Below are 60,948 nucleotides of genomic sequence, written 5' to 3'. Positions count from 1 at the left end.
AAACAAAGGTATATCTTGAGCAAATTTATTTTAAACTCACCCTCTCAGTAGTAACCTAATTTATTCTGAAGGAACATGAGGCTACTCCCAAATTCAGAAAGTGAACTAAGATAAAAAGATTCTGGCACAGGAATGTTCACAGCACTTCCTCTTCCACAGACATTAGAAATTTGACATTAGAAAGCAGTGATACAAATTAAAAAGTGACGTATATTACTATCATCTGTAATGATAAGGAGACACAAAAAACATCACTGAATAACCATGTGTAACTTTGTGTTCCATAGATCTCAAAGTATCGCAGAAATGAATTCAGTAGCATCTCAGAAAATTGGTGACAGGGACACAAAAAAAATGATGCAATTGGGCAAGGTTAGCTGTAGAACTGAGGAGAAGAACAAATTGCCAATAAATTAGGACAAACCTTAGCCCAAAGTAGAATATAGAATCATCCCCCAAAACCAGACTGAATACCCTATGAACTTCATCAATAAAGTCCTGAACTAAGTTGGAAACACAGTCACATTAGAAATTTTATTATTAGCTTGGTCCAGTGAGAGTATGAAAGTCTACCTGTGACCCCTCTGTCTACAGATCAGTTGTTAACTAACAATCTGATTGCTAAACAAACCACCAGCTGCTTCAGGAGGAAGTATGTTCCAAATTGCCATTCAAGATATGCACAAGAGGAAGGTGAAACTACAATTCTGAAAATCTAATAACAAATAAAAAAAAAAACCTCACCTGTCTTTAATCCAAATGTTTTTCACTTTTTGCAAGAACAACATAGCGTGAGCTGAAACTACCATAACACATACTTAAACACAGAGTCCATCAACAGCCCTTCTTCACTCTAGTCAGGAGCATCTATTACTTTCTTGCTTTGTATTTCTTTTGTGTTTTATAAGATCTTCTCTGAGATGTCCTATAATAAGGAAATGGGTCAATGGAAATAAATTTGGAGGAAAAATTTATAGGTAATAAATTTACAGGTAAACATTTACAGGTAAAAATTGCAAACAAACTAGAAAGAAGTATGACCTTCAGAAACAAAATACTGGTAAAATACTTGCCATCATAAGCAGAATTGATTTGGTCATTGGTTAAACCACCATAATCTGACTTATACAATAAAATTTATCTTTGAGCAAAACTAATTTCCTAATTAAGTTCTCCCTCTAATGATAGTGAAGCCTAAGTCTAGATCTCCCATTACTGTCTCACTAGAGTTCAGATTTTCTTTACTATGCTTCTCCTATTTATTATTCATTAATTATTATTAATTTTTCTTCCCATGTTCACCTAGGAACTGTTAGAGCACTGAGAAGCAAAAGCAAGCCACTAGTACTTTAACTGCAATACTACTTCCTATGTTGCTGAAGATGCAGCAAAACAAACATCCACGTTGCTGTTAAATCTTATCTACCTCACTCTATTGTCTTACAGAATGACCCTGACAAAATCTGTCTTCTGGAAATTCATAATTATTTCTCCATACTTATTGTTCTTCCTTTAATCTCCCTCTCTGATAACATTTGAAGCAATCCTCACACCCCTGACTGAGAAAACAGCTTGCTTTAGCTAAGATCTAGTTTTGTGCTCTGTAGGAATTCACAAAATCCTTTCTTCTCTTGGAATCCACACTTACACAGGCAGTCACCACAGCCATTTTTGTACTGGGATTTAGTCACTCAATTTTATTTTTCCTCCAGATTCTTTTTATTTATTGCAAAGTTTCTTTCCAAATATAAACATTAATTGCAGCTCAAGGTCAAAATTATCTTTTGCTTTCTCTCCACTATGGACAGCTGGAAGCCACCGAGACTTTTCTGAAAGAAATTGGAAAAAACAAACCCCAACAAACCAGTGAACCAATCCATTACAGCTGGAAGAACCAAACAGGTGGCAGCAAGCATGCTGATGCTCTAGCCAGTGAAAGAGTTTTGCATTGGATATGAAAAAAATATCTTAGTACAACATGCAACATACTTTTCATCCATGTTGCTTTTTTGGTAGTTGGTTAACTCGGGCCAAACAAAAGGCTAATCAAGAACTTCAGTGGTATTTAAGCATTTGCACATTTTTCCACAATGGAAAGAATTGAATGCTTTAAGTTTTGCACATTTAAATTCATTTCAGAATGTCCATCTCCTTTTCAAATACTTCCTTACAAAGCAAGGCAACACGAATCAACAGATATTAGAGTACATTGGGAGTATTACTGTTAGGCATCACTCTGAAGAGTAGCCAATCATCTTTCTCCTCCTAGATCTCCACTGTAACTCTTCATACTCTTTTTCTTCCCTCTTTTTAAACAAGTCAGTAAAATTGTCTTGAATTTACAAACTACCATTTCTGATGACACTCACATTGATTGGAATTTTACCAATTACAAAGTAGCAGACATCTTCAGCATTCAAATTATTTCTCCTTCATTTCAAACTTTTCTTTGCACGTGTATTTATTACACATGCAAAGAAGCGAATCAGAGCTTCTTAAGTTATGTATTTTCTTTCAGTTAACATCTAAAGTAATTCCAAGGATGCAAGTGCTAATGTAGCAACGTACAAGTGCTGAAATACAAGAGAAGTCTGATGGAGGAGTATGAAGGAAACATTAACAAATTCATTCCACAAATAAACCTTACATCAGTGTAATGTTGTTTTGTTTTTTAAATTGAAAAAGATTGCAGTAAATATCCTAATGCACACTTAATTGGAACTGAAACCAGTATATCTTATTTGCTTCAGAAAGGAGTGCAGGGCTAAAAAGAGCTGGAGATTGAGAAGCTTCGGTCCAGAGAGAAAAAGACTGCAGAGCTGGAGGTAGGAACAACCAACAGATTTTTTAGGGTTGAAGTTTAGTTTGCCCCACAATTATCTGAGAACTTTTAAACACTGAAGATTGAGTAAGACAGAAAAAAAGAGAAAACCAGAGGAGGGACATACATTTACATCCTTCAAGATAATGACCTCAGCAGACAATTACCATGCTGTTCAAATAAGAGCAATGGTCTTGTTCTCTTGGTTTCAGAACAGTTTCTTACCAAACTGCAGTACACAGAAGACATTTTAACAGAGATACAGGACAAAAGAAAAATTGTAATAATCACAATACCTGGAGGTGTCTGTGAAGCAAGTCTGTGAAATCCTTTCATGCAAAGAAAAAAAAATCTTGTCTATAGAAGACATTCCAGGTTTGGAGGGGGAGATGGATGGAAGGATTCTAATTTATCCTCGATAACTGAGGCTTTCAGTGCTCATCACTTCTCCCACTTCTGACTGAGAGCATTATATTTCTAGTTTTAAATACCTTCTAAATACCTATTCCAGGCCAAAGACACGCACAGATACAAAGTGTAATTAGATAAACATAAAAATAAGCAGCACTAGTATTTTTTTAGAAAACAGTGCAATCCTTAAGGTTTGCTTTCATGAGCTATGCAATAATATTTTAATACTCAAGTCAATGTATTACTAGCACAGAGTACTAAATGGATTTGGTATTTACAGATACCTACTATCTACCAAGCAATAAATACATCTATAGACACCTACTGTCTATTTAATATAATGATAAGATACAGCAACAAACAGAAAAATATACTGATGAGCATGAGCTGCTAAGTTTTTGCTGATGTCTTCTAATGTTATTTTGAAAATGTCATTCCTTGCAGTACTGGTCTTTGCAACCACACTCAGATTAGACCCTACAATTGAAAGCCCTGTGAATTTGCAACAGTACTATAAAAACAATTATAGAACACTGCAAGAATATATTAATGTCTGTTTTTAAACAAAGCTTCCCAATGATCACTCATTCATTCACAAGTTTTTAAATAAAAGTTTATTAGAGAAATTATCTTGAACAAAAAAGGCAACAGTATCGTTGTAACTTTTTAAAAAAGAAGTAACATTGTGTTCTTCATGCCCCACATGGTGAACTGAAGAAATGCTACAGGTATTACTTCCACTGTTTTCCTGTGATGCTTTCTTAGTACGGATTAACTCACATCTGCATCACAAGATGCAAGCAATGCAAGTACAAACACAGTCCCTTTCCATGCTTCTCTCCAGAAAGTGCTGCGTATTAACAGAAAATATTGCAGGCAAACCACAGTTCTATTCATTCTGCAGCATTGGAACCAGTGTCTAGGAAAGAGAAAAGGCAATGTAACACACAGCACTCCACAGACTTAAGTTAAAGAGAACAAACACTATTCTTTAATACCCTCCCCAAATTCAAAAACTCCCCCCCAAGCCTTTTAATATAGCACATACTCTGTACCTACCCAATTCCTTCACTGCTATAATGTGAGGCATGGACTGCTTGTGTTGTTTCATTTCATTCAGTGATACTGAGAAGAGCCACTGCAAACTTCAATGCTGTGCATACATATCATTTGCTAACAAGGTACCAAAAATAGAAGAGGCTTTGCTCTAACTCAGTGTTATGCACTTTCCTGCAGTCAGTCACAAGCATACTTGCTAAACCACATGACCTGCCAGAGAGAAAAGTTAACACATCCCATAGCAAAAGCTCCTATGGAATCTGTGCTACTGTAGTATACGTATCATGCATTTTTAAATACCTGTGAGAACAAGCATGACCTTCATAAAATAACTGAGAGCAACACTCTGATCTGAACTTTTGTCTGAAGTGCAATTTCTGCTATTACTATTGTCACTGCTTTTTTATTCTTAGCTCTGTGGACAAAATACTGATCTTTGGATAAAGTAGAAGACACATCAGTGTTTACTACAAGTTTTTTAAGCAAGTTTTTTGTGGAAAAAAGCTGAAATTTTAGTTACAACTTTAAATCACCCATTTCTTTAGACCTTATCTGCATACATGTGAGTGAATATGTCTAATAAGCTGAAAGTAAGGTTTCCTCTCCTAGCTCTACAAGCACACAAAAACAGATTATGTGCTTAGCTAACAGCAGAGGCTGAACAAACAAATTCTGACAACTACTTAGAACTACAAGTTGACATAACCCCTATAATCATGCCAGAATCCAAGAAGCCATGAAGAACTTGTATCGTGGGTCTAGGTTATACATAACTAAAGCCTCTTCCATTCTCAGTTCTTCCTTTTAGCATCACTCTTAAGAATAAAACAACAGGCACCTTTTCACACATCAGTGACATTCTGTCACATCAATAGTTGGAAAAGTTGTAAAGCAGCTTGCCACAGTAGTCACTAAATGATTTTTTTTCCAGTGAAGAACTTCAAGCAACACTGACAGAAGTAATCCAGTCAAGCAGATGGGGGATAAACTCCTATAAGCAGTTACATACAATGGGCCCATTAAGCAAGACTTTAGTTGCATCATGTGATCTGCCATGCCATCAAAAGCTTTTCATGTGCATGGCTCCCATGCTATCAAATCCAGCAACCAGTTGCTCCAACAGTTATAATTGCTTGCTCAGACTGATGAAACAGTATTTGATTTCAGTAAGATATGGTGCTGTTCTAGCAAACTGGTTAATACTGCAAAAATCGCTATGCAGAAACTCAAACCAGATTAATTCTGACTTTGGGTCACTGTAGTGATAGCATTTGCACAACAGGTGTCCACAATCTCTCACATGTTCCTATTTCAGTGCTTATGAGTTAGCTGGTTTCTGTTTTACATATGAGAAGTGAAACAGAGTTCAGAGCCCTACTTTCACCTGAAAATACAATCAATCTAGCTTTAATCAGAGGATCAATCAAAGCTTTCTATAAATGAAAAAGTCTAGTGCCTGTGCTTATTTATATTGTATTTCATACTTACTTTTTCCATCACATGCTACAATTTTCACTTTATCCACTTTCACAAGCTCAGTGACTTCCCTAAACTCAACATCATTCAGTACAAATGTCCATACGTTGTCACAGAACCTGTATGTATTCAGAGATCCCTTTAAAAAAAAAAAAAACAAAAGATATTTTCTATTGATGGCATCCCCAAAGTATCAGAAAATATAACATTTGCTCTTTACAGAACTATATACTTTCTAGAACTACAAATCAGCTTGCCATAAAACCAACTATGAACCTGAATGTATGCAAACACAAAGCAAGCAACTAGAGAAAACTCATTTAAATGCCCCCCAGTGGCTGAAGTTTTCAAGGCCTTTCCATGTACCTTTTCAATGCAGGGATGTTACACTCTATGCAAATGGAAGTTTCACAGGTATGCTAAAAAGGTTTACACATTTTCTAACGTGCATTAAGGAACTATGTAACTTATGTTAATACCAGAAAAGATTTCTTAAAATCTGAGGAATGTAAGCAGTGATCACAGAAGATGTGAATTCTGCAATTGTTTAAATGAGAAAAAACTAATCAATGTGACATAAAAGCGTACTCCTACATGTGGTGCATTCCAAAGGTATTGATATGCACACCTTTTGGCCTTTACCTTCCCATATTTTAAACTGATTCCTTTGGAACTTAAGCTCCAAGTAAAATTTTTTTGTTCTGCATCTCCTGAACAGTTTTCTACGCTACATATTAAAAGCAATCATGTAAGGGGAAAAAAACACTAAAATAAAAAAAAAATCTAAAATCCTACAAGCACGCTTTATTTCTGCATTCTGCATAGACTGCAGAGAAATATTTAGGACAACTTTTCCCTCAATGCTACAATCAAATTGACATTTAATAATTTGTTGGCTATTTGCCATTAACTAAAGTGGGTGGCTGTGAAAAAAACAAGTTTTTCTGTGAGACCTACAGCAAACAGATAGAATACAAAAGTAAACCTGCACCTCTCTAGTCTCTTTTCCTATCAGAGCTGTGGCTGAAAAACTGGCTTTATCTCACTTCTGCAGAATGCAATTCAGAGGAGCAAAATTCTTCCCATCTGCAGGACACTAACAACAGCAATGCTACACATTTAAGCTTTTCCTTTTTCCTCTGCTCTCATCCCACCAAATTCCTGTTTCCGATTTCTGCATTCCTTCAAAAATTCCCTAACAGAACAGGGAGATAGTAAGCTTCACAATTAAATACAGAACATACAAGTAGGCAGTCATTATTTCAGAATCATAAAGAACCATTTAAAATCTCTGCTCACAGCACACAGCTTTTAATGACATTCTGCATCAACACTCAAACCACGATCGCTTACCAAGAACACTGACGGGCAGTTATCTTACCCTGAAATTGACTCTGTTCCTGACTCGTTGTGCCAGTGCCGAATTTATAGCTTTATCAAACTGAAGTAGCACCTGAAGGGCCAGCTGAGGAGTGATTTGCTGTGACTGAAGTGGTGTAAAAACAAGTTTTGAGTTGCTTTCACTTTTACTCAAAAAAAAAAACAACAAAAAAAAACCACTAAAAACTAAGAATACCACAAGAAAGTTTATGGGAAGAGGTCTCTAAAAGAATAGCTTATAGAAGCATTGTAGAAGCATTATCATAGAATGGTTTGGCTTAGAAGGTACCTTTGAGATCTCCTGGTTGCACCCCCCTGCTATAGGCCGGGAAATCTCCCTCTAGCCCAGGTTGCTCACAGCCCCATTCAGTACTTCCAGGGAGAAAGCGCCCACAACCTCACTGGGCAACCTGTTCCAGTGTCTTACCACCCTCGTAGTAAAGAATTTCTTCCTAATATCTAATCTAAATCTACCTTCTTCCAGTTTCAAACCATTTCCCTCCTCCTGTTACTACCTGCCCTTATAAAAAGTCCCTCCCCAGCTTTCCTGTAGGCCCCTTTCTGGTATTGGAAGGCCACCAATGTAAAGTCTCCTTGGAGCTTTCTCTTCTCCAGGCTGAAGATTCCTAGCTCTCTCAACCTGTCCTCGTAGGGGAGGTGCTCCAGCCCTCTGATTAGCTTCGTGGCCCTTCTCTGGACCTGCTCCAACAGCTCCATATCCCCATATTTACCTTTGTTTTCCCACCTTAACCCCGGGAGAAGAAATAACACGCTAAGAGATTTTTTGTGCTACATGAAGATTTCTGCTAGTTAGTTAGAAACCAGCACAAGAAGAGGAAATTTACTGCAGTGTTCCAGAATAGTCTGGCTATAGCTTTACTGGACCGCATAACAGGGGAAAATGCCACATCAGAAAAGGCTTTCATCTACAACGTTCACCTAAAGGCTCCCATGTAACGCTAATCGCTTCTGATCTCAATAGGTAAACATTCTGAAAGCTGAGACGCTGCACGTCTATATCTGCTATAACCACCCCGCCGCCTCCGGCAGCCGCCCCGAGCCCGGCACACGCACCTGGATGAGCTCGTCCAGACTCTCCTGCAGGCTGTTGCCCAGCGTGGTGTTCCGGTACAGCTGATAGGCCATGGTTCCTGCGGGGCGCTGGCCGCCTTACTGACCATCCACGGCTCGGGACGCCTGCTGTATCCTTGCTCTCATTAATAAACTAGGGGAAAAAACCTACAAAACGCAACACGGCCCTTAGCTGCCCAGTACACGGCAGCAGCCGAGAGCCCGGGCGGCTCGATGCGGGCGGCAGGCCGGAGCCGCACCGGCACGGCCCGAACGCGACACGCGGGGCCGGCCTCGTCCGCCTCCGTTCGGCTCCCGGGCCGGCCGGCCTCGAGCCCCCGGCGCAGGACACCCGTCGCGGAACGCCGTCACGGGGCACTCCGGCAGGACCGGGAGCCGCAGCCCCGACCCCGACCCCGCGTTTCCCCGAGGCCGCCCGCCAGGCCCGGCCCCGGCTCACCGCCGCCCGCCGCCGCAACCTCACCCGCTTCGAGCGGCCGGAAGAAGCGCTGGCCGCGCTGCCCCCCGACCCGGAAGCGGAAGTGCCGGCGCCGACACCGCCCCCAGGGCTGCGCCCTGCCGCGGCCTGAGAGCGACCGGAGGCCGAGAGTAGCGGTGTGGACGTGAAGGTCCGCAAAAAGATGCAGCGCTTTCTGCATCCACGTCACATTTCAGGATTTCCAGGAGGGGGTAGGGCAAGATTCTTATAACTTAAGTCAGAATAAAGTCCTAAGAAGGAAAAGAAAACATTCAGACCTCTTTCAAAAATATTTATTGCATTCAGCATTTACTTTTTCCTAATTAGAAAGGTTCCGATAAGTGCTCACAGCTGGCACGGTCAGACATGTTCATCACATTACTGTGACATCTTGGAAAGCAAACAGAAAAGAAGTTAAAAAGAAGGAATAATAATACAAGAGGTAGGTGAAGAGCCTTGTACTTACACAGCTTTATACAAAAGGGACAAAGGAAAATACAATCATATCTGCAACGACTACTAAGAGTCAATTATTTAACCTGGTTATAGCATGATTCATAAACCATGGTTTGGCATGACTGCTACAGCTCCATTTAGTTAAAAACTGCAGGTTTGCCACACTGTACAGACCAGTCATCGCGTTCATAGACAATTTTTGAGCCCTTTGAAGGGCCCTTTCTATTTTTCTACACAGGCCTTGTTCGGATGCTGAGTAAGAAGGAATGCAGAACTACAAAGCCACTGGGAAATCGAACACTTATCTTCTGTGAACAAATTTTAATGTGGAACTTCATGTCACAACTAATAGTCAGCCCTGAGTAAGCCAGAGGAAGGACCATGGTAAGGTACAGATTTCCCTTTTTTTTTTTTTTTTTTTAAATTGAAAAAGCCAGTTGTTCTTCAGATCATTTAATTAAAAAAAAAAAAGAAAAAAAGATGTTTAAACAAATCATCTAGTTTTATCTGAATCACAAAACAAAAATGATCTGAAATAGTTTAGCAAAATTAAAGCTTATTAATTCATCTCAGTCATGCTTGAATGGAATGATGAAATCACAAACAGAACTGCACTCTCTTTTACATCACAACTGCCTTCATTCCTGTTAGCTGAATGTAAAGAACAAGAGGTGACAGGAGAAAGTGTAGTTCAACTTAAAATTCTGATGTTAGGAAAGCTGCAAAATGTCTTTCAAAATATATTTAAATATTCCTTATATATCCAAGTGCTACTTTGACTAAAATCAGCTATCCTTGAAAAGTATCATTAAAGCAGACTTAACAACCAGCATGAAAAAAATCCTCTTGAGAATGACCTGCATCCACAAGGACTGAATACATATTTTCTCCAAAATCCTTCTAAGACTTCTGTGGTTACCGAAAGCACACAAGCAATTATCCATTCCCCCTCCTTCCTCACACGAGGCTTCTAAGGGAGACTGGAATGACTTGAGAATTAATGTCACCTTCGGAGACAACAGCTTGGGTAAGAGATGCACTTAAGCCATCTTTCTACATAATAAATACAATATAAATCTGCAAGATACACAAATAAAAAAGTCTGACACTGAAATACACCTTTCTCCAAGAATCTTACTGCTCGTGACAGATTTAGTTTAAAACCATCTATTCATGTTTTAGTTCAATTATATTTTTCCCCCAGTTACTAGACTTTCCAGTATATGACACTGGTGAGGCTGTAACTAGGCAGTGATGCCCTCTTCTCCTTTTGACACACTGTGAGGTCATTTCGTAAGATCTCATTACCACCACCATTTCATCCGACTTTGAAGTCTGACACAAATTTCCCATTGAAACGTCCTCATCTGCCATTAGAGCATTACAGTGTGTGAAGCAAGAAACTTGCCAAGACATGTTAACCCAGCTATAAACTAGCTGTGTGCAATTTGGAATACAACTACTGTTTTCAATGCACAGTTCCTAACAGCAAGTACATACTCTTCTTCACTTGTTCTCTGGAAATGAAGAAATATGCTAAGCTACATAAAGTTACAAAGAAGGTTACATATTACTCTAACTAGTTCTAAGCTTTGTGGAACTGAAAATTCTAAACTGAACTGAGAATGTGCATTTTAAAATTCCAAAACTTCAAAAGATTTCTGTATGATTCAGCACTAAATTTCTCTGCGTCCCTCACTGTTACTTTCCAGTAGAACACAGCTTTGCCGCACTACATAAAACCATCACAAGTACTTATACAATCCAGAGTCTATCCACATCAGTTTTTAATGACACTTCCTCCAAATTATCTTTGTCACTTCTGAATGTTTCTCCCGTTGTAAAACTCGTTTTATACAACCTCACATCCACACATACAGAGATCACCATCTCAAACAACTCCATTTCAGTGTCACACAGTAATAACAAGGTATCCATTAGCACATGTATATATACACACACATACACACAACCTCCAAACTGAAGGTGAATTAGTGACTCCAACATCTATCAACAGAGCTCAAAACATATTCTATCAACACAGATTTTACCTCTAGGAAGAAGTGCATAAGATGAGCCCCCTGTAATACTGTTACTTTTCACAAAGCAATTCAGAAAGAAATAACTTTATTAAAGTATGAAATTCTAACTCTAACGTTTTTAAATATTAAAATATATTAAATTATTCTATATATTTAAAAATATAAGGTTGACAAGTTAATTCGAGTTCAGGATTACTTTGGGACCTCTGCTTTTTGTAAACATCCCCCTCATCATTAAATGATGAGCTGGAAAAGGTCAGAGGAGAATCATTCTTTAGTACACAAGATTCTCACGCTGTGTATATTTTCAGGACAGAACAACTGTTTTACAGTGTATTCATTCACAAAAACTAATACTAAAGAAATAAACCTTTAGGTAAGTATTTCCAAAAGAAATAGTACTGCTGCAACATGAAACTGCAGAACCGCTCAGCCGCCAGAAAAAAAACCAAAACAACCAATAATCTTATCATTTGAGAATTCACCCTATACAGAGGACTGTCTACTCTAAAGGACACTATATACATAGGAGGGAACAGGACAGATACTCACAGAAGTCCAATCATTCCATTATAAACACGACTTTACTGAGAAGAATACCTCTTTGAACTAGGAAGAATTTGAAACAAGATGAGTGGACTGGAATGCTTAGCATCTACCCTAGGACTCACACAGAATCAGTAAAGATCAGGATGGTTTTCAGGTTGTCTGTTCATATGCATTGCATTGTGGAAGCATTAAACAAATTGTGAAAATGCCCACTTTACTAACTTTAATCCTTGTCAACATCAAATTTGAAATAGGAAAAAAGGAAAAAAGCCTTAAAATGAAGTGTTCACATTTATGTTCTGCTTTCAAAGCAAGATCCAAACATGATGTAATAGATTCAAGGCAACTTGAAATCATTATCACCTCCTGAAAGAGAACATCCTACATATTAATCTCTTTGAAACCACAATACAGAAGCTAGCATAAATACCTAACCTTGACATGAAAGTCTCTGAATTGCAGACAAACTCCCAGAGACATGGGCAGTTCATCTTTATTTGACATGAATATCTGTTCCCAGACTATTATGTGTATCATTGGAGATTCTGTATGAAGTGGCCATTAATAAATGTTGACCATGGAACTAGCTAGACTGCTACTAATCCATGCCAGGCATTAATCTAGTTGAATTCATTTTTTAAGTTCAAGAGAACTGTATAACACTAAATGAAATTGACATTTTAAAGACAAAATTGCGAGCATATAAAAATATCTGAAGATTGAATATCTGCTAAAACATTTAATTGCTCAGCTCCTGAATGGATTAATTTGTGTGCATCTGTCCTTACAGGGAAATAGCAATGCTCAAGACACTTCATAAACTTTTACAGGCTATCAATCAGTGCCTAATTGTTGCCCTGAACGCTTTTTATATAGGCAACTTTACTACCCTTATGGGGTGAGGAGGAAACTGTTTATATTGGTTTCTTTTTGTGAAGTTAACACTACTATCAGGTGCCAAGCCAAGAGCTTTAGAAATGGATGCTGCATTTACAAGGATGACACAGTAACAGTAAGACTCCCCCAATCTCTGCACACAAGTGATATTGTGGGTAAGATATTTATGCCACTCTCAAGCTCTACTGAAAATAACCAGAATTTCTATTGGTGATAACTGATATTTATCCACATACACACACACACGCACAAAAAAAAAAAAAAAAAAAACAGAACAAACTTATTTCATCCTGGTAGCTGAACTAGCCTTCGTTTACTGAAGCAGAAATTTGCAGCTTAAATTTACACAGGTCTGATATCAGTCACACAGTTTAGTTTCCACTGTAGCTTAGGCTTAAACCCTTTGGCCAACAGACAGAAATTCAGAAACTCCAGATCTGTGTTCTGAGAAGTGGACTAAAAGACAAAGCTCAAGCTCACTCTAGTGAGGTAAATGAGTACTGCTTGTATTAGATGTGAACAGAAATAAGCATCTCCACACATATAGTAGACTATGTAGAGTATGTGATTGTTAATTTTCAAACAAATTAAGGTTTCTATGACAACCAAGAAATGCACTTGACCATTTAGAGCAAAAACAGATCATGCGCTTTATACAATAACAAGTAGTTTATGGCCTTGCCTACCTGCAAATGAATTTCCTCAGCAGGTACACAACATATTGCTTAAAGTCATAAAAATATATATTATCTTTCCTTTAGCATTTAGATATATAAATATTTTACTGAAGAACATGCATCATTTAGATAAACAGTTGTAAGAACATCCTCTAAACATGGGGTTCTTTGACATTTGGCTGTATAAAAAGATTACACAAAGGTAGCTACTCAAATCAAGACAAACCAGTACAGCAGTGAAGAGTCCATTGTGTGCCAGTCTAAAGTTAAGCACCTCTTGCGACAAGTTATGTAATATATACACACATGAATGCATCATAAATGGAGAAAATAGCATAAATCCATCTGTGTATTCTTCAGTCTTGTTTTGTTTCTCAACTTACTGTTCACTTTTCTGCTCTTGTTTTCCATTCAGCTCTTGGTCAACTCTGCTTAGTAAAGAAAACAGTGAAGTTAAAACTATATTAAAAACAAATTTAGTTCCCTTATATATTAAGCAAAACTATTAATATTAACAGAAAAAAGGTGAAAGCTCTTGCATGGAGCAAGTTTTAGCATGTAAATATTGAATAGTTAAGATTTTTATCAAATGCAGTTACAATAAGATGTTTAAAAAGTCCATTTTCTTACTTTCCCCTTGAAATTGATTAAAATGGTTAAGAAGCCATTAAAGTAAGTATAGCATTTGAAAAGCATAAGTGTAATTTGACTGCACAGCAAGAAAAAGAGCAGGTTCTGTACTCTTACTAATAAATAGAAGCAGGAATACAAGTTCTCAGTTAACAATACTACCAGGTGCTGCTACTTGATGAACTCATACACTGCAATATTAGCACAGAATTATCTTCAATTTTACAGTAATTAAGCCAAGAAGGGAACAGCAAAAACTTAATTAACAAGAGTTTAGTGGCTCCTTAACTGCAGTATTTTCTATTAAGTTATAAGTCTCCTCTGACTACCCAGGAAAATTTCATTTCTGAGGGGTTTCTGTATCTACCTTGGCCCCACTGAACAATGTGTTGCTTTGCAGAAACTAGGGGATGGCTCGCAGTGCTGCATGAAATGTACCTCTCATCTTTACAGTAAGAACCAACTACAGTCTTAGCTATATATTCTGAAAATAATGGAGATCACTTAACTTTAAAAATAATCATAGTTCCAAAGCAATGGAGGCTCAGGATAAGTTTGTCTTCTAACAACTGAACTGACTAACCTATCTGTTCAGTCTCTCCAACGATAGCCAGCCAGTTTCTTCAAAGCGATTAGAACAGTGACAACTCTTCCAGGTCATGAACCCATAAAAACAGGAGGCAGATGTTCTATTTTTTACAGTTTTATGAATTGCACCGAACACATGCGGATTCAGTAAATCTGGAGCAGTGGTGTTTAGAAACATTCCTAATTAAGGAACGGTTTATCTGCACAATATGCTGCTGCAACTCATCCCTGTCCTCACTGCAGTAGCTTAGGAAAGCATATTTTGACATGACTTGTAGAATTACAGGAAGCACGAGAAAGTATGGTAAGCTAACGCAAGTTGGCTATGCACTGACCTATAGCTGGCAATATAAATCCACAGAAACGTATCATACTCTAGCTTCCAAAATGACATATACATAGCCAAAGAACTCCTACTTCCATCCGCAACACTCTTAACAAACATCAACATGTCTCCTTTCCCATATTACAATAATGCCTACAGCTGCTTTCAACACGATTAATATCTCACAACCACTTAGTGCCTGTCTACTTCAGTAGTAAGTTGAAGGATGTCTAGGAAAACTTTTGTGAAAAGTAATGGTAGTACAAGTATCAACATTGACAGGGATGCTAAAGAGTGCCACTTTTCCTCCAGATTATCAAGTTCACACGTTATTTTGTGTCTCAGGTTTACAGCCTGAATACAATGGGCCTTGCAATGCAATTGAGTCAAACCATGCATGCTGGAAAAAAAGCAGGTAAAACTGTTGTTCAATATATACCAAATGGTTTTCTCAAGTTCAGCTTTCTTAGAAATTAAGATTACAACACCACAAGGTTCTCTTAATTGGAGTAATTCCTAGTGAGGTAGCTTCAAATGCAAGTTTTCAGAAAGAATTATTTTTTAATTTTCATTTCACTGTTTCTTTGGTCATTAGCCAAGTTAGACAATAAGCTTCCCTCAATAGTTACACACACGAAAGAGTAGCCAAATAAGGTGAAGTTAATAACAGAACATTCTAGTACATTTGTTAGTTATACAGTAAAAAGTAAAAGCAAAAAAAAAAGTTATCACAGCTATTAGGATAGCTTGAATAGTTAGCAAGAGACTGAAAGTTTGCAAAGTGAAAAAATCTAATGACTGTTACCAAGGAATATACGCACTGCAAATACAAACAGCACTAAAAACATTAAATCTGTGCAAATTAAAAAGGTAGTTAATATGAAATTGAATACAATATTAGAACTTCCTCCACAGTTGTGCCTCTGCTGCGTACTGCAGCTTAGCACCTAAGAACAGCTCTTTAGACATCACTTGTTAGAAACAGTGAAACAATTGAATCAGTTCATACAGAAGCATGCTTTTGCCTCTTGATGTAGTTAAGAATCCACACACCCCCCCTTAAAACTCAGAATCACATTTAATAGTAGAGACTATTTACAAATACGTGAGTTTTCAGATGTTACTTTCATGCATAAGAACTAGGTCACTAGTGCTTGTTTATATTTACAAATGCTTATTCCTTTACACAAGCCAATCATCTGGGAGTTAGTTGCAGTGCAAATAGTCTTATCTAGATGCAACCCTCATCAAAACATGAATATACCTTGTTTGTTTCTTTCTAAACTTTTCTTCTTCATACCTTGGTGGGGAAAAGTTTGATTTCAGTAAATATACAAAGGCCAAATTCAATAGAAGCTACAAATTGGTATTAATCAATATAATTTGTGGAAACATGCCAAGTTTTTAAATAAAAAAAGCAAAAAAAAAGGTTTTGCATCTTCAATATAATTAGTATTAAATTTTAATTACCAGAACAACTTCCTGTACAGTATTTATCCATCGCTAAAGTTTTCAGTCTATACTCTTAATAGTTTAAAGCCAGATATCAGACACATTAGTCTGATAATTAACTACTATGAAGGATGAGCTTGGCTGACCTCTGAAGACTGAAACAGGCTGCCCAGAAAAGCTGTGGATGCCCCATCCCTGGAGGCAAGGCTGATACAGTGGTGGCAACCAGCCCACAGCAGGGGGTTGGGAACTGGATGGGCTTTAATGTCCCTTCCAACCCAAGCAATTCTTTAGTACAGAAAATAGCTTTATAAGACTTGGAATGACAGCCTGAATTTCCCTAACATATCCTTCAAAAAATCCCATGAGAAAATTCTCAGAGTAGCACAAAATTGCTCCAACTTTGTCACATCTTTCACCCTCAACAAAAAACTGCATTTGCTTTAAGCTAAAAAAAATAATAATTCACGACTAACACCAGCTGAATGTTTACTGTGGTACCCAGCAGTCAGTTTATCCAACATGGATGTGAAGCTCTGCCCAAAGTGAAACTACACTATCTTCCTTTATAGAGTTCTCTATTAGCCATCACATCTGTGATCACCTATCGTGGTACATACTCCATGGACTCTGTGTGTTATGCCTTCCAATTAATCTACTGACAGAATTATTAATATTTATATTATTATATTTTATTATGTTATATTAATATATTTATATTAATTTATAAATAATATTTCCATCTAGCTTTTTCAAGACAAAAGTTTATGATTTCTCTTTGTTACTGCAGCCACAGATTCTGTTCAAGTGTCATTATCACACTTGAGAGCAGAGTTGTGCTGACATTAAATGGACATTATATGGCAAAGACTTGAAAGGAAGGAAGAGCAGAAGGAAAAAAGAAAATCAAGGACATTGGTACTGCCTTCCCCTCTCTGCCAAAGTAGTTTCAGAACTACTACGGGTAGGGATTCAAGCACTTCTTATCCACAGCTTTCCTCAAATGAAATCCCTACCCAACTGGTATTTCTCTCCTTTGTAGTGCAGTTTAGCATGAACAGTGAAAAATGCCATAAATAAGTTAACGTAAGTGCACAGAATTTCTTACTCAAGCCCATTTAGCATACAATAAGTAGAACAACTACAGCAAGGCCTAATCCACAGAAGACTAGACACATCATAAACTGCTAATTATGTGAGACACTATACAGGAAAGTTCTTGTACATTAGCATTCCTTCTGTTCTATGGAATATTAAAACTGTAGTTCAGCAATTCCTCCTAGACATAGCAGTTTTATTAAATATCAAGTATTACGTTCAAACCAACCACTGAATATATTATACACCACTTCCTAAGCATGGTCAACCTAGAACACATTTGAACTATAAGACGTACTGTTTTATGCATTCTGGGATGCCAACGTATTCCATGGGGATGAGTTCAGCTAGTTCTGCCAGAGTAAAGACATACCTAATTTTCTGGCTGAATTTTGAGCTGTGGAAGAACAAAGGCAGGGTACAGTTACATCTTCAGTAGTATTCATTAGGTCAATATTTAAACAGTTAAAGATTTAAACTTTTTAAAAGAATAATAGCATCCATATTATTACCTAATAAAAGGTTTTGTGATGGCCAGAAGCGTTCTGATGAACCAAGAAGGATGAACTATGATTAATGACTTCAGATTTTTCCTTAACCTGAAGGATTCAAACATTGAACATAATTATTAGAGCAAAATGGTAACGTGACAAAAACCTTTTTAATATATATATATATATACACATACATACATACACACACATACACACACATATATACAAAACATGTTTTTGCAATTACAACTTTGTTATTTAGATCTAGCATTCTGATATCCCATTACTTGAAATTACTGTCTGCCCAAAGAAAACACTAGGAAAATACCTAGTCAGAATTGAAAGGCTAGCATCATTTTAACAACCAAAGTTAGAGTATTTTTTGACACATTTGTAATGAAATTGTCAAGGGACCCACCTTATTATATCAGCATATGAATGTTTAACAAAATACTACACTGTAACAGTACCCCCCATTCTAATACTACGACTTCACTTATAAAAATGGAATTAAGGAAAAATAAAAATTAAAAAAAAAGAAATCAAGCATATCCATACCATTGTTCTACACTGACAAGATGTCAGAAGAGATTTTCAAACAATACGCTTCACAATTACATCTTAATGATTAACAGACACCTCATTAAGCAGCACTGAATACAAACATTGGGAAAAAACACTACAGAACTTCTTACCTTCTGTCAATTTGCTGGTAACACTTCCTAAGCCAGCCTATGCTTGGCATTTTTCTCCGTGTTGTTGCACCATTCAGGTACACTATCATATAATTCTCTGCTACTAGTAGCTCTAAAGTGCCAATTACATACCTGCAAACACGGGGAAAGAAAATGCTCAAGTGAAGATTTGTGGATATTGAATTAATTCCTAGTACTGCCCAAATATCAAAAGAAGAGAAGCTGACAACATTGTTAAGCAACAGCCAATCACTTTTTTCCCCCTGGAATTAGACGTAGTTGCTGTATTGTATTACCCTTCCTCTCATCTAAAAAAAAAAAAAAGCTTCACAAAAAAAAAGATACTATTAAAGTTTTACAATATGAAACCAAGATAGTGTTCAGAGGCAGATGATGACTTACTTAAATAGATTGTCCATTAGGTATCTGTAGTTAGGCTGGCTGCTTTCAGGCATAAAACAAACAGCAAACACAACAATGGCATTTAACCCATCACCATAATAACCTGCAAAGAAAAAAGTAGCAGTAGTGACTACACTGATTATATCTTGACCACTTTTACTCAAAGAAAATTCATGAATGTACAGTAAGTTTCTCCATTATTTCCCTAAAAGAGCTTTGCAAACACCAACGGTATATGAATGGATAAGCACACATACAATATACATCACCTATCACCAGACTGATCCTCTGGAACCACTTGTATGGAAGAGGTAAGAACATTTGTCAGTCTGTTTCCAAGAAGATTTTGCTTATAATTATTAAATATATATATATTTTTTTTAAAGTTCATCTACTTTTAAAGAGATAATGGAAACAGATGCAATTAAAGTGCTGTACCTGTACTCCACATCTCAGTATGTTTAATGTTTTTGTTGGTCAACTTTTCTTCCTACTTAAACTTCATAGACCATTAAGCTAGAGTCAGTAAATTGATTTTTGCCTGAGCAAACCTAAAGCTATTTCTTTCAACACTCTTAAAAAAAAAAATTTAGATCGTGACACTGAGACTGTATAACTACTAAGCACATTATGAATGGTCATGTTAGGAGCTGAACACAAATACGTTCTGGAACTTCAGTTTAACATGCAAGAAGTAACAAACTAAGCATATGCTTTACGCTACAACAAAGCACAGCATCACTGAGTCTTTCCATTTTTTCTGTACCACTGCATCTCAGCTTCTAGTAGTAGTTTCAACAGATCCCCTCAGCATATCACTAATTCTTACCACCATGACTGATAACTTTTTTATATGGTTCGATTGCCTTCATGTCCACCCTATGGTCCTGTTCGCCAATCCTAAACATACGCCAGCGCCGACCATCCTCTTTCTCCTCTGCTGCTGTATATTCAGTAAGTGATCCTTTTCTAATTACATCAGTAGTTTTTGGCTTTGGAAGATCATCTGCCAAAGTTAAAACATGTTCAATATCCATTATGAATACTGCATACAGTGACCGCCAATTATAACACAGGTTAACCATTTTGCTATCCAATTTAAGTCAGTCGATACATTTGGCTGAAGAATATCAGTTCCTTCAGACATTACAAAAGACCATCTCATCAACATCAAACTTTTATCAAACTACTGTTAGCTTTGTTTTCCATGAACTGCAGTTTTATATTTGAAAGCGCATGCAAGATTCTGATGACGTAAGCAGCCTACTTAACAGGAAGCATTCAGTACACTGACCTGAATGAATTTCACCAAAATAGACAAAGTGGTTAACTCTGTGATAATCATACAGGTTACTTGATCACAGATTTACATGGAAGCATAATTTAAAATATTAACACTATCTTGCAAGCAGACATGCAGGCATTCTATTAGAAATTAAATCTAATTTGTGTGTGCGCACAATCACTAAATGGAATTTATGCTGACAGCAATCTGTCAAAAAATTTGCTCCAATTAAATAAATGATTCTTGACTTCGTTGCATAGACCTTACCCAAAGCGAGAAAAACCTACTGCAAGTTAGTTGTCTGTTCCCAAGACAAAGCTGTTAACTGAAACTATCCTTCCAGGAAAATGAAGGCAGCAGCATTAAAGGAAGAAAAGACAGAAACCCTTTTCAGCCACTTTTGAAAAACAAGGCACAAATATCTGGAACATTTCCTTAGCAGCACTGCAAAGCTAACCCCAAACATCAACTCTTTGTCTCTAGAGTTCTCAAACAGATTTGTTTCTACAGGTAAGCCCACAGCCTCTGTTACAAAAACTTGACCTGCAATATCTCGGGTATCAAAAATGCTTGCTTTAAAGAACATTTTCCTTCCATTTATAAGCCACCCTGGAATGAATAACAAATTTTTTTCATATGTAACAATGAAAAGAACTTCCGGTTTTCTCAGGCTTTTTTTTTTTTTATTTGCAGCATAAAACAAGTAATAGTCAAGGTCACGTATCTATAATTTCAGATACATTCTTAAGTAGTATGTTTACAGAAGTTTAACTCCAACTGTTTGACCAAAGTAATAATCCTTAGCTTACATTAAAAGGGCCCTAATCATAATTAAACTCAAGTTTGAAACTTGTGCTCTAACTCCTACAGAGAACTTTGTTCATTCCAACAAAACTTACTAGATTCAACAGATTTTGCCTGTAAAAATATTATTAATAATCTACTCATTTCGTAAGGATCAGTTCTCTAACACTTCTACCATGGCTATAGGTAAGTTAACTTCAAACATATTTCAAATTGACAGAAAATAGAGGTTTTTCTACTATTTCCAGCAAATACAGAAAGTTTGCAAAGTCTGAAGGGTTCTGACCTTTTCTCAGTTTCATTTCTGTAAATGAGCTCAGGTGTTACTCATCTCTAAGAACATCATTCAGATCTCATTAAATACAAAGGCTTACAATTCACAAAGTCCTGATAAGCTAATCTACAACCTATAGGCCTACATGTTGCTTACCTCTATCCAGAATGGAATCATAACACATGTAAAGCGTATGTTTGTACCAAAGATTTGCATTCACTTTACTTCATTTGGAGTTAATAGCTATTATGTTTGTTGTTTATTAGTCAGTCAGCATATGACTTGCTTTTTAAAAATTGTCTCTATCTTATGATTTCCATTAAAAAAGAAATTATGAGTCACAGTTCTTTCCCCCTGAAGAATAAGAAAACATTCTGTGGCAACAAACAAGAGCTACAAAACCACTTACCTTCCCATTCAAACTCATTGCTATTCTCTGAAGGAGTATCTAAGTCATCCAAATCAATGTCTCCGCTCTCATCCAAGTCAGACAAAACAGACTCCTCGCTGCGATCTAAATTTAAGCTAATATCTGGAGCTGTAAGTTTCTTCCTCACTTTGGTTCCATTAACAGCTGCATTTAAAAAAGAAAATTTGTTTTCAAAGCTTAAGTGAGTTTAGACGAGCACAGTAACAAGACAGAACAGCACAGCACTTCCTCAGAATACACAGTAAGTTAATGTCCACCACTTAAACACTGAAATCATCCAAGATAAAGACAGACAAGATCCAAAACAGGGTTTTTTGTTTGGACTGCCAAAAATCTTAAAAGATCACACAAGCCTGGAATTTGGAGCTAGACTAAGGGAGGCCCTAACTGATGCACAGAAGTCGAATAACAAACCAAGATTTTAAGATCAGTCATGAAATGAGCGTAATCATTTATTTATGTTCAGTATTACCCAGATCCCTCTGCTGACATATGAATATGTCATTTAGAAGCTGATCCCTCAAGTTTCATCAAAAACAAAACCAAAAAAAATAACACAAAACAGAGCTTTAAGACAATCATTTATGTAGAAAACAATCAGCCTGATTGCACTGAAATGTTCTTACCAGTTTCACCTTCTGTTCCTGCTGCAGCCAATATATCTGAGTCAACAGGATCATCCTCTGGCAGGGGCCTGACACACAAAATAGTTTTTAATAGTAGTTTCCACTAAAAACATTGTGGGTTGTATTGATCCAAAAGCACGTGCAATCTAAATTCAAGCTGGCAGTAAAGCAACAACGTAGCAGAAATTTCCCTCATAGCATCCAAATTATGAAATGGCAAAGTACTAGCTGCTACTGGTATCACTTTTAGGAAAATTACTGTATTCTTGCTTGATAAAGTTTACTGTTAAATACATCACAGAAACAGTACTTTTTTTTTTTTTTTTTTTTTTAAACAGAACACCTCTGAAGTCAATTTTTTTTAAATTTCTTTGTAGGTCTGAGCATCACAGTACTCTTAATGCTAGAAGTTTCGCTCAGAAATATTGCTTATTGAAGTATTCAGGCACTCAGTCATTGGTGATAATAAGCAAACAGTCAGGAAAAGTTCATTTAACACCTGAAGAAAACAAAGCTGAACTTACACTTTCATTTTGGTAACATCAGAAATTTCAATATGGGCATTCTTATATTACTTACACACTAACATAAAGCTATCCTTTCCAGACCACAAAGAAACAAGGCACAAAAGCCTCTGAAGATCACTATGTTAGTGGAAATCACTGCAAGATTGAGTATTAGTTTATCAGGAAAATAGGGACAGATTGTTTTGGATGTTATGTATTTGATTTTTATTTACAAAAAGTTTAAAACCTTGGAAAATCTTCATCTTGCCATTCCTCCTTAAACTCAACACCTTCCATTCTCCAGCCAACTTCAACTGTTAATAGTTACTCCTGATCAGCCAGAACCTCTTGTCTTCTGGACAGCAGGCTAAACAGCAGCTACAGGAACATAAAAAGATATAGTTCAATATTACAGCAATCACTTACCCACCAAGTTGAGATATTGCATGGAAAAAATAGGGAACAGTTAACATCCCCTCCCACCACATCCCATCCTCACACTTTTTTTTTTTTCCCAAATGCAAAACTACTTGTAATAAACTGCTTATAACAACAAAACTGTTATAATAATTTAGGTTGGAAGCGATCTCTTGAAATCATCTAATCCAACACTCTGCTCAAGCAGAATCAATCTTTAAGTTATAACAAAAGCTCAGAGTAACCTGATCTTTCATTTGGGATTACACCAATTCACTCCACACTGCATGAAAAAACAAAACCTGACAACCCTCTAAATTATATGAGAGATACTGAATAAAGGTATACTCTGGGGAAAACAAACAAACAAAAACCAGATGGTCAGGTCTAAAATACAACTCAGCTCTTAAACAAACAAAAAACACTTCAATAAAAAGAGCACTCACCCTGAGATGTGCAAGTCGAGCTGTGGTTTTTCAGGCTCACCCATCACCAGCAACAAGGAATCCCCAATAACAGAAGATAATAAACCATTCTGCTATCATACAAATCCAATCCAGTTGAAAATCTTGGCTGTGTTGGCTCTGAAGATTAACAGGAACAGGTAAACTTATCAATGATAGGAAACGCATCAAAACAGGAAATTGAATTCTGTTTTTAAATGCAAAGAAGCAATTAAGGTAAAACCTAATAAGTACAGAGCTGAAATACAATCATGCTGTTAATCAAGCTAGAAAAACAGTTTATTCTCACATGAATAAAAAGAAACAAGTACGCTTACTATTTAGTAGAATCAACTATTATGAAAAATGTCAATTTCTCTTTTCTTGATCTGATAATAACCACAGACCAATTCTCAAAAGACCTACAAGGCTATACTAAAAAAGCTGCACAATATAAAAATTAAACTTGAATTTGTCATTAGTGCTTTTTTTTACTGACTTTTCCTTCCTCCCACACCCAGGAAATAAATATAAAACTTCTAGAAGGTAACAACCTAACTCCCCTTAGCAGAAGCCTTTCCTTCTTTGAGTTGTTCAGCCCCGACAGCTCAGCCATAGGCAGTACATGCCCATACTGAGGACCTGGAGACTTTAAGTGCCCTCCCAGCACTCCTCTTCCTATCTGTGCATTTTGACTAGTGAGCTGTCTGGAATGTTTTCTTGCTGCTTGAATCATACCACCTTCCTCACAAAATACGTCCTCTCTCATTACGATGTCAACACCCTTGGTATGAAGTTCTTCCTGCGTTCTAACCTGCTGAGTGTTTGCAATAAAGAATTTAAAGAATTTGCTTGGGGATGAAGTTCTATTTCCATCAGCAGGAACAATGAATTTGTACATAGCACTCTGTTACATTTGTTTTGGGACACTGAGATGTAGCACAAGAAGTGGCACAAGATATCCCACATGCTCAAATGAAGAGAACGTGGCAGTTACAGTCAGTTTGGAATGAATTATCTGATACAAAGACACAGCTCCCTAAAAACAGAATAAACCTAAAAGAAAACCTCAACTGGTAATCTCATTCTTGAGGGCAGATAAAGAAAGGAAGGCAGCAGAAGGAAAGACAGCAACCAACTCAGCCACTGCACGAGTGGCCGTAAGGCACTGCGATCACACTGCTGCTCCCCCAAGACTCCAAGGCCGAGTTCTGCCCTAACAGCTTTATCATCACTCATGACGAATGCTGAGCACCAAGTAACATCTGTTAATTTCAGATGTACCATGTTTCAGTGCAGAAACAATGCCTAGAGCATAGAGGACAGGTGTGGGATTTAGAAGTTATTTATGCTGCAACCAAGCTAAGATACTTTTAGAACACACTTCCCACATCAGCAGCTTCTCATTAAGGTAGATGTGAAAACCATCATCCATTAAATACTGTGCAGTATAATTGCAAACAATTTAAAGGGCAAGCTCCAAGTCCTACATCAGAAAAGCACAAGTTCAGGAAACTTCACTTCTGCATCCTACTTGAGATGCAGATTAATGAGTTGTTGTGGATGCTTTGACTTCAAGTCTCAGGAACAAAAGCACTGTCACTTGTCAATTAGAACAACATAAGAAATCCAGAAGGAAAGGTAATCTTCAGTTTCAGGAAAGTTAGAGAAGTGCAGACTTCCAGGATGGCTAATGACTGATTCTATATCATCATACCAGTGCTTAGAAAGCAAGAACAAAGCTCTGTTCATACAAGCTAAAGCAGAGTTTAGGATTGTTTTCCTATGGCTGCTGTGGTAGCAGTGGCTTTTCTTTTTTACTGCACCCAAGTCTTTTTAAATCAGCTGTAAATGAAACATGTAAATGTTAAACTTGAAAGTATAACACTAATAATGCAAGTCTTTACTAGTCACGTAGAAGAGAAGCAATTAATTTCTGACTGGTGCTAGCACTCCTCACAGCCAACTCATAATTTCTCAGAACAGCAGATATGTTTGCTGTTACTCTCCATGTAACATACAGAAATGGAATTAGAAGACTGGGAGATGTATCAGGTCAAAAATTTCAACACAGAGAACACCTGTCTGCAGGACTGCCATGTGGTTCTGCTTTCTTCGTGCAAACCCTGGACTTCAGCGACCAGCACTGCTGTTACACTTCTAAGCAAGTCAGAGCACTACAAACAGGAAGAAGTACCACAAGGCACCACATCACTGCAATCACTTCTCTGCTGCAGCTAATGAAAGGACCTCAGTGTAGACACTCAGGTTAAACCCATGTAAATACTTAGCTGAGGTGTGTTACTCTTGCACCAGAAGCCCAACATGGGTGTTCTCATCCCTTTCCTGGAAAGAAAGCTGGTTCTCAGCTCTCACCAACATGGAGCTGGCTTGGTTTGGATACATGTACGATACAAGCACAGCACGGTTGAGAAGACCATTGAACTGCCATTGTTTGATGTAGTTTACAGCTACAAATATACTCTAAGATATCCTGATACTTAAAGGAAAAAAGACAACAGGATGCCTAAAATTTACTTTTGAACAAGGCCTACTGCACATTTGAGAGGCTTTATTATTTTATTTTTTAAACATTTTCTTTCACCTTTGAATTCTCTGAAGAACACAAACAGGAGATAAGCATTTGTGTGGCCACATCTATACATCCAATACAAAAACCCATCATATTTGGTCCCTGATGAGGATACGAGGATTTGAAGTAGAATGACTACAGAGTTTACTCTGCGAAACTCCTGAAGTGAGGAGTTCACTGCTGAGCTCCACCTGACACACAGGGAGCAGCACACTGCTGCAGTCCCGGTGAGCTGAAAAATGTTACACTGCTATTTTCCTACACTTCACCTTCACCATTTCATGAGAAAGATCAAATGGAATTCCACATTCCAGGCATTAAAGTGGTGCCTCCAAGAGCAGTTTTTAATTTCAAAGCACGCCAGAAGAATACATATATATATGTAATTTTCCTGCGCACAGATTCATATTGCAAAGCTCTCTGTAATTTCTAAGTATTTCCATAACCCCACCGGCTTTGAGAAGGAAGCCACACGAAGCCTTGAAAACATTTCCCAGATACAAGGACAGACATCCAAGTCGTGTCACCTGCACGTCAGCACAAGGAGGTAAGGCACAGCCCTCTACTAATTGCAGTCTTTGCTGCCTTTCCTCAGCAGGCAGGCAGAAATCACTCGGCAAAGCAGGAGAGCTGCAGGGTCGTGCCGGGAGCACTCTGCGCGGTGTAGGAACGCACGCTGCTGAAGTCGCCGGGACTCACAGCTCAGTGCCGATCTGTCAGACAGACCGACAGCACTGGCACTCGACGAAGAGCAAACGCAATTACTTGCCGAGAACCGACTTAACCAAACTCGTCAGCTACAACGCAGCTACACGTTACACGGCTGACAGCTCAGAGCCCCAACTGCGACAGCTCTGGGCCGCTCACCGCTACGGCTGCTCGGCAAAGTCCTACTGCTGCCCATCCCTCCCGCACCGCTGGGTACTTGGGGGAGCAGCCCAGGCCCCGCAGCCACACGCGGCCACCCGGCCCGCACCGCTCCGGCCGCCCCTCGCTACAGGAAGCGGGGTCCGAACCCAAGCGGGGTCCGAACCCGCCGCGCACCGCCCCGCCCCACTCCCAGCTCCGCAGCTCGAGGAGCCGCGCCCCGCAATGCAGCGCTCCTGGCGAGGCCCCACCGAGCTAACCCCACGGGCGGCTCAGCCACGGCCCCACGGCTTGAGATCCCGACTCGCCACCGCCTCCCCAAAACCCCCTCAGCGGTACCTGACGGAAATCGGACGGGACAATCCGGGCCTGACCGCGGCGGACGCGGCCCAAACCGCCGCTCTGCCCTGCGCGCCGCCCCGCGCGGCCCCGGAAGCGCGCACACCGCGAGCCTCACGTGACCGCCGCGCCCCGCAATGATTGGAGCGCTCGCGCACATGCGCACATGCGCCAAAGCGCCGCCGCCACCGCCCTCCTATAGCTGGCGCACGCGCGCTTGCTTCTCGCACGCGGACGGCCGTTGAAAGCGCGAGGCGCGGGGCGGGGCGGAGCCTGTATGCGGGCTGTGGCGGGGCGGAGGTGCTGAGCAGTCCTTGTGAAACTAGGTGGTACTGCACTGTAAAACCAAGTGGTACTGCACACCCACAGCAGGAGCCCGGGGGGCTACACAGAGCTTGAGCTCACCGTCGTTTGGCAGTGGTAACGACAGAGGAGATGGAGATGCAGAATGCTGCCTGAGAAACAGCTCTATGATTCCCGCCCTGCTGGGACACGGTGGGTTGGGACCCAGCAGCAGGAAAGCAGCGTTTGTACACACAGACTTCATGAAACTGAGGAGCAAGTTTCATTTTTTAATCGGGAACTGATTTCTGCAACAGTACATCTGCTAGAACGTGAGCGTATGTATTGCTGTGCCAACAAACTCAGCTACACAGAACTGGCCCCGTGCAGTAACACTGCTGCAGTCAGACAGTGACCAAACTGAATTCCTGCTTCTCACAGCCAGAATGTTGTCCAGAAGGCAAAGATGCACCAATATCTGTTTGAGCCCAGGGTACAGCAGGAACCTGGTATAACGAGACACGTGTGCAGAAGAAGGGTGGGAAGAATAAAAAAGTGATTTAATGGTACATGACATGAATGGAGAAACCTACAGTGTAAGAATATACTGCTAAAGAAGAATAGAAAGCAGAGACGCTCACCCCCCTCCAGCAAAGATGAAATCTAAGGAAATAAAGCAATTAAGGTAAATTTGTTAGAATATTTATAAGGAGTTAGTATAATTCACAGCAAACAGCCTGAGGCCTGGAGCCATTATTGCAAAATAGGCTTATCAGGTAATAGTTACAAACACAGAGCAAGAGTTAGCTTAAATCTAAGGAAGTATGAAGCTACTGGCATGAGAAATACAATAAAACAGGAAGGGGAAACAGCAAAAGGAAAACAGTATTTTATTCTCCCAACTCTTTTGTCACCGTTTAATTTTTTGTTTGTGGAGGTAACAGCCACAGAAGGTGATAAAATAGCATTATTTGGTGTTTCAGGACATTACATTTTCCTGTCTGCTCCTGGCTGCACACCAAATTTACCATTACTAGTGTACATACTGGGAACAGCTCATGCCCCTAGCATCACGGTTTTTAATAGTGTAGATCTGGTTGCAGGAATTCTGTACACAGTTTGTAAGGCTCTTGGTCAGGTATTTAGGGCTGAGTGGATAGAGATCTCATTCTGCTGGTGAACAGCTGGAATTATTCCAGACGGAGCTGGGCTCCGCTGAGCTCTGAAAACTGAGGCTGTGTGACAACCTTCCTTATCCTTCATCCGACCTGTAATATAAAAAGGGCCTCTATTACTTATCATGTCAAAAGGTTTAAAGTTAATGTTTTAACATTTCAATGTTTCATACTACGTCGAGCTTTTCTTAATATAACTTGGTTGCTGATAAAACTGCCTTCAAATTGCACAAATTGCCATTTGCAGGACACCACCCAGGTCAGCAGAGCTGTGCAATTTCCCATTTCTTACACGGGGTGGCACAACACGGCTGGAAATCTTTCTGGTGCTCCTGGGTAACCTAGAAAACAAGCAAACAAGGGGTCAGAGAGAACTACTCGGAGATGTTGAATAATTCTGTTTTTAAACATCAGACAGCTGCAAATATAAGCAGATTCTCACACGAAAGCTTTACCAAAGAGAGCAGGCTTCTAAGAATAATGCTCTGTCATGTTAATTTTGTCCTCTATGTGGGAAAAAATCAACTGCTACACAACTTCAAGTCTGAAATAATTCACAATTAACCTGTATATAGAAAATAATAATCTAAAACTACTAAATACTGAAACATTCACATTTTCATGGTCATTTCATATTTTGCTCATTAGTAAAATGTCATCTATTAATTCTAAAATAAAAAAACAAACCCTATGTTACAAATGCTCTCTTTCAACTGATTCAAGCAACAGATCAGGAATGTTGGAATTTAAAAATATTTGTTTGAAAGTCTGTTTCTGTGAGTTTGGATTTGTATGTAACTCCTCCCAGCCATTTTCCCTGTAAAGTATAAAAATTTTTTTTCTCCAACCCTTTTTTTTTACTTTTGTCTTAGGCACCTGTGCTACACAATTACAAGAGCAACATATTATACAGTAATAATTCTCAGACGTGGACAGAAACAAAGTAGTGTACAATATGCTGATATTCCTTTGGTATTCCTGTAGGGTGCGTCATCATTGTATTTATAAAGCCATGTATACAATTGCAATCTGTTATCACACTGACGTAGCTAGCTAGTTGTGGTAGTTCTATCCTCTCTGTGTATCAAGGGAAAAAATACTGAGCAGAAAATGATCCTGTCCTCACCATGGTCCTCCAATACTGCAATACAGTTTATCCCAAACCTCCTTCAGCTACTTCAGATAGAACCCACTGTGCTCATTCTTCATAATCAGAATTGAACTTCCCATGTCTGCTGTTTTGCCCTTTCCTATGAACAAGTACCTTGTTGACTAGCAGCCAAGATAGAAACTGGATCTAGGTGAACATTCTGTGTTTGTAATTCAGCTAGGGAAGTACAACAATATAAAGAATGTGCACCTTTCATAACAGCCAAGCCAAACCCCAGACCATTTTGAAGATGTAACTATTATCTTTACTTAAATTGAATCTGTTCATCTGTGTGTGATTCAGGTTTTTTTAACATATTATTCATATCAAAGAGCATCATAGTTTGTTGGATACAAACATTAATACCACAGTGGGAGCGGATAATGGTTATGTTGTTCACAGAAGTCACTGATATTCTTTGTTAGTATTTAGATAAGCTTTCTGTATCTGCAAGTGGGCCATACCAGATACATTGCTATGCATACTGTATTTGCTAACTACCATGTCTTCAGAGAATAGTAATTCCAGGTTTCACCTCAGTAGAAAGTGACTTATAAACTACAGAAATAACGTGGAATAACGTGGAAGAATATAAGCAGTAAATCTCTTGCATCTGTCTTTTTGATAAAAATACCATTAAACAGTTCTAGTGCACCTCATAGTGTGCATGTGTGTGTGTATATATATATTATATATATGTATATATACACTTCAGTATATAGTTCAGTATAAGTGAAGGAAAATATGGCAGTCTCCTGTTAACTTACATTTTGCTATCTGTACTGGAACATCTCCCTATCTTAGGGGAAAAAAAAGGAACTACAAACAGATACAGAAAACTTCTGTTTTCTGAGTTTATTTTTTGCATATGTATTTTTGGCCTGGTATACATTTTTATCTTACTGTGCCTTATAAAAATGTACTCTCTGCCATTTGCAGTACCAGTCTAATGTCTACCATCATAGTGTGTTAATAACACATTTTCTGTCATACTGTTTTCAGAACCCAGTATCAAATGTGGATGAGCCACACTAGCAAAACATTTTTGTATAACCAGAAATGTGCAGCTTCCTTAATTTAAAACTGTTGAGTTTTTCCTTTGCTTATCTGATAGTCAGGCTGTTATTCATACTTGCATGCAGTGTGAATTCAGTGACATTCGGTTAAGATTGTTTAGAGTTTCTGAAAGGAATTTGAGGTACCCCGTTACATGGACAGAAGATATCTTTGCTGGTTGAGCTTGAGGGGAAAACTGGGTACAATTATATATTCTTTCAATTATTCATGACTTGGGTCTGAAGTGAATGTGTATACATTTTTCACTTATTCACTTTATAAAATTCAAAACTAAGCCCAGAAGCAGTTTTATTCTTGGCAGCATGACAAGTTTCCTTTCCTCAGCAAACCAGTCAAAGGAATTGTTCCTCAGAGAGTTTGTCATCCCCACATATCCCAGAGAGTCGAGAGGGTAGCTGGCATTCATTACACCCCCATCACACACAGGCTTGCGCGCTCTCTTTCCCTCTTCCCCCCACCTCCCTCTCTGACTTGTGACAACAAGCGCGTCTCGGAGGACTGGGTTTATATCCAGCATGTGGTTTCATTGGTGTATCTGATTTGCAGTTCATTAATCTAGAAAGCATTGCACAATTTTGGTAAGGCCAGTGTATCAATGCATGTTCTGCTTATTCTCCTTCCTATCCCCAGTGCAACACACAGCTTTAAGAGAGGGAATTGGCTCTGTTTTGGAGAACAACTAGAACAAGAGTGGCTCAGGAGCCAAAACTGATGTAAACATACATTAGGAAATTGTTTTGATCTGGCCTATCAGGCTGCTGGCAATGCACCGTGCTTTCTTGGGAGATATGCAAATCTGTGGGACACAACTTGACATGATTAAGGCAATGCATACAGAGGAGGTTATTGCCCTTCAGCAAAAGAATGATGTCAAGAAGCAATGATTCTTTATGTTCTTGGCAGTGCAAGTAGGATCATGAAATTAGGGTCCTCTTGCAGATTCATTATAATTTAGGTGCGGTGGTTTTTAGTTTTTTTTAGTTTTCACTCTTGCTTTTTTAATTTTTTTTCCCTTCAGAATGTTTTTCTCCAGCTCTTAAGATTGTAGTACTATTTGCTGTTTGTCTTGCAGGGGCACCAAAGGACACCAGTTAATTTGTAGTCTTTAAGTCTTTATCTGGACTTATTATGTTAGTGTGTTGAGTCTCAAGACAAAAAAAGAAAAAAAGTTAATTCTGCAGAAGGCATCGACTTCTCCTATTTACTCACAGCACTGGAGTTCTTCACTTTGAAATTTAGTTGACAGAGATGGTGATACTCCTTGTTGACAGACATGCTCAAAAGCCATCTACATGTCTGAGTGGAGTCAGATTCATTTTGTTCCGGGGTTAATGAGGAATTACTGATCACTGCCTGGGAATTTGTGGGTAAGACTGCTGAACTTAAGGTGAAAGACTCCATATCCTATTACTACTCCCCTGAGCTAGCCTAGCAAATAGCTAACTGTAATATCTTAATTAACCATGTGTTAGCATCGCCCTTATTCTCCCTTGCAAGCTGTACATATTGCTAATTGCATTAAGTTGGTACACAAGAGCACAGACGTTAGTGCTGCAGTGGGGCAGTTAGGAGTCAAGTTAGAGTCCAACTAGCACCCTTTAATTTAATGCAAACATAATAGGGAAAACAGCAGTGTCATCTGATGGAGAACAGAGCCCTTCCAACCTCTTGGACATAACAGACATAATAGATGAAGGAAACCATTTTCTTTTTTGCCTGTTGTGTGAAAAGACTAGCAGGAAGAGCACAGTGTGTGGCTCTGGAAGCTGTCATCTTTCATAGGCCTACTGTGGACAACTACATAGAGACACATGTTCTGTGGCTTTGAGTGCTCATGAGCCTTGCTGTGCTGGCTGCACGGTGAGAGGAAAGAGGCCGCATAGTTGGAGCGTGTTGCATTCTGGCTGCAGCTGGCATATGATTCATCAGGGACGTGTACCATCTGGTGCAGATAAGGGTCTATTCCGTTACAATGCCTTTACCAGAAACAGGGACCTGGAAGAATATCACAAAGCTATGATTAGTTTGCTAGTGCAAATTTCACACACACAGAGGCTGGCAAGACAAAATCACATGCTGCAGTCTGTCCAACATACACCAAATACACATGTACTTGATTTTCTGCAGGTGGTATAGACTTGAAAAAATATTCTAGGTTGTCGTTTTTTTTGTGTGTGCTTTGTTGCTGTTGTGCTGTTTTGTTTGCTTTTGTGTTGTTGTTAGTTGTTTTTTTAAGTTTAACGAAGTCTAGTCCCAAAGTCATTTTTAGAGCTAAAGGGCTCCCAGTGTGTTTTTTTGCCCACTCATCATCATCAGTAATTTCTCTGAAATTTACTACACCGGTACCAGTCATGTTTTCTCTAAATTCCCCTTTGGTTCTCTTTTGCTTTCTTTTTGCTTTTTTTTGGTGTTAGAGACAATTTTTTGATGTAATTCACATCTAAGCTTTCTGTGTCAGCCCATGGCCCATTCTTTCTAAGCTTTTATTCAGTGAGAATACTTAAGATTTTATCCTGTCCATTAACTTTAATATTCATATAGTTTTTGAAGATTATATCATTTTTGCAATTAGTGTCAAATTAATCTATAATGGAAGGTAGGTAATGGCAGAGATGGAGGACCTTAGATTTTGACAGATATCCTCACTGCATTTAATGCGTTGTATAATATCTCCTTGAATGACCAAAACCTTAGCTTGCTGACACCCCCCTTCTCCTCCCTGAACTCAGGCTTGTGCTCATGTAGAAACAGTATACTTGATCATAGGAAAAACTCTGAGAAAAAATTCAGAGAGAAAGCGTGTTGTTAGCCCTCATCATATTATAAACCTTTATTGCCAATTTCAGGCCTTAGCTCTGGCAGGTTGCTGGTGAACCTCTTTGGGTCATAACACAGAAAGTCTACCACAAATACATATATATGTATGTATGTATGGTTTCATAGAGAGATGAAAAAGAAGCCAAATTATTTGGTTAGGCAGTATGAATCAAGGAATAGTAATGTCAGACAGGCAGGCTAGTGGAAAGGAGGCTGAGGTGGGAAGAACAGTCATCTCAGGATCACTTCCAGATCAACAACAGCTGGGTTTAAGCATACCTCATTATCTGAGGACTTTGTCATTTAGACTGATGAAAATAAAAAGAAGCAGACACAATGTGACTTATATTATACTCATTTGTGTGTTTGGCTATAAGCACATCTGTCTCCAAAATACTTCAAGGTACAAAATTCTGTGTAGACCTGCAGCTCCAAACTACTGACTTTTTTGGATGCTTAATCTTGTTTATTCTTGGCTTCAGTGGATCCTGAGACATTTTTTTTACATGACAATTTTTGGTATGTCTATATATATATATGTATGTATGTATGTATATATTCTTTTTTAAATAAGCATGAGCAGGGCTATCATTCATTTATTCTGGCATTATGTGCCATCACTAACATTAACTGATTGGTAATCCAAAGCTTCTTAGTGCGCATGATCTGACCCTCCTGACTTCAGTGACAATTTTATTTAAGTATCAGTTCTAATGCTTTTTGCTGGGATGAAGTTATTTTCTTTTTCTTTTTTCTTTTTAATTAATTTATTTATTTCTCTATTTTCTGTATGAGTTTTCTTTGTGTGCTCTGCGAAGGTATCAAAATGATGAGAGAAGATTTTCAAAGCCATAGGTCACACATATCCTGTTAATCTAGGAAAATTCTCACGGAATGCTAATAGAGCTGGTGACAAAAAGCAAACAAATAAATAAATAGAAGCCTCAAATTCCTTCAAAAAGGTAATAACAACTAAACATGGAAACTGTGAGAGTCTAAAATTAAACATAAAGATATACATAGGTAAAATGAAAGAATAGAAGGCATTACAGTGGAGCAACGCAGGCGAAGAGGATTTTACCTTTTTGCATGTATAAAGGCATGTATTCATGGTGCATCGGGCTGTTGCTCCACTGACTGCTGAAGCTACCATGCCTAGCTGCACTTTTTTTGGCACAGCGCGCCATGCTCTGGTGCAGGCTACAGAACAAGCTGCCTGTTTGTTTTCTACTGCAATTTACAGCCTGTTTTACCAGCACAGTTTGAAAGCTGTGGCAATTTGAATTAAATGATTACATTATTAAGTTAATGAGTAAAAGCTCCTTTTGTTGGCTCCACTATGGAAGGCCTAACAGAACAAGTGGGCCTGATGACCACTTCTGAATTGGAGACAATGAATCAATGCCTTCAGCTTGTTTTTAAAATTAAGATTGAAATACAGAAAATCTGTGCAAGTTCTAGTTTGCTCTTTGCATCACTTTGGCCAAGGACAATCAGTATGGAAGATGTGATTTCTTGTTATCTCTGTTCATTTAGTAAACTTGTAGCCTGTAAGTTCTTCTGTGTAAGGATGATGTTAAGCTGCTGTTGTTTAGTAGAGTGTGATCAAGGCTTTATCTGGAGCTGCTTAATGTTACTATAACTGAAATCAGCAATACCAAATGATTGATTCAGGGCTCGTGTAAATTCAGTGTTCACATGTGATCAGCTGTAGGCCGCGTACGAACCTCACATAACAGAAATATTCTCAAGTCACTGAAACTTCCAAGAATTTGCCCTATAATATTTTAAGCCTTAACAGTTTATTTAATGGTGAGTGGAATGCATGAGCCCTTCAGTGATTAGCAAGATCTTTGAGAACTCCCTCAAGTCTCCCTCAAATACTACTCTCTTTTAATATTTACACGTAGATGCTTCCAGAAACTTAACTTGACATTTGTGATTATCAGCTTTGTTCTCTGTCATACTGTGGATCTCAAGTTCAGTAGAATTAGGAGAGTAAAGAAATGGAAATGCATGAACAGCATTTTGCAGCTAAGTGGTCACATATGAAATTAAATCAATTCTATTTATTGGCCAGAAGACTGGGAAATAGATCTGCCTGAAAACAGAAAATTAAAGTCACTTGCATCACTGTTATTCACCCGAGGTAAGTGAAAACCAGCACAGCTCTGGCTAGAGCTGGCATTTGTGAGATACATGCTCAAATAAAATACGAAGTGCACTTCAAGCATGGCAGTGTTGGGGCATGGTAGGCACCAGGAGAAAATCAAAGGCAGCGTGATGTTTCTTTTTGTGTCCCACAGTTGTTAAATAACACCCCACGCATACTAAAGAATTGATTAAATGAGAGTCTTCTGCAATGAAACAATCTAGCACACTGCCCTCAGTGTCCAGATTAACAAATCGTTGAAGTAGCTATTACTAAAAATGACTCATCAAGATTAAAAAAGGATAATGTATTCAGAGCTGTTGTCAAGTCCCTATTTAATGTTACTTTTTGTATTTGCTGTGATAAGCACTAAAATTTGCACACTCCTTGATAAATCGTTGTTCAGCAATGCTTTGAGGGTCCAGTAAATGGTTTGAAATTGCCACGGTGTAATAAATGGTTATTTGATAATGAATGAAATTGTTTGAAAATACTGTTAAAATGTCGAGTTTTAACATACAGAACATTACTCAAAAGGAGTGCAAACATGGAAACCACAGTGACACTATAAATATACTGCAACAAATGCATTTATTTGTACAGGGCAAATAGTAGGTGCTGTATGCAAACCAGCATAAATTGATATATGAACTTAATTTCAGTCTGTAAAAGTAATTGCATTGGTTTAACTTATTTAACTCTCCTTACAATACTATTTATAGCAGAGCAAGAAAGTAAAGAAATAAATGATGATAAATAGATAAAATACATAGGAAATGGGAATTGTTTTCCTGTTTAATTATGCTGTCACATAAAATTATCACAGAAATGCACTATGCCGACAGGAAGAATACATTAAAACTCCATTATGCAGTGCTAGAGTTGGCTAGCTTTTATTGCTATTTATTCCATGAATAGCTTTTCATCTTTTCAACTAGCATGAAAAGTTAAACTGTAAAAAAAGTAGTGGTGCAAAAAGGACAGCGTGGCTGTGCCAGTTGATGGTTAGCCTGTAGCACAAAGGCATGATACCTTGCTTTTCAAGCACAAATCTGACTGCATAATAAAATCAGAAGGAAAAAAAAAAAAGCCACTCAGAATACATAATTTTCATTCCTATTTTTTCTTCTCAGACAACTCTAATTGGAGATTTTTTGCATGGGTGTAGTTTCTATATAGCACTTAAATATTGTGGTGATGGGACGCTATTACAATTGCAGTAAGAGCAGAACCAACAAGCAAGCAAAACATTATAAGAGCATGTGGGTTTTTCCAAGCTAGATTTTTTGTTTGTTTCAATCTGAAGCTCATCTGATTACTCATTTTCATGATGAACAGCATTAATGTGTGCAGCGTTTTTCATCCTCCCTTCTATATCTTGAGCTGGATGCTGAATGACAACTTCATCTGAAGCAGAAAGGTGCAGTTATTTATCTGCAGGGGACTTGAGTTGTATCTATTTTTTTTTTTTTTAAGACAGTTAAACCCTTTTTTTTGCTTGAAAATGGGTATCTGCTCAGATCACAAGTAAACATTATAATGCTAAAATTAGTGCTCATAATATGGCTGCATTATTTTGGTCACTCAGCTATATCACAGACCTTGTTATCTTTTTAAATTTGCAATTTCCAAAGCTGTGTGGCTAAGTAGGAGTTGGTGCTTTCATTAATTTAAAAAACTTTAAATACTACTCTTGAGGGTTCCAATAACATCTGGAAAATATGATTCTTCAGAGACTCCTAAATTAGAGACATCTAGATTTCATTCATTTTTAAAATATTATTTTTAAACATACTTTACAAATCTTTCTCATTGGATTGATGGGATTTGATCAATGAGGATAAGCAATAGTCTGAGCAGAAAGGAAATACCTCGAATGCTAGCTACCTGCAAAGAGAATCCTATTAGCAAACTGAAATCCCAAAAGAGAAGGCAAGCTTTCTATGTAAGATGAGTAGTTGTTAAAGACTTTCCTAGTCTTCATCATACTCACACAGAATAAATTAACAGACTCGCTCCATAACTTTATTCCTCCCATCTAAAATTATGTATATGCTATAAAAATGATTTTTTTAAGCTGTCTGTTGCTAGAAGAAGGACTGTGACTAAACTAAGCTATCATTAAACTTTGTTAGGGATCATTTATTTTACTCCAAAATTGCTTGTTATTTACAGTTCTTTAAAAAATTGATTGTGGAATGCATTCAAGTTTCAGCAAAGTTTTAATACTGTTAAAGTGCTTTCTAACAGTGGAAGCAGAGGATATTTTGGCTTACAAGAATTGATTTATAACCTCTCTACTACATAAGCATTTCAAAAGGACAAAAACTGAAAGCATTATCTGAATGTCCATGCGAATCAGAGACAAGCATCTTAGTTATTCTTGTTATTTGCTGAGGTTAAGCCATACTACCTTAGGTGACACACCTACAATCTTTTTAGGGAACTACTGACTTTAAAAATCCTAAACTCAGATGTGCAATTGAAACTAAGCTCTAATTTTACATATGTATTGTGTCTAAATAATAGTGAAAGTTAGTTCTCCAATACTCCTAGAAATCCATCTCAAAGTACCTGGACAACTGCAGACAAAACACAGCAGACAGACCTCATTAAAGTTACCGGCAATCAGCTGCTACGACGTTTAATTATTGGAGTTCAGACACTGTCATTATGAAGGTAAGAAAACCCATGTAACAGATATAGATACTCCTAACGAACATCTATTTTAATTCTCACACTTTATAAATTCTGTTATAATTTTTGCTTGGAGAGTAATCAGCGGCTTTAAACTAATCCCAAATGAAGCTTTAGAAGAATCAAATCTCATCATTTCCAGCCAGAACAAAGAGCGTGGAACTTGGTTCTTATAGCGTTAAATTGGAAGCGCTCTTGGATATTTCCACTGTAAGCACTTAGGCTATAGTAAAGGTAGTGACCAAAAAAAAAAAAAAAAAAAAAAAAAAAGTGGTTTTGAGCGATGACAGGATAATCACAATCCAGAATTGAGCAGTATGACTTCATCCTATCTGCTGAAGTCATTTAAGACCTTTGGAATTGTATTTTCCTGTGAAAGAAGGAGGAAATCCAGAATCTTTGCATCAGTGTTTTCCGACTTCAGTCCAGTGTATACCCTTCCATTACTTTTTGGAGTTAATTACTTTTCCAGCTAGTAAGTAATTAATAACTTTTTTCTATAAAATTAAAATACATATGTACAGAATCAAATATTCCCTAAAAGTAAGGATAGACATTATGAGTGTTGGTTTGTTGTAGTGTCTTACTGGGGGTTGTGGGAGTGGGTTAAATGAGGTCATTTTAAAGGACAAGCAGCACTGTAACAAAAGAAAATTGTTATCTTCAGAACTCAGATAAGGAGGTGTCTAAAACTGAGAAACTTCGATGTTCCCAGAACAACCCCTCAACACTGTCATTAAGGCAGAATATGAAATTCCTCTACAATTCTTGAAACATGTACAAGGAGTTGGCCTCAGATCTCCAGGATTGTCTCTTCTGGACTTCAGATTTTTACCAAACCTGAGAGAAAGCAAAAACACACCCACACTGCTGCAGAGCCTGGACAGGTTACGTCAGTTGTGCTGTGTCTGAGCATTGCCTCTGAAGTCTATGGCTTCCCTCTGCCACAGGCTGGCAAGGCATACGATGCCTATAATGTCCTCTGCCTTGTCAGCCGTGCATTGATTAAGATACAGATGAGACATATGCTAGTGAACTAAGCTGTGAAATGGGTTTTTGGGGAAGTTCAGCTGCAAATAATTTTACAAATGCCGGCTCAGATTTTCCTTAGAACTTCATTGGCCATAAATATGGATTATTCCTGTAGGTCCTGTATATGGAGAACTCAATCTGCTGTAAAGTTTTAGCAGCAAAATATAATCAATTATTTCCCAGCCAGATAAGTGAGTAACTTTAGAGACATTTTGATCATATGACTTGTGAAAGAACAGAAAAAAGTTAGTATTTCCATCCTTGTCTGCATTAAACTTCTACCGTTATATAAATATGTACATAGACATCCATTTACATAATATACACCTACAAAACCTTGCAAATTTTGACAGCAGCAAACAGATTCCTAAAAGAAAGAATAATCCAGTTTTGTCACTAAAATCAAGTGTGAATTTACTATTTCCTGCTATTTGTCAATACTTGCTATCTGAAAATACTAATTTATGAATTTCATTGAGCAGGTGAACTCAGTGCTTAGCAGAAACTAGCAACTGGAACTAGCAATTAGTGTATGTAAATCAACCAAGACAGAAGTATCTCAATTGCTCTTCTGCACAGAGGAATAGTTCATTTGTAGGAATGTATGTATGTTTCCAGCCCATCTGATCTGATTCCCACTGCTGAAAATCTCAATACCTATAATATTTGTTGTGAATTTTATTATTATTATTAATGCCATTGCAAACACATCTAATAAAATGCTAACAAATCAGCCATTACTTAATTATATTTGTCTGTAGTGATGAAGTTGGGGTGGGGAGAGCCCGTGGTAAGAAAAAAATATCATTTCTTATCTGGCAAACAAAGATGAAATTTACGGCTTAATTATCCCTTGTAGTGCTGTAGACAGATCTTCCTGTTAGTCACACTCAGGTCCAGAGCTGATTTATAAAAAAATAATATTATTTAAAAAATTGTGGATTATTATTTTCTTTTTAACTGAGGCTTAATATTGTCTTGACTCCCAATTAAATCAACTTCCCCTCCAGTAGGGGAGCTACTAATGGGATTTAAATGTTTGTGAGGCCTCATTGTGAACTACACAGGGAGCTTTTCTGACAGTGATGAAACACCTTTATATGGCAAGACAAATACCTCAGAAAATAATGTTTCAGTTGCCTTCAGAAACTGTCTATGGAAAATAACAGAATAATTTATCTTAATTAATAAAAGTACCTTGTGTTTCAGCAAGAAAGTGCAAGAAAAATGCAGATCAGTTCCAGAAACCTTTCTTCATAAGAGTATCCCACTAAACTCCAACAGAGTCAGCTACATGCACAGCGATGCCCATGTGATTAAACACTGCAGTTTATTTCTTGATGTGTTTTTCAATACTCCATGAGATCTTCTTAGTTTGAAAGGTTTAAATAGTGTTTTCGCAGAGCCAAATGTGCCAATAGCCATAGGATCCCCTATAATAGGGACACTAGACATCACAAGGAAAGTCACACATTGCATTCTAAAACACAATTTACTTGTGGTCCCTCATGTTGCAAAGATAGCCTAGGAAGTGCACACTGAGAATCATCAGTTATCATATGGTATTCTTCAACAGCAACTGAGCAAGGGGATTCACTGCAGCCAACATTTGGTATATTTGATACTTTCCACTTGTACAGCAATGTACCTCCTTTTAATTCCAGAGCTTACCATCTTCATAGGGTGTGCCTTCTGAGCCTAGGACTGTCTTTGCTGTCTGAATTCTAGATATGCAGTAATTAACTTTTTTTCCCCAGACTTTTTTTTCCTGATATTTTCACATTTTTTTTTGCTGATACAGGAAATAGTTATAAAGAGCAGGTTTTCAAGTGCCAATAAGAAAAATAAGAAATAGATGCTTTGACTTACAAGCTGACTGAAAATTTGTTCAGTGAAGATATGATGCGAGTATAAAAAACTTAATCCAAAAAACCCACACACAGATATTGCTAGGATCTCATTTTGCATAGACTTGAACCTGTGCTCTCAGATCACTTAGTTCTACTCAATTACTTGCCTTGCACTTTGTGAACACCGATATAGTTTTCCTACAGCCTATAGCAGCACAGAATAACCAATACTGAACAGTCACACCAATGTTATTACTGAATTACTATGACAACTTTTTTTTTTCTGAAGCTATAGTGCCTGGCACACATGAAGGTGCAGCACTTTAAGAGGTACTTATGAATTCTTTAAATACTTGGAGTTTTGTTTTGGGAATAAGCTCTGGAAGAAGAAAGTGGAAGAGTGGAAAAAAAAAAAAAAAAATCATCAGATCCAGAGACATTTTATGGGTTTTGCTTTTGTTTGGTTGGTTTTTGCTTTTTAAAAAAACACTTTAAATTAATTCACTATAGAGTAGCAAAAGCTGGTCTTTTTTTTGTTTGTTTGTTTGTTCTTTAAGCTAGAGACATGGCCTAAATAAGGACTTTTTTTTAATATACAATATCGTTTTAATTAGATTTAATTTTAAATAGGTAAACTTTCTTTTTTAGAATATGCAAAGTGAGTTTTGACAGGATGATAACATACAGGTAATTATGAACAGGTAAAAAAATAAAGGTGAGGAAATACTGACATACAGCTTTTAAGAGACAGCACAACGTACACTAATGTGAAACAGAAGCATTTTCATAGCTTTAAGAGCAATGCTAGGAGACAACCAAATTTCAGCAAGACAAAAAAAATTGAAATCATTACTGCTCCCTTCAAACTAAAGCCTGTCCACACACCGATCAAATATTAAATAGGAGTAGTCAGAATTGGCAAACTGTAGAATCTGTACGCTTGAAAGAGAAAATACAGCGATGTACAACTTAATATATTATTTTAAGCCTGACCAGGATGGAAAGAGGACGAAAATACCAACAGACCCTGGCAAATTTCAACAGTAGTTTAAAATGTTTCTCATTCTCTGATGGAAGGAGTTTAATATATTGCACAGGGAAAATACAAACCTTTAGGAAGTTCATTTTAAAACTGAATCTTTGTTCCCTAAGTTGAGGAAGTGCACAGGCACAGCCGAGCTTATTTAATCATAAGAATGATAATCAGGGTCACTCTTCTCAAAAGCCCTTAATCAAATACTAACAGAGGTCCATAGCTTGAAATACCTGGCTAAGCAATTTCCTGTCTTTTCCTGAAATGTGCCTTACTAGGTGCAAGTTAACATCTGATGATCATATGGAAAATATCTGAATCATTTCATGTTATCTGTAGTTCAAGTAGACACAAATTCTCAGTTCTTGCTCAATTTTCACATATAAAGGAATCCAAATAACTATGGGTTTCCTGGTAACAGGTGGAATTTTTTTCAGTCAATGATACTTGCATAAAAAAGCTTAGGAAACATCATTTACTACACGTGAGGTCTTAGAAAATCTGTTTTCAAAGTGCCATATAAGCCCAGAGCATCTTTGAATGGAAATCAGTTGGTGGAAAACAAAACTAAAGAATGTCTTGTAGTGACTATAACTAGTTAATACTACCTAACTTAAAAAAATAAGGTAAAATAAGATAAAAAAAACTTTTCACATTTCTTAAAAATTCTCCCGGCAAGTTTAAAAGGTAAAGTCTGTTACATTTCTATTGATGATATGATCACTTCTCTTAGGACCTGGAACAGTATTTAGCAAATATTAGCTGTGTTATGTGTAAGTATTACACCCCATAGAATATAGATTAAATAATCCAGAACATTTTTGTCAAAAACAAATTGATTGCAGCCAGATAAGTTGTCTTTGTTTGCGACTTACCCATGCCCTGGGATACGAAACAAATCCAGTCATCTTGATTTTACACATGGGCATCATCCACATAGAGTAGTTGTCTACCTTTCAAGAGCCTCTTAATGACGTTATTGGGGCAGGAACATCCGAGCATAGAACATTTCTAAAAACACTTAAAAAGAGCCCAGTTAACTACCTGTGAATAAGACCTGCTGTTAAATACTTTGGAATAGAAATACTAACAATCTAAAGACAAATTCATCGGATTTGAGATAATTTTGTTTCAGTACCCTGGCATCTATGAGAAAACGTTTGCTCCCCATACTGACCTGATAACTACAGATTACAGTAACACCGTATGGAAAATCCATTGCAGAAATTCTCAAGGAAGAAGTGATTGTGCATTTATAAACTACTGTTTTATAAAATTATGGTAATCACTGATAAATCAAAAACTCAGGCAAACGAAGGAATTTCCTTTAGTAGAAATAACAGCGTATACATACAGAATTGTTTTTGAGCTTTGCAATCTGTGCAGTGTTACCTTCACTTCTGTCCTACTGAAGTCAATATGCTCCAACAATTCAGTTAGTTTTTAACGGAGATTTAAAAGGGCATCAAACATAATAAATCCATTAAGTTCTCTGACTCTATCAGCAGCCACCTGATAGTCTCTGTTCTGACCCATAGATCAGGACTGCTATCAAGCTTCTGTTCGGATCAGCATACTCACCAGAATCCAAGCTGCTAAATGAAGTTAACATTTGATGTTTTAGATCTGACAGTAGGGTACTTTTTTTTTTTTTTTTTTTTTTTTTTAGGGTTTAGGATAAAAGCATCCACATAGACCTTGAGGTTCATCAAGTCTTCTAGGTATCATAGGTTTATCATCAGATGTTTGGAAATTCACAGAATTACAGTACCTTAGGGGTTGTCATCAAGTATTCTAACAGAGTGAGCCTGCTGTACACCAGGACTGCGTTCCCATAATAAATTCTGGGAAAAATATAAACAAACTACATCAAGAAAAGCCTAAAACAAATACACAATGCCATAATGGTGTTAGGAATGGTGACTTAATAACAGCAGCATAGACCACTGGCTCTCCCGTCTCCTACCAGCACTCAAGTCAGATTCAAGATGTATTTAAAACATGTTAAAGAAACAGCAACAAATCCAGCTCCAACTTTACTCTAACAGTAAAGATAATGTTCGAAAGAACATTATCTTTACTGACCACTATCCCTATAGGAATCCCTCTGAGAAAGGGCACACTAAAGTCTTCCCTGAGCTGAGAACTGTGGGACCAAAGAACCAATGATTCCTGGAAGCAATTAATAAACGCCCTCCATCTCAAGACCACCAATAACTAATACAGATTTAGAATGAAGAAGCAGAAATAAAATTGAGCAGTGGATGTAAGAGCTTCCAGATTTTGTCCTTACTGAGATGAAATTAGGAATGAATGGATGATACATAGGTATAAGATCCAAGAACTACAGTGCATGTTTCATGGGGTAGAAGGAGTCAGACTAACTCAAATTTTTAGCCTGTTCAATTTGTGTGCTAATTCTGATTGGAAACTAATTTGTAAATAACATGAACATGAAAACTAAATATTAAACACACACTTGAAACACATTTATAAGAAAAATTCCCATAGGGAAGAAATATATCTTGTCATACTGTTCTGAATTAATTTTCTCCCTTTTCTCCCCTTGCCCCAAAGGTCAGAACTTCTGAAGGAGAAAACGTGCAAAGCTATTAAGTGGTACTAATATAAAAAGCTTTGGTCATCTCTCCTTTACCAGTTACGAGAAAAATGACACTGCATATATCAAAACTTAACGTTCATTTTATAGATCTGTATCAAAAAAAGAAATCAAACGAAAAAATGTATATTTGGATTGTTATTGCTATAACTGTTTATTAAAAATATTACATTTCAAGCACAATTAATAAAATGGGAAACTTGTTTCTCAAAGATACAGGGAATGAAATACCTTCTTTCATTTTTCACTAGTTGAAACAAGAATGTTTCATGGGTCATTGGAAAACTATTTCTGCCTAAAATCTTGATATATTTCTTTAAAAATGGCACAAAAAGAATTAATGTGGTCTAGAATCTTTTGTAAATACTATTATTTGTCATTTGAAACTGATAATTAGGTGTGTAAGAAAAACTTGTTTTTATAATTGACCATATGCATTTTAAAACATTAGCTGAATAGTTCTGACTTTTAATTAATGGCTATTATCAAAAGAGTGATAAAGTAGTAAGAAGTAATTTAAGGGGAAGCAAATACACCAAATATTCATAAGCAGCAGATGTTCATCGACACATGAATTGTTCAGTGTCTACTACTAAACCAGTTATAATTCCCTTGAAGTTTTTGGTTCGCTATTTTTTCTTAGTGAAAATCAAGTGGACATGGTCTTTACAACACGCAATGATACACCTTATGCTGCATATTTTATAATGGAAGAATAGCATATTTTCATTTAATTTAAATTATGGGAAAATAGCGGACATTGGGGATTGGGCACTAGCATTTATTTTAAGTGTAATGGCATGTTCCTTATAGCAGTACAGCTGATTTATCATGTAGCTAGATTTCTTAGTCCATTTAAGGCAGGCCAAAGCTATTAGAATAAAACACTTCTATTAGAATAAAACACTTCTATTTCAACTTACATGACATAAAAGGAAAACAACAAAGAAAAAGCGAGGTTATTACTCTTCATGAAATCCTCCAGCCTGCTTTCATCTTACATAACCATTTTAGTGGAATTATAGCTATGCTTGAAGACACACTTAACCATGTACGTATAAATTGATGCATCTTTTTATCAGGTAAGGACTACTATCAGTCACTGGAGAACTTCACAGTTAATGTCATCATCATTTCTTCCATTGCCAGCTGCAAAAAGTTATTAAGATCTGGGGTATTTGTGGTAGGAAATATGGATAGGTTGTTAGCAGAGTTGTTTGATGCAATTACAGGGAATTCTGCCTTGTGTTTAGAACATAAATAATCTTAGAGATTTTTGTTCACCCAAAACCTGAAGGTCCTAGTTAATGAAATTTTAGGTCAAATCCCAATGTTCTTAGGGGAATTTTAGGCCAAATTCAAATAGACTCCACTGGAAATCCCCTTTGGGATTGTTCAGTCTGAAGAAGAGGAGACTCAGGGGAGACCTTATTTGCTGTATACAACTGAAGGGAGAATGTAGTGAGCTGGGGGTCAGCCTCTTCTCCCACTTAACTAGCGACAGGACTAGAGGAAATGGCATCAAGTTGCATTAGGAGAGATTCAGGTTGGATGGCAGGAAAAAAATTCTTCTCTGAAAGGGTGGTCAGGCACTGGAACGGGCTGCCCAGGGAGGTGGTGGAGTCACTGCCCCTGGAGATGTTCAAGAAGCGTTGAGATGTTGTACTGAGGGATATGGTTTAGTGAGAAATATTCCTGATAGGTGGATAGTTGGACTGGATGATCTGAGAAGTCTTTCCCAATGCTGTGATGCTATGATTCTATGAAATGCTTGTAAAAGGGCATGATAAAACTCAGGGGGTATTGCACTCTATGCCATCTGTACCATCTGCTTGGGGGCTTAGCAGGCAGATTTCAGGTGTTAGAATGCAAGAGAGAGAATGCATATGGAAGAGCAACTTCCATAAAACTTCTATAAAAGCTGAGAAACTTGCCTCTTCTTTTGGAAGATAATATTAGGCAAATTTTTCATCCCTTATTGTACTAAGTCCTCTAGTGAAATCAGCTGTACCACAGACTGCAGGCCAGAACTCTCAAAAAAGTAATCCAGATTTTAAGTCAGAAAAACAAATTTTTGCTTATTTAATTAAGCATTGTGACCAGTATACGTATGCTTATAATCAGATAAGCAGAAGTATTACAAAGTCTTAATTTCAGCCTCATTTATAAACTGAATTCTCACCCACTTCCTAAAATTAAGTCACTCTTAAGTGTAAAAACAACGTTTCTGCCATGCTTTTGGTGGCAGTGAAGTTGGGCTTACCTGGATCTCTGGTGTGGTTTTGGTTTTTCATTGTTAAAGGACTGTTCATCTGAGCACTCGTAAAACTCCATGCAGCAGGGCTACCTGTAGCGATTCTGGGCAGCCAGGATGGTGGAAACAGTTGTTCTCAGGGCCCGCTGCTCAGCCACCTGTAGCCCTTCGCCATCAGGACCTTTGTCAGCTCTAAAAGCAGTAAAATCAAGTATTAGGCGATGCCTGGCACTAGGCTCCACAAATATTGTGAGGAATTGTGTTATGGTAGATCAGTTTTCAGCAGCTGAAGTAATAGTCATGCTTGTTGAATAAGCAAGATAGCTCTCCAGTTCAAGTTCAAGTGGGTCTACATAGGAGGCAATTTATTAAAATACAAACAAATCTTGCTCTTTGCTGCAGCTGCCATTTCTTTTCTTCAGAGCTGTAGATTAATTCTCAGCTGAGCAGGCGGTTGCTTCTTCCTTTCTCCCTCCCTTCCTGTATCAGCTCTGTGTTTTCTAGTACAGATACGGTCTTTCAACTAGGCTTGCTTGTTTAAAGGCTAAACTTTATGCTTTCAGTAGAGTTCAACTGAGGATGGACTTTATGATTATTTTTGTGCTACTGTTTATTGTTGATCAAATAAGCACATAAATATTTTGTTATAATCAGAATATTTTTTTTTCCAAATTAGTACATAGTCTGAGGATTTTGAATGACATTACTGTGCTATAATAAGAACTAAAAGAACTTTATTTGTATTGTTTTTCATTTTTCTTTAAAGCTTAATATTTGAAGTTGATATACAATCAACTTCTTACAAATGATTTCTGCCTGTGTCCTGGACATTACCTGTTGTTTTTCCAGTCATGTTCTTTACCCAGTCAAATTCTCCACTGTACAACTAGGACATAAAATAAAACTTCAGAGTTAAGTCATCGGTCTGTATAAATCCTACTACATTCAACTGAAACAGGTTTGTTATTCTGGTCCAAGATGGTCTGGATTAAAGTTTGCTATACCATATGACAGCTTGATGCTGTAGTTTAAACTACACTTAAAGACAAATTTTTGCTAACCAAAAAAATGAACACTACATTACACACTAAGTTTCAAAGCAAGTTTTGCTTATTAAGAACATACTATTTATGACTTTACCAAATTCTAGTCTCATTGTACTAACTAAACATGAAAAGGGCATGCAGTCACGTGCCTGTAGGCTGTATCTCTACATCTCCTCACTGTGCAGAATGGTAATAAGGAATACTAGTAAGAGCAGAGGCTGGAGTAATGGGACCTCCTAACTAACTAATGTAAATCTACAGTAATAGAAGGCATAATCCTGTACTTGCAAATAGACACAAATTCTGTAGCATTGATCTTAAGTAGAATGTCTAGAATGTTTGCATTGGTATGGTCTTGTCTCAATCCTCAGCTCTTGAAAAAGAGTTCACACAATCACTCTCTGTGAAAAAGTTGACATTTGTGTTTTCCAGCATTTGGGCAAAAATGGAATTCTGAGGTCTCGTTACCTTTAAATTTGACTCATAGATTCCTGTACAGAGGACAAGTGAGCAGAATGCAGTTCATCAGTGGTTATAAGCTGGAATTTTGAATTTTGAACTTGTCAGGGCCCTACGTTAAAAACTCAGTGTAACCGGTTACTTCAAGCAGTGATAAATTTAGAATCAGGGCAGGGGAAAAAGATCATCTTAACTTAGATTAGCATAAAAGAGAAAAAATGCCCCATCACTGTTGATGGAATGCATATTCTATCAAAACTGCAGTCACATTCTGTTCTATTGAGATTAACTTTACCTGCTGAATGTTGTGAAATTTATATCAGTGGCCTATGACCACCATATATCAGCGTCCGACCCCTATCTATATAAAACAATAAGCATGAGCTTAAGGCTGTCTTAAAGGCTGTCTGAGAGATGTATATTTACTGACATATAACCTGACTAAAGCCAAACATCATTACCCCTGTGACTGATTGGAGGGCAGCCATAACTTAACAGTTTTATTTCCCTTCTACAGCTGAGCTCCTTGACCATGCTAACTGAGCTGACACGGCATTTCAAGTCTTGTTACCAGCTCAATGGTTCTCTTATTAAAAAAAAAACAGGAGTGGAAGAGCTGAGAAGAAGAAAAGGCACCTCTCCATCTTGATCACTGCGGATGGGCTATCAATAATTTCAACTTGATTAGGCAGCTGGCTGAAGGTTAAATAAATTCCGCCTGGCTATTTGCATGACCATACCTGGATTCAATAATTTTAATTGGAAGAAGATTTCTTTCTGGCTACTCCCTGGGAAGTACTTATGGAGTCACAAAACAAAATTAAAGTTGATGGAGTAAAGCAATCACTCTTCAAAACCTGTGAAAGGGAATTTAAAAAGATACTAAAGTCCTCATCCTTCTGTTTAAAATCTAATGTATATACACAAACATATATGCATATATACATGCATACACACCAATTTAGATGAGGAACAGATGTCATCATTCCTGCAGTCAAGAAAGATTTTACCCAATTGCTTTAACAGATTGTTTTAATCTAAGAAAAGCTCTCCCACTGATTCATGAACGCATCATGATTTTAAATGAAAATAAAATAGGTTATGCCCACTGACACCAAATTATTAACCTGATACAAAACTACCTGTGTCCCAACCAGTGTGGATGCCTATCTGTTAATAATGCATTCTGTGAACTCAGCATTCCTCAAACTTGTATCAATTTTAAGTTGAACTGTTTACTTCTAGGGAATACTCCTGTTGTGTTTGTTTCTTTTTTCTGTACAAGAAACTCAATATGAGTCTAATACAAGTGCTTTCACATTTACCTGTATTAAGGCAGTTTTGGAATAAACACACTCTTGGCTACTCAATTTCAAGGAAAAAAAGCACTGAAATTAGTCTTAATCAGAATATATTTTGACTTAAATTGCAAGTGGTGCTCTTTTTAAAAAAAAGAGAATCATGGTGATGTTTCGCAAGCTCCTACGTAGCTGCTCTACTCCATTCAGTTTAAGTGCGTAGTCTATTTCTACATGGTAGTTGATTTTTCATAATCAGATTCCTGCACTTTCAGTAGTTTGCTACTAAAAGGTAATGAGGTAAGTTAGAAAGAAGCAGTCAGATTCAGATCACAAATCTCGATTGCAACAGCACACACATGTATAGTTACCCCACTCAGCAAGTGCTTTGACAGGCTTCATTCACCTTGCTTGACACGCAAGATCCCTGGTACCTACAAATAAAACATCTGAGGTTTCAAAAAAAATAGTACAAGCAGAGCATGCATGTGTACAAGAAAGAGTGCAAAGATTTGGATAAGTCCTTATGCATTTTCAAGACACAACTGGAAAAAGCTCTGAGTAACCTGGTCTGATCTCACAAATGAGCCTATTTTGATCTGGTGACAACACTATGGATGTCCAGAGGATCATTCCAGCAGCAGCCTGGGCTATCCTACAGCCATATGACTCTCAATGATTTTTCAGACAAATCTCATTAAATCTTGCATCAGTTAGGCTGATGACAGAACCTGGATCCTAAGGCAACAAATTCCAGGACTAGAATTTAGCCACTGGCAGGTTTCATTCCACTGAACGATAAATTAAGGTGGATTTCTAACATCTTTTTTTATCCAAAAAATCAAATATATTGAAAGAATTTGAAAGTCAGTTTCTTTTAAGAGAAGACCATCACATGAACAGCAGCAGATCTCATGCAGAACGTCACATAAATATCACACTATCAAACAAGAAACGTAAATTATTATACATACTCCATAATTGAAAAATGTATTATACATTAGTGAAGTCACCCATTTATCTAATCATAATCAGTTCCAATAAAATGTCATTTAGGAAAGTTGAGAGTAGTTCATGCTGGATGGCTAAGAGGATATCAGTTATGTATATACTGAAACGGTTTTGAAAGCTAGATCTCATATGCAGAAATGCAGTTATTGCATACATCATACGAAAGAAACTTACACTGATGCAGACTGAAAATGTGGCATTCAGAAAATTAAAATGAAGCAAGTAAACCAAATAGCTATTTTAAATAATGTTTTTAGGAAACTTTCACTCAAGATTTTACATTTGCAAGAAGTCATTAGAAGAACAGCAGTGTTCAATGCTAACAAAAGATAGTTCAAAAAAGGAGAAAAATGGCATGATGAATCATTTGAAGATTCTGATGAAGTAGAACTTGGATCCAAACCTTCCGTGCTTGGTTTTAAAGATCTGAACTCTCGGAAGGAAAAACTCTGACAGACCATATATGCAGATCTGTTACATAAAGGAGGTAAAACACAACCATTTTCTATCACTGCAGCCCCTCTACTGTAGAAACTCTAAATAAAATTGCCTCCAGATATGAACTTCTAAGCATTTTTGATTGAGCTTGTTGATGTAAAAAGACATGAAACAGCCTAATTTTGCTAACTTTCTAAACAGTACATCATTCCACCTGAATTGCAGGAAGATTTGCTCTCCTGGTTTCAACAAAAATGTCAGCGATTTAATCTGACAGTGAGATGTAAGGATAGAATGCACATCAGGACTACAGCTAAAGAAGCATTTCTTAGTGAATACTTAGTATGGTACCATTAACCTTATCTGAAATTAACATTAATGATTTTCTTTCCTGTTTATCTACTTATTGTGCACAGCTGCTTGCCTAATCACTTGCACAAACTTATCCTAACCTATGGATTATGTATTACACACCCATCATTCTTCAGGCAGTGGTGATGTAAGCTATGTTCTCTCCTCCCCTTGTGTTCCAAAATTTGAACTTCTTATATGGCTACTTTCCATTCCATTGTGAATACTCACATGCACACATTATTTAAAATGAGGCACAAGTAAGAAAACACAAGCTTGATACATCCTCCTTACATTTTCAGGTAATTATTTGCTAAGCTCCAAATATAAACCTCCATCAAATACTGCATTTACCTCTGATTTTTTTATATTGCAGCATACTTTTCTTCAAAAAAAAATCCAGTGGACTCTGGATACAGGGATTTATTTAAAAAGTCATGTAAAAAAAAACCCCAAACATTTGGACTATCCTGTTCTTACAGGTGTAGCTAGCCCTGATTTGCTCTGCTTTGGTTGGCTACATGCATAGCCATACAGTACATGCAATTCATTCAACTTCAATCACATCTGTAGGCCAGGTCACTCAGAGACCCGAAATATTCAATTTGACAAAGGGTGTGAAAGACCACATCAATCTGTGAATATTGCTCACAATGAGAACTTTAGTACCTTCACAGTCCCTAGAGAACATTCATTTGCAATCTGAGCAGCATGTAAACATTATTTCACTCAAGAAAAATAATTTTATAGTAGAAAAATTTTCAATGAAGTTACGTTAGAAGCTAAAACCTTGCTACTGTGCTTACTGTTCTCCCTCCCTAGTCCAATACCATCTACCTTAAAACAGCAGAGAAGAATTTTGAAAGAGACTGGACTTTTGCCAGCTTTTTAAATGAGTGAATGTGATTTAGTTCATATTTTCAGACCTCCTTATTAAATACCTCCCAGTTCCATCTTGCCTAATATTTGATCCAGCAAGTTTAATGACCATTCCTTCATTAAACATTACAAGATTTTTAAGACCTTGGCAGTTCTGCATTTCATTCAATAACCTAGTGCTGCTACAAAGTCAACACTGAGTGCCAACTTAATCCCTCGTGTCCACTAATTATGTCCAGTGCTGTAGCTTCTTGGGTGAGCTTGAATCACTGGGGAAGTGCAGGATTTCCAGGCCAATGGATTCAGCACTCCAGCTATATCTCATGCCTTGACACTAGATGTCAGCGAAGGGTAATTGTTATCTCAATTTAGAGGCCAGCCAGGTAACTACTAGCAACCTCTGTTAATGTTTTATAGCAAAGGTGAAGTATAGCTTAATACAAGCATCTGACATATATTACAATAAGAAAGAATATAGTTGTCTAGTGTTTTTAAAGTCAGCCGTAAAAGATGAATAATGACACAGTTTAAAGCTAAAAGACAGCTGCCAAGCTGAATGGCCATGATGGATGTCTAAACATCCAGTGTGGAGAAAACCTGTTCCCTAGAGACCACCATCCAAAAAATTAATTACTGCGATTCAGCATCTTTAAATGTGCCACTTAATATACTGCCACCATAATTAAATTTCCAGCCCTGTGACCTTGAGACCATTTCCTGAGATAATAAATGAGATCAAGGTTTAATCGATGCAGATGCAAGTAGAAGCTGTCCAAGGAAGCACAAAACCATCACGATGTAGTCAAGGTCAGGAAAGAAAAACCAAGCAAAGCTGCGAATCAACACTAATTGCTTTCTTATGATAAAAGATGTTTATTTTAATTTGCTTTATTTGCAAACAATAGTTCCATCGTGGTACTCTGACAGCAGCTTTTTAAATTCCAGCCACATATGAAGTCAGCAGAGGGCATATTTTCTTCCTTGTAGATAACACTTTTTGTGGCTAATGAAGCCATATTCAGTAACACAATGAGATCAGATAGCCAAGCTCATCATGCATCAGACAATATGAAAAGAAGAAAAAACTGACTGTTTCAGGCACATTCCTTCCCTTCTAATGCAAGAAACCAAAAGGTAGGAGAGATTTTAGTAGGGAGGTGGAGATGTAAAAGCTATTTCATGTCCTTTTGAAGTACGAGTAGCACAAAGGATGTGGTCTGAGTTCTGCTGTTGAACTTCACCGACTACGAAATCAGACACTAAAGGTGAACAGAAAGCTACAAAGCAAATGAGTTCGTGGCTAAAGAAAGCAGAGCTTTTAGAAAAGCTGTATGCTGGCCAGAATTTCTCACGGTATCATTTAACCCCTTCCAAGACAGCTTCCGAAGTTCTGAAGTTCAACCTGAAATAACAAAAGGATGTCTACAGAAGTAACATTTTTGTTATGCTGCAGTGGTTACATAGTTAACTACAAGTCTGAGCATGAAGTACAGTACATTACTACTTTACAGCAGCCATTATTTAACTCAATAAGGCTGGAAGTTCACTATCAGTGTGCCAATTACATTTTTAAGCATTGTTTACATTTAAAACCTCTGGAAAAACAGCAAATTGTGCCCACCTACATTGCCCACCACTTCTCCAACGCAATGCAGTAATCTCAGAGCAAGTTCAATGATATCACTGCTCCATTTAAACAGGAGATCCCTGAATAAAATTTAATTTGCATGTGTCTTTATTTTTTAGATAACTCCAGGCCAAATAAGTTGCATTTGTTTAATGCACAAGACTTCCTCTAATTCTATTGTTTTTAGCAGTAGAATACAGAGAAGGAAGCAGGACTCATCAAGCCCAAACTGATTATTTACTGACCAAAGTACAAAAGGCTGACACAAAGTGTATGTTTGTAGGACTGTTTATGCAGTTCTAACCATCTCAAGGACAGACCACTTTTCCCTTCAAGTCCACTCACAGATATGACCTGTACATGAATATCTCAGTTTTCATTTAAAACAGAACTCATTTCTGCAGTGAAGCTTTTCCCATTGTGCAGTGCCACCATTCTGAATCTTCAGTCAAATCAGTACTCTGTTCTGATAAAAGAACTTTAAGAGAGAAGCAATAAATTTCACTGTAAGATGCATCAGTGCTCACCTACATCACTGTGAATGATCCCAGTATCTCAGCCTTTCTGCTCATGCCAAAAATGACTCATTTTCCAGGTCACATCTGAAAAGCCAAGATCCGCACTATCCAGTGACAACTGCTACAAATAGTAAATATGGTCAACAACTGACCATGAAATAACTTAAGAATGCTGGAAAACAAGTGAAATAAACCATACTTATTATTTAACAGCATTAACTAATACAAGGAAAAAATATCCGATGATTTCAATGCCATGAATTTTCTTCAGTGTACGTCAAAATTTCAGTGCATCACAAAGATACACCACTGATGGTCTTGCTTAGATTCAACAGTCAGAAAACCATGCAATTAATGTATTCAGCTATCTTGAGATGAGTGGTTCCCTGACGAGTCATCTGTGTTTTATATTTTAAACAGAAAAACATATATAGCATTCAGAAGATAACCTGTTATTTTAACTGAAATAAGCATTACTGCAATGCTCATGCAGTTAAGGAGTTGAAGCAAAAGGCTCACTGCAGCTGGGTCAAGTCTCTTTAATTATGTGCTGTTGAGAAAAAATCAGAACTAGATGATAGCAGGATGAACATGCTTTTAAAAAACAGATTTTTCTAACTTTCTGAAATCAACCTTGTACAGAGGAAAACTACCTTTCGTTTCAAGGCATATGACAAAATAACATGTGGAAGAAATTTATATTCTTGCATATAGAACCTCAGAGCTGTAAAAAGCATAGAGGTAATCTAAGAGAACAGAGAGATAAAACTGTGAAACAATGTAGACAGTGCATCTTTAAATAATAGTACTTGGACATAATTTGTTGTTTCATAATTACCTGTTTTACAGTCTCTATCAATCCAGTCAACCTAGGATACATCAAATTACAAAGTACTGTAAATTCCAAGGTTAAAACGCAACCAAGAGACTTCTGAAAATAACATCCCAAGCAAATCAGTGGGGTTGGGGTTGCAGACCAAAGAGACAACCAAGACTGCAGAGATCTCAAAGTAGGACTAACAAAACAGAACAGTCCATTAACTGCCAGAGACTTAAGACTTCAACGTAGAAAAGAGCTCACGGGACATATTAAAAACTAACTAACTAAAAATCCTCTCCTCTCCCCCAGTCCCACCCCACTCCAGAAAAAAAAAGAGAACATAACTAAAAAAAAGCACAAAAAACAGGTGCTGGGTGCTGCTGTGATGTAACATTAACTTCACTTAATGTTCCCAGAGATAACTGTATGATCAGGACATGTTTTCAGAACACACCACAGGACTGTGCCATACAGAGACTCAGCATTCACATTAATCCCATGCATGTGGATACACATTAGTGAAACCTGAAGAGGAGACTTTGCGTATGATCCAGACAATTACTTGCTGGTACAAAACTATCAGCTTTCCCTTGAGAACAGGAAAATATCAGTAAAACAGTCATCACATCTTCAAAAGAATGCAACAAAATCACCTTGAGGACATAATTTTGAAGTTACAACTCTGAAAGATAGGTAATAGTATCCTGGTGAAACAAACAAGCAAACAGCAACAACAACAACAAAAAGATAGAGTCTCAAACAAACTCTTCCTGGGCATGGAGATAAACAGCAGTTTGATTTAGGCTGAAACAACACGCTGAAAATTAAAAACAACATTTGTTGAAACTTGTAGTTGATCTGCCTTCAGACTGATGCAATTAAAACTGGAATAAAAAAAATTCTACTTAAAGCTTCCAAAATCTACATGGACTTTTGACTATATTCTTCTATCTGTAGGTTAGCTGGGAAATCCACTCTACCTGAGGTGGAATGTTTCTCTCTTGTCATTCTGTACTTACCCAGAAGACACTTAGAGAATGAAAGTAGAGAAAACTAATGTCCTCTCTCTTATCTGACAGGCTTGTGTTTGTAAACAATGCACTGTTCTAACGCTATTCTCAGTAAGAGGTCTCTGCAAGCCAGATTCACTTGCATAACAACTGCCACAGAGAGCCACTACCAGCAATTCTCAACTTTTCTTATTAAAAGACCCATTCAAATGCATCAAGACAACCTGAAGGCTACTGCTGATAAGAACAACGGGCAGTTTCAAAGCAGAACAGGCAACACTTCAATTACAAATTTTTATTTTACATTTTTTGCTTAATTTGGCCTCTTTGTGATAAACAAGATGTTTTACATGTGCCTAGTAGGAATAATTGATAGTTCATGCTTCTGTGTGTTATACTTGTTAAAATATTTGCATTTAAAAGCAAAGTTGGACTTCTAGCTCTAGGCAGTGTATATATTTTTCCTAAGGAGTCTCAACTAGAAGAAGCATTTTGAATTATAATTGTCTTCCAAATCTTAAATTAAGAGAGACAGAGCACCGTTAACCCTTCACTTAAATCACTTGTTCATGTGAAAACAAATTGTTATTTAGAAAAGTTGGGTAGCAGCCTGCTGTACTCACTTAACACCTCCTGTATATTCAATCAGTAAGATTAGACAGATGAGTAAAGATTACTTATGCCATCAAGGGTTGGAAGATCAGGCCGTAGGTAATTATGGTATTAGAACACAACATGTACTTTATGGGGAGATCAATTTTATAGTTAAAAGCTTTATAGATTGAATCAGAAAAGCAAATTACTTGAAACTTTGCAGAAAATAGTAATAGATCATGGAAGAAGTCCTGTGCTCAGAACACTTGCTGAACTTCTCACATGTTTATTTCTAACCTTAAAAGGATGGGATTATGGTACTTCATAACATACCCACCACAGTGATACACAGCTGTTTTACAACTGTAAGACTATAACATTTGAAGGCTAAGACTTTCAGAAATGGCTTGTTAGTGTTCCATGTCTCCCTTTTGCAATGTCCATGTTGAAACATCAGGAATATGGCTTCTCAAGAGGCTGAAGTGACAAATCTATTAGTTTTCCATCTTGCAGACTCTTCTAAACTACATGAAGCTTAATGCCACAAAACTACAGAGTAAAATCATTAGTTGCTTATCAACACACAGCTGATTTTTTTTTTTTTCATTTTAACATGATAGCAATGAATTAACACACAAAATGTAAGAGTAAACCCACTGCCTAGCTCACTTGATTAAAATAATGGCTAGTCTCATTTTACATAAGGTCACAGCTTTTTGTAACAACCTTCATTTGAAGCACACACGTGTACATAGGCAGGTGGTGACTCCTTCATGCACAGCACAAGACCATTGAGAAAGTTGTATGTGACGTTTTGTGCCCAGTTCAGTGGCAGGCAGCTGCATTCCAATGCAGTAGCATTTGCTAAACCTTACAGAAATTTCCAGCAGCAGAACTCTCTCCCTCTTCCTTGCCACATTTGCATTTCTTGCAGCAGATTTTGCACCAAATCCCAGCTCTTTTTTCTCTCTTTATTATTGCCTTTTGCTATAGTAAGAAATAAGACAGGGGAAAAGCAGAAAAACTGGCTGGACATTTTCCTTCTTCCTAAAGGAACCACTTTCCAGAGCAGAGATAAGCAGTTGTCACATCTGTGACAGTTCTGGACTACTGGATGCCTCTATTTGTGTTTCACTATCATCTGCATTATGAGTCTTTATGTCAATCTAGGCAGAGGTTACCAACAGCTTCAGTGTTACAAGCTAGTACAACTAGAATCTGGGTAGGATGTTGTGTTAATGCACTGATATCATTCTATCCTGTCATTTATTCTGCAAAGCAGTGAGATACGCCATATAATTACATGCTTTTCTATTCACCAGAAATTAGTGGTATTAAGCCTTTCAGATGGAAAATGAAGTAGCATTAAAAATAACAGATTCTGTACAGTTAGTAAACATCAGCTAGAAAAAAGAGTGAGAATGAAGTAACAGCTTAACAGTTGCAAGGTGTCAGTTCCTTACTTGTGCAGCCACAGCAAGATTTTGTAAGATTACTTTGAGGCATCCTGGGAAAAACAAAAAAACAACAACAAAAAAAAAAAACAGAGTCAGTGACATAGCTTGTAATATCATTCTTTGGTCAAATAAAGACATAGAAATGTATACATCAGGTATTACTTCCAGCTGAGGGACTTAGCAGAAGCATCCCAATTTAATAAAAAAGAAAAAGGAAGAAGCTTTGGTTAGCTTTAAAATACTTAACTGTCCTTGATAAATATGGGCACCGACACGTCTTGCTGGAATTACAGATTTTTTATTAATAAAAAGTTCCTGCTCCACATACAGCACTGAAGATGAGAGAACTAAGTGCTTACAGTGAAACAGTAGGGAGGCTTATTAAATCAATACACATCTGTTAGATAATGGGCTCTAAGTCAAGAATGTTATTCTGAAAACCTCTCAGCAAATCTTTACTTGTTTGGCAATGTTTTCCTTAAGCTATTCTTTCACTGAAGGATTCCCTCCAGAGCTGACCATCTATTTTGTGCTTCTCAGTTCCAAAAATGTATCCAAACATCTCTGCCAAAGAGAAAGGATTCTCCAAATATCTCAGATGTATTCTCAAGTGTGTGCCAGCAAATGATAGCAAGATGATGTAAAGTTTTAAATCTGTTAAACATAGTTAAGGCATTAGGAACACTAAGTGAGATAAGAATCCATAAAAGCCCAATAACAGTTGCATAGTAGTACTAACAATTTACAATGACATCTTGATATATCTGCAAAATTATAACATGTAAACCTATAAATATATTTAACGTAGTAAGTGTTTTTAAAACATATCTTACGGCACATGCATATGAGCACTGGGACATGTAGATTGTTCTTTTTTGAAATAGTATGATCCCAAGACTCAGGCAGCAGTCATGCTGTTACTCTGTATTCCACCTTTCCCACAAAGAGAGGTTTCTTAAAAAGTCATTTCCCAGCCTGTGTCTACTGTTATTTTTTGCTGCAAACTGTGTGGGGCAGAAGCTACCCCTTGTAGTATCTGTGAAACATTCAGCAATTTCATCCAGAACCTCTGGGCAGTGCTGTAGTAAACACGAGTAATATTTACCCAGTTCAATCCATAATCCATATTTTACCTTTATCCCCTTAAAATAAACACACGGGTTAATTCCTACATAGCGTGTCTTCGTGCATGCAGAATATAACAGTAACAAAACTTAAAAATGAACGCATTTCATAAGTGTAACTGCAGTAAGGAGGAGCCTGTGCAAATAAGGTAAAATGCTTTGCAGAAGTGGTACAGACTGCAGAAAGATCAGCTTGTGCTTATGGCACTTCACTCACCTGTACTATTTCCATGATATGCATACACTTGGTTACTTCTGTAATATTTGAATTGAATTACACACATTAAATATTTCTTCAACAATGGAAAACATAGAAGATAAATATTCACATAATGCTATCGTCTATTGACTCACCATGCTAATTCCTGATACGGCAGTTTTAGAGGCAGCACTGAGCATGTGCAGAAAAATAAAAAGATGGATGATGTTTGCACACTAAACAGTGTGAATAACATGATATCAATATTAATCTATCCCTTACAAAATCTTAAGACCTTTTTATTTAATAAGATCCTGCACAACAATATAATCTGTGCTTTTCCAAATTAGCCACAAACCATCTGGTCTCTCTCCAATTACTTGATTTTTTTTT

At 37.4% G+C, this 60,948-nt stretch overlaps 2 protein-coding genes and 1 long non-coding RNA gene across 5 annotated transcripts; all 3 read right to left on the bottom strand.

Moving 5' to 3' along the window:
- Window positions 1-3,831: 3,831 nt before the first annotated feature.
- Window positions 3,832-8,369, bottom strand: GTF2A2 (general transcription factor IIA subunit 2). The gene is made up of 4 exons (XM_010717298.4): window positions 8,222-8,369; window positions 7,149-7,253; window positions 5,780-5,906; window positions 3,832-4,151 (listed from the first exon to the last, which is right to left on the bottom strand). The coding sequence occupies exons 1-4, from the start codon at window positions 8,291-8,293 to the stop codon at window positions 4,126-4,128; spliced, it is 330 nt and encodes a 109-aa protein (XP_010715600.1). The 5' UTR covers window positions 8,294-8,369; the 3' UTR covers window positions 3,832-4,125.
- Window positions 8,370-8,975: 606 nt separating this feature from the next.
- On the bottom strand, window positions 8,976-27,727 carry BNIP2 (BCL2 interacting protein 2). Of its 2 annotated transcripts, XM_085234237.1 has the most exons (12): window positions 27,586-27,727; window positions 23,790-23,927; window positions 23,174-23,304; window positions 22,421-22,488; window positions 21,774-21,938; window positions 19,831-20,007; window positions 19,002-19,104; window positions 18,600-18,731; window positions 17,923-18,009; window positions 17,709-17,807; window positions 16,125-16,160; window positions 8,976-13,745 (listed from the first exon to the last, which is right to left on the bottom strand). In XM_085234237.1, the coding sequence occupies exons 3-12, from the start codon at window positions 23,221-23,223 to the stop codon at window positions 13,697-13,699; spliced, it is 966 nt and encodes a 321-aa protein (XP_085090363.1). In that variant the 5' UTR covers window positions 23,224-23,304; window positions 23,790-23,927; window positions 27,586-27,727; the 3' UTR covers window positions 8,976-13,696. The 2 variants fall into 2 exon arrangements, with proteins under 2 accessions (XP_085090363.1, XP_085090364.1); XM_085234238.1 differs by lacking the exon at window positions 16,125-16,160.
- A 441-nt stretch (window positions 27,728-28,168) lies between these two features.
- Window positions 28,169-51,305, bottom strand: LOC146543536 (uncharacterized). 2 transcript variants are annotated; one of them, XR_014885932.1, is made up of 4 exons: window positions 47,734-51,305; window positions 43,726-44,694; window positions 29,335-33,264; window positions 28,169-29,135 (listed from the first exon to the last, which is right to left on the bottom strand). It is a non-coding gene; the product is annotated as an uncharacterized LOC146543536 (long non-coding RNA). The 2 variants fall into 2 exon arrangements; XR_014885931.1 differs by having other exon boundaries at window positions 28,169-33,264.
- Between the last annotated feature and the right edge of the window lie 9,643 nt (window positions 51,306-60,948).

This window comes from Meleagris gallopavo, chromosome 12 (assembly GCF_905368555.1).
Source record: "Meleagris gallopavo chromosome 12, MGAL_WU_HG_1.1, whole genome shotgun sequence".
Classification (NCBI taxonomy): Eukaryota; Metazoa; Chordata; class Aves; order Galliformes; family Phasianidae; genus Meleagris; species Meleagris gallopavo.
The sequence above is the reverse complement of the archived record's forward strand: the minus strand, read 5'-3'. Positions and strand labels throughout refer to the sequence as shown.

Bases quoted from the DNA above. Each gene is read 5' to 3' on its own strand.
- GTF2A2 (XM_010717298.4), bottom strand. From the start codon at position 8,293: ATGGCCTATCAGCTGTACCGGAACACCACGCTGGGCAACAGCCTGCAG. The intron at 7,254-8,221 runs GTGCGTGTGCCG...ACACCACTTCAG, and splicing joins GTCTGGACGAGCTCATCCAG to TCACAGCAAATCACTCCTCA. The intron at 4,152-5,779 runs GTAAGTATGAAA...TCTCTTTCCTAG, and splicing joins TGTAGCATGTGATGGAAAAA to ACACTGGTTCCAATGCTGCA.
- BNIP2 (XM_085234237.1), bottom strand. From the start codon at position 23,223: ATGGAAGGTGTTGAGTTTAAGGAGGAATGGCAAGATGAAGATTTTCCA. The intron at 18,732-19,001 runs GTAAGTCATCAT...CCGTGTTTGCAG, and splicing joins CTAATGGACAATCTATTTAA to GTATGTAATTGGCACTTTAG. The intron at 16,161-17,708 runs GTACGTCTTATA...TTCCCCACCAAG, and splicing joins ATCCCAGAATGCATAAAACA to GTATGAAGAAGAAAAGTTTA.